This window comes from Salvelinus namaycush, chromosome 11 (genome assembly GCF_016432855.1).
Source record: "Salvelinus namaycush isolate Seneca chromosome 11, SaNama_1.0, whole genome shotgun sequence".
NCBI lineage: Eukaryota > Metazoa > Chordata > Actinopteri > Salmoniformes > Salmonidae > Salvelinus > Salvelinus namaycush.
In genome coordinates this window covers 27963991-28036079 of record NC_052317.1, presented here as the reverse complement: position 1 = coordinate 28036079, position 72089 = coordinate 27963991, and the positions used below count along the sequence as shown (strand labels likewise).

Here is a 72089-nt window from a genome sequence, read left to right as displayed (position 1 = left end):
TTTAACACTAACCCTAAATAATCATAACTCTAGCCTAGCCCACACAATTGCATTGAGTGACATTACTAGTCCAATGCACATGGTTTCCACTCAGCCATACTGTAATGCTTTCCAAGGCCATACTGTAGTGCTTCATACATTTGATCAAATAATTAGCCCTTATCTTATGCTGTCTTGTCCCCTGTTGAATAAATCTGTCTTGAGTATAGACAGGTTAAACCAGCTCCTATCTGGAAGGCATCTTAATGTAGCTCCTGGCTATCTAACGTTAGCGTTTTAGAATCATAGCCTGTGGCGGAGAGAGAAAGGGTGGCTTATTTTCAAAAGCCTCGAAGAGCTTTCAAACAGGGTGACAAAGACAACAACAGGAAGTAATTTTGTGAAGTGCCCAAGGCAGGTGAAAAGTTCCTATACTGTAGCTTACAATGTTATTTTATCACTATTTACCTTGTAACAGTCTTTATACTTCTATATGAGAAAACCTTGTAAGTAGAAACATTGAACATGTATGACATAAAAAGTAGCTTGTCCATGTGGGCATATTGTAATGTCCCCATAACATAAATAGGACCATATAACCAATAGCTGGCTGCAGTACCTTCACTATACCCCCCTAGCTTTGTTCTGATTCACTTATAGGGCCATTTATGAAAATTATTAAGTATATTATCACCTCATTCCCTGTCCCTAGTCTTCCTACTTCATAGAGAGGTTAGCACTTTATATCTTTATATTAGCAACAAGCTATTACCATGTTATTATCACTTTATTCCCTGCAGTAATGTGAAGCGCTACCTAGATGGTATGTGGAAAGGGGAGACCGGAGGATGTCTGAGCTGCCTGGTTTAAATCCAGAGGTGATGACCTGAACCTGGGATTACCTGTCCTGGAGGGAGAATGGCGTTAGCCCCCTGTCACCTCACCTCACGACCCACAACCTAGATCCTCTTCCGTCAAAATGATAATGTCAAGGCTTTACACACTTGATCACACACAAATGCACACGTGCACTCACAGTGGTTTGAGGTCAGCTTTTGACTTGCTAGAATAAAGTGTTATTGTTCAAATCTTCAGAGTACATTCCCCCACATTTTGATTAGTGTAATTATTTGATCAGCTCTTTTGAGAGTATAAAACGACATAAGGTCTGAGTTTATTGTAAGCACATACGTGTGGTGTGAGGTAGCCTACTGTAACTATATCATCCTGAGTAGGACATTTTTCCAAGTGCTTCACACCCACATAACTGTGTGACTCCTGTAATCATAATGATAGACTGAAAGGCAGGAGAGGAGGAGAGGAGAGGCAGGTAGCACTACCCCTAACCAGAAGAAAAGCCCTACATTCCAGGCTGTGATTCTGAGTAGCACCCACAGCAAGTTAAAACACGCTGCTAAGCACCATCACTGTTTTAGTAAATATTTGTATAGTTAGTGGTGTTTGGGACAGAGGCATTGCTGTAGGACACCAAGATGGGTTTGGTTTCCCAGAAGTTTTTGAATTCAATGGAAAAGTGGTACACCTGCTGAAGATCTGGCATAGCATCGTTAATAAAGTCTGTCTATTAAATATATTCAAATTTGGCTGAAGTTTGATACTATTTTAATTTGTAAACTATGCTTTCGGACAGATTATTATATTATTGTAAATTCTAACTAATGACATACACAAAACATGAACAGTTCTTTGAATAGTGTAAATAAAAAATGTATCCTCAGATTTTTTTTTTCTTCTGTTAATTTATTATCTAAATCTTCTATGACAGTTTTGGCTCTAAAAACTTTTTTTTTATGGAGACTTGGAGGATCCAGAGACATTACAGACAGTCCAGCTCCACAACCAAGATACAGGAAGCACGGTAGATACCACCTGTCATTCAAATTCAAAACACCTGCTTCCTCAAGGGTGTCCATCGCCAGCTGTCTAGGCTGAGGAAGAAAACCGACCTCATATTTTTATTTGATTATAGAAATATCGAGCTAACTCAAACCAGAACTACCATGACACTTCCCCACTGAACTGATACAAAACACCTAATAGTATAAATGTTTATAGTATCTTACATACCTCCTAATATTTCCCAAATTCGGGAATCCTCATCCCTTGCCAAGCTGTGCTCCTTTTTTCATGTTCAGCCCAGCTGCACTGTTCAAGGCTGTGTTGAGCTGTGGCCCAACTGAATATTAATCCCACATAATGATTTCCTCAACTCATAGCCAATATAATCATAGTAAGAATGCATCCAATTCCACCTGTTCCAGGGTCCATTTAGATTTACTCAACTCCTCTTCTAGCTGTACCTCTGTGACAATCATTTGAATGACAGACTAGACTTTTAACATGTAATATCCACAGTGAGAGGGACAGAGAGAGCATCATTGAGACAGATTACTGAAATATGATTGGTCAGTCAATTGTCTTCCAGTTCCAGGGAATAATGGATCATAATACTAACTGATTCCCTCTACAGGTTTATACTACTGTAGCTATGACAGAGACAAGATTGTTTTTATGTGGCCTACCTACTGCACAACACACTTAGCTTTTAAAGCCCAGCATCTGTATATGAATCTAATAAGAATGACAGTTGATATCATAATCTGGTCATGTGCTATCTTTGTGTCACTTTATATTTCGATACTGTGCCAAATAATTAACACACACTTCTTGGCGCCACTGGGGATGGCTGTCTATAAAAGAGATTGGAATTAGGCTATAACTAATTTCTGATGTTTGAGATACAGAAGTTAAGAGAAAATATTTAGCATATTTTAAACCCTGACAGTGTTAAACCAACAGATATTGGGTCAGTTAGGAGACAAGCAGGAGAGCTCCTCTGAGAGGAGCTGATGGTGTGTTCTGTACCTGGATAGATAAGGTCTTATTGCCACCACCTGGAGCTGTGCTGTAGTACAACGCCCGAGGAGAATAAGTAATGAATGACTTTCTTAAAGAGAAAAAATAACTCCAGAACGGTTCTTATTTTGGGACCCTTGTTGTTTTCACTCCATTAGATGGTTGTAAGGGAAAATGGGGGATGTTTCTCAGAGGTCACCCTACAGTATGTAGAAATGATCACTAACAGTAATACTGAAAAAACGCTGGCTCACAAAGTACACACCTGAAGTTACAAATAGTGGACCCTAACATATGTGCCTGGTGTCAAAATACCTCAGAAAATATTGACTTCTTGTCTGAGTTTCCCTTTTACTCGGGCCTACAGGATATTGGTCATGGCATGGCAGCCTGTGGGGTGGGGTGACTGGGAGTGCCCTTAATGGGGGGCATGCTACAGTAGACACCAGTGATTCACTTGGTTGTTAGTAACATATCTATCTCTAGGGAGGACTAAACCACTGAGTTAGTCAACAGGGTTGGGTTGTCAAGTCAAAGGAAGACACTCTCAGTCAGAAGACCAATGGGGAGTTGAAACAATGGCATAGGAGGCATAGAAGGTGAGTATGAATTGTAACAATTGGCTCTGCTCGCTACAGGAAGCTGTAGTGAGCCAGGAACCAGGAAGGACACTGCCCTATGCTCTTCCTCTGCTGCCTCTTCAAAGATACATCAGCCTTGCCTCACCTTGTCCACCAGGCAGCAGCTCTTTAAAAAGTACTCTGTTCTGCACAAGATCCTGTTTTCTCTCTGTCACTGGCTGTCCATGTAGGGTGGTTTGTGCAACTCTGAAAGACTGGGGTAAAACGGAAGTTAGGGAATGGAACGGTTTCAAAAATGTCATAATAGATATGACTACTGGATGATCATGTCAATGACTGATGGCATGATTTTAATTGGTCGTGTTCATGTTTCTTGTCCTGTTTGCATAATTAGCATCTACATGGGGTTTTATTGTTGTTTTCTGAGTGTAAAGTAATACTCATGTTGTTTACAGCTTATCAACTCACGTTTCATCTCCTATCAGTGACTTTAGTGCGGGTATTTGATATTCCTTAAGTTATTAATATAACACTCATTACCTTGCCCTTTACCCTTGTCTTATTTCAAACTTCAATAGCTACAGTATGTAGGCATTCTGCGTCAAAGTCACAGTAGGAGTCATGTGTCATCAAGTCACTTGACTCAACGATCAGCATATTTTGCAATGTCTTTCAACTGTAATTGGAATCTGGGATTTGTGATAGCTGTCTGGTCATGACTAAGGCAAGGGCATCTTGTGTGACCACAGCAAGGCCTGTAGGAAAAACTCACAGTAATATAATACATGTAATAACTGTATGGTATAGAAATACAGTTTTGGGGAGAGTACCCAGTGATTACAGAAATAGAATAGTCCCAAAAGTGCCAACCCTGCCCATCTTGAACTCCAGTCAAGCTCAATAACACTCAAAGTATTTTAAAGACAATAAATACTATTTGAACACAGGTCTACTAGTTATACATTACTTTATGAAAAAGCAGAAGAATCTGTAAGGTCTCATTTTCTATAGGAATTCCTATGTTATGCAGCACTATATGTTGCTGTAGTAATGCAGCCTTGAAGAAAGTTCCCAGTATGATACAGTACATTTGGAGTAAATGCAGCAGCCCTCTCTTTCCCTTGGGCTGAGCCCCTATGAGCTGGTGTTCTGCTCTTCTTTGAGCTGAGAGGATGGACTTCCAGCTGGAAATGTTCTATTGGGCTTTGGTCCCATTTCCTATAATCTTTGCTTATTACAAACAGCCCTTCCTCAGTCATTCACATGCATTGCACAACTCACCACAAGGCCTTATATAAGGGAGAAAATAATACTGGGTACAAAAATCTAAATCATCATTATTATTGTTTGGATTGATATCTTTTCATTTGTTTTTCTAATGGCGATAGTAGGGTGGCAGGTAGCCTAGTGGTTAAGAGCATTGGGTCATTAACTTAAAGGTTGTTGGTTCGAATCCCTGAGCTGACTAGGTGAAAAGTCTGTTGATGTGCCCTTGCGCAAGGTGCTTAACCCTAATTGCTTCTGTAAATCGGTATGGATAAGAGTGTCTGCTAAATCAGGGTTTCCTGAACTGTTTTGTAAAAAAAAAAAAAAAAAGTACGGGGGCACCGGTTAATTGAGGTAATATGTACATGTAGGTAGAGTTAAAGTGACTATGCAAAGATAATACACAGAGAATAGCAGCAGGTAAAAGAGGTGGGTGTGGGGGGGGGGGGTGCAAATAGTCTGGGTAGCCATTTGATTAGCTGTTCAGGAGTCTTACGACTTGGGGGTAGAATCAGTTGAGAAGCCTTTTGGACCTAGACTTGGCGCTCTGGTACCGTTTGTCGTGCGGTAGCAGTGAGAACAGTCTATGACTAAGGTGGCTGGGGTCTTTGACAATTTTTAGGGCCTTCCTCTGACACCGCCTGGTATAGAGGTCCTGGACGTCAGGAAGCTTGGTCCCAGTGATGTACTGGGCCGTACGCACTACCCCCTGTAGTGCCTTGCGGTCGGAGGCCGAGCAGTTACCATACCAGGCAGTGATGTAACCAGTAAGGATGCTCTCGATGGTGTTTCAGTGTTACTTGTCTCAAAATGAGAATATAATTTAGCTCGTCTGGTAGGCTCGTGTCACTGGGCAGCTGACGGCTGTGCTTCACTTTGTAATAGTTTGTAAGACCTGCCACGTCCGACGAGCGTCGGAGCTGGTGACGGAGCCATTGTTGTAGGATTCGATCTTAGTCCTGTATTGACGCTTTGCCTGTTTGATGTTTCGTCGGAGGGCATAGCGGGATTTCTTATAAGTTTCCATGTTAGAGTCTCGCTCCGTGAAAGCGGCAGCTCTACCCTTTAGATCAGTGCGGATGTTGCCTGTAATCCATGGCTTCTGGTTGGGGTATGTACTGTACATACAGTCACTGTGGGGACAACGTCATCGATGCACTTATTGATGAAGCCAGTGACTGATGTGGTGTACTCCTCAATGCCATCGGAAAAATCCCGGAACATATTCCAGTCTGTGCTAGCAAAACAGTCCTGTAGCTTAGCATCTGCTTGATCTGACCACTTTTTCATTGACTGAGTCACGGATACTTCCTGCTTTAGTTTGTACTTGTAAGCAGAAGTCAGGAGGATAGAATTATGGTCAGATTTCCCAAATGGAGGGCGAGGGAGAGCTTTGTACGCGTCTCTGTGTGTGGAGTAAAGGTGGTCTAGAGTTTTTTTCCCCCTCTGGTTGCACATTTAACATGCTGGTGGAAATGAGGTAAAATGGATTTAAGTTTCCCTGCATTAAAGTCCCCGGCCATTAGGAGCGCCGCCTCTGGATGAGCATTTTCCTGTTTGCTTATGGCCGTATGCAGCTCATTGAGTGCGGTCTTAGTGCCAGCATCGGTTTGTGGTGGTAAATAGACAGCTATGAAGAATATAGATGAAAACTCTCTTGGTAAATAGTGTGATCTACAGCTAATCATGAGATACTCCCTCATACGAGCAAAACCTCGAGACCTCCTTAGATATCGTGCTCCAGCTGTTGTTTACAAATATACATAGACCGCCACCCTGTCACGCCCTGGCCTTAGTATTCTTTGTTTTCTTTATTATTTTAGTTAGGTCAGGGTGTGACATGGGTAATTTATGTGGGTTTTGTAGTGTCTAGGGTGGTTGTAAGGTTTAGGGGGTTTATTTAGAGTAGTTGGGTTTATGTTTAGTATAGTTGTCTAGCTGTGTCTATGGTTGAGTGTAGGTGTTTAGGAAAGTCTATGGTTGCCTGAATTGGGTCTCAATTAGAGACAGCTGGTTATTGTTGTCTCTGATTGGGAGCCATATTTAAGGTAACCATAGGCTTTAGCTGTTTGTGGGGAATTGTCTATGTTGAACGTTTGTAGCCTGTGTGTGTGCACTACGTTTATAGCTTCACAGTCGTTTGTTGTTTTTTTGTATAGTTTGTAATAGTGTTTCGTTTCATTGTTCATCTTCGTAGAAAAATAAAAGAAGATGGCTTATTTTCCACATGCTGCGTTTTGGTCCGTCTCTCCTCCACACGATCGTGACACACCCCTTGTTTTACCAGAGGCTGCTGTTCTATCCTGCCCATACAGTGTATAATCTGCCAGCTGTATGTTATTCATGTCATCGTTAAGCCACAACTCTGTGAAATATAAGATATTACAGTTTTAATGTCACGTTCGCAGGATATACATGCTTGTAGTTCATCTATTTTATTGTCCAATGATTTTACATTGGCTAATAGGACCAAGGCAAATTACCCACTCGCCGCCAGATCCTCACAAGGCACCCCAATCATCGTCCTCGATATCTCCATCTTTTTCTCCTGTGAATGACGGGGATAAGGGCCTTGTCGGGTGTCTGGAGTAAATGTCTCTGGTCCGACTCGTTAAAGGAAAAGTTGTCTTAGTGTGTAGCGGTGTAGTGCTAGGACAAAAACCCAAACATGCACCCAGGGGGGCCCCAGGACAGAGTTTGGGAAACCCTGTGCTAAATGACTAAAATATCAATGTAAATGTAGTTTTGCATTGGGTATGCAAAACTACACAAGTATGTGTTGTAAGTACACAAGTATGTGTTGTAAAATGTCGCTTCAGTACAGTAGCAGTGATTATTCAGTAGTAGCCTAGTTGTAATGACAAAAGTAACTATCAAAATACTAATATTTGATTTAGTTCTTGTAGATTTACAGGTTACATAGACAACGAATTGGAGACCACTATTCACAAACCAGTATGTTGGTTACCATGTTACTGTACTTTCCATTCACAGATTTGGTGTGTAATATTGCAAGAGACAACATATGTGGACTCAGTCCATATTTGGCAGTAATGGGTGTGGGTGTATTCTTAGTCATATTGTTACTCAATCCAGATTGTTAAAATTGGTTTTCTGAAGGGTAAGGATCAGTATCATTGCTGCATGAGAAACCAGCAGCAGCTATGAAAGATGTCTAGTTTATTCATTCCTAAGGATTTGGGTGTTGATTTAGTAAATGGATCAAAGCACAGTCAGACGACCATTTCATTATAACTGTTTGGGAATCATTTGGCTATGAGAACATTCGTTTTCAAGACTTTGTTTTTATTTCTGTTAGCCATGAATGCATTTGAGACCCACAAATTACACTGGGAAAAAAAGCATTAAATCTCAAATTAATAAAATGCTTGCTTGAACTTCTCAACATTCAGAGACCATCCAGAGAGCAGGCAGACAGGCAGCTAGACAGGACAGTAAGATAATGGGTAACTGTAATTACTGATTGGGAAGCCTCTCTGGCTGCTCAGTCACAAGGGGAAAACCCTTCTCCAAATTCCATGGAACTCCACTCCATGAAAGTGTTCGACTATGTGTTCTGTACTCTGAAACTCTCTGAAGTACTGGATCCAAATCCATACTGCTATTAAACAGACAGATGGTGACAAGGTCGAGGGGTACTAGCAAAATAGGTCATATAATGTGTATGTATGCAGACCCAATGTATGGAAAATATTATTCCAACGAATGTAATAATAACAGGAATTCATGTCATTTGTAAAGCTCTTTTCTCACACCCAAGGCGCTGAATAGAAAGAGTTGAGAAGTTCCTATATTTAGACTGGTTGGGTGGTATGTTGGCAGTTAGTCTAGTGTTACTCATTGTGTGGATGGGGTTATTGGGTTCTGCTTCCTTAAATAGACAACATGGGTATTTTTTACAGTATCAACAACAAAAAAATCTACCATGAATAATGATTGGTTGGTTAGAGACTAGTAAAAATAATACATGGAAATGGAACACAGCAGAGATAGAGAGAGCTAGAAGAGTATACCGTGTAACCAAATAGTTCTGTGTATACTCTATACTGTGATTCTGTGTATGTTTGCGTTTTTCTCTAACAAGACCATGGCGTCCCCACAACCGTCAGTGGGATCCACACTGGGCCCGTTTGCAGTAATCAGCCAGACTGTCTTGCTCTAATTGTTTCCAGATTTGTGTGGGAGGTCAGGGCCCCGGAGTGCTGATCCTTGCCAAGTTTATAAACAGAGCAGTGTTTCCAGATGGCCACTGGCTCCAGACTGGCTAGCAGGTTGATTGGGACCAGAATAATAACAGGTGGAGAACAGACAATGAATTCCTTGACACTTTACCTCCACACACACACACACACACACACACGGGCGTACGTTCTCACGCTCTCTCTGTCCAACCAACACACACTTTTGACACACAAATAATTCTGATGCCGTCTCTCCCTCTTTTCCCCCCTTCTCCTATGCATCAAGCAGAGATAACACCAACACTTCCAAGGTTTAGAGTGAACTTTAAATTGAGGAATGAAGAGCAGCTCAGAGGATATTCTGTCCAGTTAGCTTTTAATACATTTGAAAGCATAGATCAGACATTTATTGCATATTCTAAAACCAATTCAGCTCATTCTGATTGAAGATGTTTCACTCTAAAGAAGTATGTATTAGAGTGCATGAATGTGTATTTCCTTGATAAAATTGCAACCAACTGACTAGTATCGACTGATAGATTATACATTTAACCTGTGATTTTAGAATACTTCAATCATTTAATTGTGCACATGAACTAAATTTGATAAGATTTGAATCCAGATGAAATGTGGACAGATTTTATTTTTTTTAAATACATGATTTAAATATATTCAGTGGACTGCATTAAACCTCTTAATATTTCAATATAAGTAAAAGTCTGCTGTTGTAACGGAACTCTAATTCCTCCTCCTCGGACGAGGAGAGGAGAGAGGGATCGGAAGACCAATTTGCAGCGAGGTAGGATGACATAATGAATTTATTTACAAAACGAAACTAAACACACGAAGAACACTTGAAAAAATACAAAACGACGTAGACTGACCTAAAACATGTGAACTTACATATAACGAAGAACGCACGAAACAGGTACAGACTACAAACCAACGCTACAGTCCCGTGTGGCACGAACATACATACAGACACAGGAGACAACCACCCACAAACAAACAGTGAGAACAACCTACCTTAATATGACTCTCAATCAGAGGAAACGTCAAACACCTGCCTCTGATTGAGAGCCATACCAGGCAACCCAAAACCAACATAGAAACAGAAAACATAGACTGCCCACCCAAAACTCACGCCCTGACCAATAAACACATACAAAACAAGAGAAAACAGGTCAGGAACGTGACATAACCCCCCCCTTAAGGTGCGAACGCCGGGCGCACCAGCACAAAGTCTAGGGGAGGGTCTGGGTGGGCATCTGACCACGGTGGTGGCTCAGGCTCCGGACGCTGTCCCCACACCACCATAGTCACTCCCCGCTTCTGTATCCCCCTCCCAATGACCACCCTCCAACTAAACCCACCTAAATGAAGGGGCAGCACCGGGATAAGGGGCAGCTCCGGGCTGAGGGACGGCAGCTCCGGGCTGAGGGACTCTGGCAGGTCCTGGCTGAGGGACTCTGGCAGGTCCTGGCTGAGGGACTCTGGCAGGTCCTGGCTGAGGGACTCTGGCAGGTCCTGGCTGAGGGACTCTGGCAGGTCCTGGCTGAGGGACTCTGGCAGGTCCTGGCTGGACGGCTCTGGCAGGTCCTGGCTGGACGGCTCTGGCAGGTCCTGGCTGGACGGCTCTGGCAGGTCCTGGCTGGACGGCTCTGGCAGGTCCTGGCTGGATGGCTCTGGCAGGTCCTGGCTGGACGGCTCTGGCAGGTCCTGGCTGGACGGCTCTGGCAGGTCCTGGCTGGACGACGGCTCAGTCCAGACGAGCAGTTCATGCGGCGTTGGGCAGACGGGCAGTTCAGGCGCCGCTGGGCAGACTGGCAGACCTGTAGGGAGGAGACGGAGAGACAGCCTGGTGCGTGGTATAGGCACTGGCTGCGCTGGAGAGGAGGAAAGCTCTGACAGCGCTGGACAGGTGGGAGCAGCTGGAGAGAGAACCCGGAGAGACAGCCTGGTGCGGGGGGCTGCCACCGGAGGACTGGTACTTGGAGGTGGCACCGGGTATACCGGACCGTGAAGGAGGACACGTGCTCTTGAGCACCGAGCCTGCCCAACCCTACCAGGTTGAATGGTGCCCGTAGCCCTGCCAGTGCGGCGAGGTGGAATAGCCCGCACTGGGCTATGCTGGCGAACCGGGGACACCATCTGTAAGGCTGGTGCCATGTATGCCGGCCCGAGGAGACGCACTGGAGGCCAGATACGTTGGGCCGGCTTCATGACATCCGGCTCGATGCCCAACCTAGCCCTCCCAGTGCGGCAAGGTGGAATAGCCCGCACTGGGCTAAGCACGCGTACTGGGGACACCGTGCGCTTTACCGCATAACACGGTGTCTGACCAGTACGACGCCCTCTCACTCCACGGTAAGCACGGGGAGTTGGCTCAGGTATCCTACCCGGCTTTGCCACACTCCTCGTGTGCCCCCCCCCCAAGAAATTTTTGGGTCTGACTCTCGGGCTCCCAACCGCGTCGCCGCGCTGCCTCCTCATACCAGCGCCTCTCTGCCTTCGCTGCCTCCAGCTCCGCCTTGGGACGGCGATATTCCCCTGGCTGAGCCCAGGGTCCTTTGCCGTCCAGGATCTCCTCCCATGTCCATGAATCCTGGGATCTCTGCGGTTGCTGTCGCTGCCCTTCTCCCCGCTGCTTGATCCTGGTAATTTGGTGGGTGGTTCTGTAACGGAACTCTAATTCCTCCTCCTCGGACGAGGAGAGGAGAGAGGGATCGGAAGACCAATTTGCAGCGAGGTAGGATGACATAATGAATTTATTTACAAAACGAAACTAAACACACGAAGAACACTTGAAAAAATACAAAACAACAAAACGACGTAGACTGACCTAAAACATGTGAACTTACATATAACGAAGAACGCACGAAACAGGTACAGACTACAAACCAACGCTACAGTCCCGTGTGGCACGAACATACATACAGACACAGGAGACAACCACCCACAAACAAACAGTGAGAACAACCTACCTTAATATGACTCTCAATCAGAGGAAACGTCAAACACCTGCCTCTGATTGAGAGCCATACCAGGCAACCCAAAACCAACATAGAAACAGAAAACATAGACTGCCCACCCAAAACTCACGCCCTGACCAATAAACACATACAAAACAAGAGAAAACAGGTCAGGAACGTGACAGCTGTTGCAATCCTGGAAAGCATTTACCATGACACACACACACACACACACACACACACACACACACACACACACACACACACACACACACACACACACACACACACACACACACACACACACACACACACACACACACACACACACACAAGGTGAAGATTTCAGTAGCAAGCCCTCTGAAGACATTTGCAGCAGCACAATCACATCATTAGCCTGCAGCCTCCTTTCTAAAATGTATAGTTCTCAAGTTTTTGTTTACAGAACTGAGTACTCCCATGGTCTTTGTAATGGCTTGAGACTAGAAAGGAGAGAAAGAGAAAGAGAGAGAGAGAGAGCTTGGGGGGTTAGGAGCCGAGGAAGAGGGGGGAGAGGGCGCCTTTCATCGGTTGTGCTCTGCTACACTTGCTGGGCCAAGGCTGGCCCCTGTTTTTCGGTCAGCATACTCCACTCCAGATGTGTGGAGGCTCCATAGTGGCTGTCATGTACAGTAAATCAGCATCTGAGGCCTTGTCAATCTGTGGGGCAGAGCGCTGCGGTGTTGTCAGCCCCAGCCACTGGCATAAATGGACATTTGTACTGCCGAGGACCTATGAGTCTTAGGGGAGGTGGTGGGGGGGGGGTCTAAATATTATTTTGCAAGGGGGTGGGGGAAGTGATCTGTTGGCTCGATCAGATAGTGTTAAAAGAGTTGAAAAATTAGGCCAACAAAGGAGAAGCCAATGCAATGACGACTTACACAGGAAAACGTATTCATGTTTTAACTTGAAAGTGAAGCTGCGGAAGTGGAGCTTTGTTGGAGCATTTTGTAAAATGTTTTAAATCAATCCAGCTTTCAAACACAATAAAACACATGATACTCCATCTCAATGGCCTCCCTCCTAAAGAAAGCCAGATAAAATTAGCTCACTGTCACATTGATCAGACAAGCAGTAAATACAATATAAATACAACAGTAACACTAACACAATATTGTCTGCAAACAATTCAAATAGCCTGATTTACTATGTTGAATTTCCTGTATATGTAATTTAGCTTTTAGCTGCCATGTATACTGAAATAAAACTCATCAAATACATGGTTCTCAATCCACTGCAATACTTCTAACTGACAATTGGTGCCAATGTCAACAAAAAATCTAAAGGAGGTGGCAAGAAGCCAGGCCCGATGAAGATGAAAATTGTTGTGAAAGCCCAAAATGTTGTGAAAAAAGAGAGATGAGCTCTGATTTAAAAAAGGATGCTGAGCAGACTCTGGAGTGTTTTCAGTTCAGACAGACTTTCCCCCACACATTCCAAGCCTACGGATTTTCCCATGCTTACTGCAAAGGGCCTGACTCAGCATGGTTAAGCTATCACTGAGACCATGTCATAGGAAACAAGCCATTGATGACTTACAGTGTGAAGCCAATACTAGTCTACAAGTTTTTATATTTTCATTGTATCTTCCCACCAGAGGCATTCTTTAAATCAAAGGTCAAACATGATGATATTGTGGCTCCCATATATAATTCCAAAGAATGATAAAGATGATGATATCCATATATTTTTTAAATGTTAGATGTGTCATTCAGTAAACTATCACACTAGTCATCTCAGAGTCAGCTGTTAATGTAGGGTTTAACTATATCCTTACTTTAATGATAATTTAGGGTTAGCAAGGCTTCCTGCGCTCTAGCACTCCCCCTGTGTGCATGTTTTGCCCAGCGAGGACGGCCAGTCGGCCCGGCCACGCCTTAACCTTCTCCTCCCCTGGCTGACAGGCTATCACCGGGAAAGTAGGTTTCCTGTGGGATCCCCTCTGCTCTGCAGCCTACTGGGCATCCCCCTCCTCCCCCTCCCTGCCAGTAACAAGCCAAGGCGTCTGAGACCTGATTATTTGCACTGACCTAGGTCTGTCTCCTCAGGGCCAGGCGGCTAGCCTCGACCAGGACACAGTTGCATTGGATCACATTGACATGGAGCAAGGGAAAGAGAGGAGAGAGAGAGGAGAGAGAGAGAGAGAGAGAGAGAGAGAGAGAGAGAGAGAGAGAGAGAGAGAGAGAGAGAGAGAGAGAGAGAGAGAGAGAGAGAGAGAGAGAGAGAGAGAGAGAGAGAGAGAGAGAGAGAGAGAGAGAGAGAGAGAGAGAGCGAGAGAGAGAGAGAGAGAGAGAGAGAGAGAGAGAGAGAGAGAGAGAGAGAGAGAGAGAGAGAGAGAGAGAGAGAAAGGGGGGAAGAAAACAGGCCCTGGCTCCAGTGAGGCGGCCCTCCTCGGCAGGTTGATGAATGTCCAGGACTTCCCGATCTTTGCCACCCAAGCCAGCAGAGTCAGGCTACAATGAGTTACAGTCTCTGGGCTACAGCCCTCTCTCCCTCCCCCCCGAGCCCCGTCGAGCCCCCTCAGCCCCCGGGCTCAGCCCCCCGAAGCAGAGCTGGCTGGCCGGCCTCTTTCCATAAACACTGAGGGTCTATCCTCCATACCACTGCTTTGTCCACCTCCACCTCCCTTACCCTTTCAACCCTTTCACGGCCTGACTGGCCTGATTTTACCCAGGCAACACACACTGGCTAGGCTAAGTGCTAAGCCCATCACAAACTGGCAAAATGGACACACACACGCTGGCTAGGCTAAGTCCACCACAAACTGACATACTGGACAGGAAAACAGGACACTCAGTTTGTATCCAAGATGTTATTGGCAGGTTGCTATGATCCTAATGTTCTCCAGCTAAATGTTTACAAGAGAAATCCATCCTACACCTGACACATCATATTGGCAGATTCTGAGATATGAGTGAAATGTATCTATCACGAAGACCGGAGATGTCTCCAGAACATCGATGAGGAGAGAACAACGTCCTCCAAAAGTAAACAGTGTATCAGTGGGCTATATGGCAGAGAGATCACACTTCGCATCTGACTACAAAAAAAGTAAAATTGATGACGACAAAGTGCTGAGAAAGTGATGCCAAACAGGAAAGATTGGGAAAGCTAAGCACAAGGATTAAGCCCCAGAATGAAACCTTTCCATTTAACTTTTTCCTATTGCTAAAGATTTCATTTTCCCAGAGTGCTAGCTACCCAGGGTAGATTGTCTGGTACAAGTTTAACTTCTTGAAGTCACAATTTATCTGTTCCTCAACACCAATGTTTCCACCTCTGCCTCTGCCAATACATAGCCTACATAAGGGACTTGCAAACCATTTGCTGCTCTCAGTATCAGCCAACCAAGGTCCTCAACCAAGAGCCAGGAAATAGTTTTTTGAAAAACAAACAAAATTGCTGGGAATGGACTAACGCCTTACAGTTTTAGATTTTAGATGCAAAATGAGATGCTACTTATTGCCATATACAGGGAACCAAGTTATACCATTATGATGGTTATAAAACACCCTATATGGCAAGCAAAATGGTTAAGGTTTGCCCTCTGCTGTTACAGCTAATTGTACACATTCATGCTGAATGATTGAACATTTAAAGTGTCAAACAGCAGTTGAAACAATAACAAAGTGTTTTCCCCGCCACTGTTTAGGTAAAAAGCTGAGTGCTGGAGAAATGTAATCACTCTCAAAATCAGAGCTATGGATGCAAGGAGTGACCATCAATGATATCAACATTATAGTTTGAACAATGTTTTCAGGCTATATAGTGTTTGTTTACATTTATTTTATTTACAAACATTGCAGTAAAACAAGCTTATATTTTAGGTTCTGATGGGGTAAGACAGTTGAATTAAGCTCATGAGGCATTTCTAAGTTATATTCTTCAAGAATCAATGGGTACATATCATTAATTTATAAGTCCAAAAATGGATTTAGCAATTGCTGATTGCCCCTATAAGGTAACAATTTTACTCAGCATCGATGTCGCATGGCAATACTATCCTCGTACTTCTTCAAGACTTATAAAAACTTCTCCCCAATAATAAACCAAACTAGACAGTCTTGTGTGTCAGTGGTGAAACTAAAGATAAATTAACAATATGAGGTACAGTTGAGAAAAACACGCCACCCCGTTAAAAATTTAATCATTCCCTATTACAGCGAAAGCACAGTCATTACGTTACCCAGCGATTGCGATTGGCAACACTTTTTTTGGTAATTTGATGACGCACAAATCTTGGTGCTCTTGGCAGGAGTTGGGCTGTGTGTCTCACATCCCTTTTCCATGGACATGTTCAGCCAGGAGTCTACCCTGGAGTGACCCACAGCCTCTCACTCTCTGAGACTTTCCCTCAGTACAAAAATAGGATATTCTATGTAAGGTAACTATATATACACATGTATATTGTTGGTGCTAGTTTTTCTACTATTGATTGTGTACCAGTTCAATCAGACATGGGTTCAAATCACTGAACAAAAATATAAACGCAACGTGCAACAATTTCAAAGATTTTACTGAGTTATAGTTCATATAAGGAAATCAGTCAATTTAAATATATTCATTAGGCCCTAATCTATGGATTTCACATGACTGGGAATACAGATATGCATCTGTTGGTCACAGATACCTTTTAAAAAGGTAGGGCCGTGGATCAGAGAACAAGTCGATATCTGGTGAGACCACCATTTCCCTCATGAAGAGCGACACATCTCCTTCACATAGAGTTGATCAGGTAGTTGATTGTGGCCTGTAGAATGTTGTCCCACTCCTCTTCAATGGCTGTGCAAAGTTGCTGGATATTGGCGGGAACTGAAACATGCTGTCGTACACATCAATCCGGAGAATCCCAAACATGCTCAATGGGTGACATGTCTGGTGAGTATGCAGGTCATGGAAGAACTGGGACATTTTCAGCTTCCAGGAATTGTGTACAGATCCTTGCAACATGGGGCTGTGCATTATCATGGTGAAACATGGTGATGGCGGCGGATGAATGGCATGACAATGGGCCTCAGGATCTCCTCATGGGTTCTCTGTGCATTTAAATTGACATCGATAAAATGCAATTGTGTTCGTTGTCTGTAGCTTATGCCTGCCCATACCGTAAACCCCACCGCCACTATGGGGCATTCTGTTCACAACATTGACATCAGCAAACCGCTCGCCCACACAACGCTGTAAACGTCTGCCATCTGCACGGTACAGTAGAAACCAGGATTTATCCGTGAAGAGCACACCTCCAGAGTGCCAGTGGCCATCGAAGATGAGCATTTGCCCACTGAAGTCGTTTACAACGCCGAACTGCAGTCAGGTCAAGAGCCTGGTGAGGAGGACGAGCCTGCAGATGAGCTTCCCTGAGACGGTTTCGGACAGTTTGTGCAGAAATTCTTTGCTTGTGCAAACCCAAAGTTTCATCAGCTGTCGGTGCGGCTGGTCTCAGACGATCCCGCAGGTGAAGAAGCTGGATGTGGGCTGGCGTGGTTACACGTGGTCTGCTGTTGTGAGGCCGGTTGGACGTACTGCCAAATTCTCTAAAATGACGTTAGAGAAGGCTTATGGTTGAGAAATTAACATTCAATTCTCTGGCAACAGCTCTGGTGGACATTCCTGCAGTCAGCAGGTCAATTGCCCACTCCCTCAAAACTTGAGACATCTGTGGCATTGTGTTGTGTGACAAAACTGCACATTTTAGAGTGGCCTTCTATTGTCCCTAGCACAAGGTGCACCTGTGTAATGATGATGCTGGTTAATCAGCTTCTTGATATGCCACACGTGTCACTTGGATGGATATCTTGTCAAAGGAGAAATGCTCACTAACAGGGCTGTAAACTAATTTTTGCACAACATTTGAGAGAAATATGATTTTTGTACGTATGGAACATTTCCGGGATGTTTTGTTTCAGCTCATGAAAGATGGGACCAACACTTTACATGTTGTGTTTATATTTTTGTTCAGTATAAATGTGTATTTTCAAATAATGTGGCCCAAATCAACTACTTCAATTGGAAGTATTTGAAAGTATTTTCAAATAATTTCCTATAAATAGCCTACAATTTGAATGTATTTTAAAATACTTAATTGAAATGCTATCTTCAAATACCTAGGTTAAATGCATGATAGTGTATTTGAGTCAATGTATTTGAGTATTTTCAAATACATGCCAATACTTTCCAAGTTTTTTCCCAAATACATTCCAATAGTCAACTACTTATCTGAAATAAAACATATCTGAATACTTACTTTGAAATGTATGTGAAGGTAATTTAGATATTAGAAATAGTATTTGAACCCAGGTCTGATTTCAATAGCAAGAAATCAAAGCAGAAATGTATCAGTTGCCTATTTATGTATTCAGCATTTGTCTACTTTTGCAGATAATCCACAATAGGGTAGTTGTTGACCTAATTTACAAGACAGATGATCTTGCATGGTGGGCGCTGGGGGCTTTTACAGTTAAACGCATTTCAGTTAACCAACAGATAAAAGCATTACTAAAAAGACACAGGGAGGACCCTGTCTGTCAAAGGATTCTTTGAGTGCTCTTTTCAAAGTAACCACTGTCTGCACACGAGGCTCATCCCATCCTTCTGTCTGTTCTCTTTAAACCAGATCTGACTTCCGTCCAACCCCCCCACCGACCCCCCCCCACTCCCGGTGTGGGAGACATTCCTACAGCAGGATGGTTGAATGGCAGCCCTGTTGCATGTCAGCCTAGGCGGCAGCAACAGGCAATCTGCAAGGTCCCTGCTGCGTGGAACTGTGACCTGGCCCTCTGAGCAGGGCTCCCAGGTGACAAATAAAACACTATCCCCCACAGGAGTAGGCCAGGCCTTAAAGACTTCACAATGCTAATTTAATTGTAGCTCGAACTCCAAGTGGCCAGCTAGCACTTTAGTCCACCCCCCTCTCTCCCCCCTCTTTCCCCGCTCTCTCCGCTAGCCATTCAGAGGACTAGGTACTGCTAATTGGGTAATAAAGGTGTGTAATAAATAGGTGGTTTTAATGTGGGACCTTAAATGGTCACTTAATGTTCATGTTTCTCACACAGACATTGTTTGGTAGAAAAATAAAAAGTTGTGGACTTTTTGAAATATTACAAATTAAACACTACGCATAGGATGTTCAACACCATTATTGGTAATTGTGTTTCGATGTATTCTGTTTGACTGCCAAAAGGTGCCTTTACCAATACAGCAATATTTTATTTGTCACATAAGCCGAATACATAAGGTGTAGACCTTACAGGGAAATGCTTACTTACAAGTCCTTAACCAACAATGCAGTTTTAAGAAAAATACGTGTTATTAAGTAAAAAAATATAAGAAATAAAAGTAATAAATAAGTAAAGAGCAGCAGTAAAATAACAATGGCGGGGCTATATGCAGGGGGTGCCGGTACAGAGTCAATGTGCGGGGGCACCGGTTAGTTGAGGTAATATGTATATGTTGGTAGAGTTAAAGTGACTATGCAAAGATAATAACAGAAAGTAGAAGCAGCGTAGTGGGGGGGGGGGCAATGCAAATAGTCTGGGTATCCATTTGATTAGCTGTTCAGGAGTCTTATGGCATGGGGGTAGAAGCTGTTTAGAAGCCTCTTGGACCTAGACTTGGCGAAGCCTCTTGCTACCACTTTAGAAGTCTCTTGGTACCACTTTCCGTGCGGTAGCAGAGAGAACAGTCTATGACTAGAGTGGCTGGAGTCTTTGACAATTATTTGGGCTTTCCTCTGACACCACCTGGTATAGAGGTCCTGAACGGCAGGAAGCTTGGCCCCAGTGATGTACTGGGCAATACGCACTACCCTCTGTAGTTGCCATACCAGTCAGTGATGCAACCAGTCAGGATGCACTCGATGGTGCAGCTATAAAACCTTTTGAGGATCTGAGGACCTATGCCAAATCTTTTCAGTCTCCTGAGGGGGAATAGGTTTTGTTGTGACCTCTTCACAACTGTCTTGGTGTGCTTGGACCATGTTAGTTTGTTGGTGATGTGGACGATAAGAAACTTGAAGCTCTCAACCTGTTCCACTACAGCCCCGTCGATGAGAATGGAGGCGTGCTCGGTCCTCCTTTTCCTGTAGTCCACATTCATCTCCTTTGTCTTGATCACGCTGAGGAAGAGGTTGTTGTCCTTGCACCACATGGTCAGGTCTCTGACCTCCTCCCTATAGGCTGTCTCATTGTTGTCGGTGATCAGGCCTACAACTGTTGTGTCATCGGGAAACTTAATGATGGTGTTGGAGTCATGCCTGGCCGTGCAGTTATGAGTGAATAGGGAGTACAGGAGAGGACTGAACACGCACCCCTGAGGGGCACCCGTGTTGAGGATCAGCGTGGCGGATGTGTTGTTACCAACCCTTACCACCTGGGGACGACCCGTCAGGAAGTCCAGGATCCAGTTGCAGAGGGAGGTGTTTAGTCCCATGGTCCTTAGCTTAGTGATGAGCTTTGAGGGCACTATGGTGTTGAACGCTGAGCTGTAGTCAACGAATAGCATTCTCACATAGGTGTTATTTTTGTCCAGGTGTGAAAGGGCAGTGTGGAGCGCAATAGAGATTGCATCATGTGTGGATCTGTTGGTGCGGTATGCAAATTGGAGTGGGTTTCGGGTTTCTGGGATAATGGTGTTGATGTGAGCCATGACCCAGCCTTTCAAAGCATTTAATGGCTACAGACGTGAGTGCTACTTGTTGGTAGTCATTTAGGCAGGTTACCTTTGTGTTCTTGGGCACAGGGACTATGGTGGTCTGCTTGAAACATGTTGGTATTACAGACTCAGACAGGGAGAGGTTGAAAATGTCAGTGAAGACACTTGACAGTTGGTCAGTGCATGATCGGAGTACACGTCCTGGTAATCCGTCTGGCCCTGCGGCCTTGTGAATGTTGACCTGTTTAAAGGTCTTACTCACATCGGCTGCGGAGATCGTGATCACACAGTCGTCCGGAATAGCTGATGCTCTCATGCATGCTTCAGTGTTCCTTGCCTCGAAGCGAGCATAGAAGTTATTTAGCTCGTCTGGTATGCTCGTGTCACTGGGCAGCTCTCGGCTGTGCTTCACTTTGTAGTCTGTAATAGTTTGCAAGCCCTGCCACGTCCGACGAGCCCTGGAGCCGGTGTTGTATGATTCGTTCTTAGTCCTGTATTGACGCTTTGCCTGTTTGATGGTTCGTCGGAGGGCATAGCAACATTTCTTATAAGCTTCCAGGTTAGAGTCCCGCTCCGTGAAAGCGGCAACTCTACCCTTTAGCTCAGTGCGAATGTTGCCTGTAATCCATGACTACTGTTTGGGGTATGTACTGTACATACAGTCACTGTGGGGGGGGACAACATCGCTGCACTTATTGATGAAGCCAGTGACTGATGTGGTGTACTCCTCAATGCCATCGGAAGAATCCCGTAACATATTCCAGTCTGTGCTAGCAAAACAGTCCTGTAGTTTAGTATCTGCTTCATCTGACCACTTTTTTACAGACCGAGTCACTGGTGCTTCCTGCTTTCATTTTTGCTTGTAAGCAGGAATCAGGAGGATAGAATTATGGTCAGATTTGCCAAATGGAGGGCGAGGGAGAGCTTTGTACTCGTCTCTCTGTGTGGAGTAAAGGTGGTCTAGAGTTTTTTTCTCTCTGGTTGTACATTTAACATGCTGATAGAAATTAGGTAAAACTGATTTAAGTTTCCCTGTATTAAAGTCCCGGGCTACTAGGAGCGCCGCCTCTGGATGAGCGTTTTCCTGTTTGCTTTTGGCGGGATATACAGCTCATTGAGTGCGGTTTTAGTACCAGCAGCGGTCTGTGGTGGTATGTAGACAGCTACGAAAAATACAGATGAAAACTCTCTGGGTAGATAGTGTGGTCTACAGCTTATCATGAAATACTCTACCTCAGGCGAGCAAAACCTTGAGACTTCCTTAGATATTGTGCACCAGCTGTTGTTTACAAATATGCATAGGCCCCCGCCCGTGTCTTACCAGAGGCTGCTGTTCTGTCCTGCCGATGGAGTGTATAACCCGCCAGCTGTATGTTATTAATGTTGTCGTTCAGCCACGACTCGGTGAAACATAAGATATTAGAGTTTTTAATGTCCCGTTGGTAGGATATTTGTTCCTTCAGTTCGTCCCATTTATTTTCTAGCGATTTAACGTTAGCTATCAGTACGGAGGGCAAAGGCAGATTAGCCACTCGTCGCCTGATCCTCACAAGGCACCCGGATCTCTTTCCGCTAAATTTCAGTTTCCTTCTCCAGCGAATGACGGGGATGAGGGCCTGTTTGGGTGTTTGGAGTATATCCTTCCCGTCCGACTCATTAAAGAAAAACTCTTCATCCAATCCGAGGTGAGTAATCGCTGTTCTGATGTCCAGATGCTCTTTTCGGTCATTAAAGACGGTAGCAGCAACATTATATACGAAACAAGTTACGAACAACGCGAAAAAACTAACAAAATAGCACGGTTGGTTAAGAGCCAATAAATACAAATACATCTAACAACATTAATAAATTCAATCATGTGAAAAAGAAAATACATTCTCTAACCAGGTCAACAAAATGGTCCCAGTGTCCAATGAGAATCATTGTAAATAGGGTCTCTGTCCCTTGGATCAAATGGGCAGGTTCTCAGCAGGCTATCAAGGTTGTTAACGTTGGCTGTAAACCAAACCTCCCCGGGGGTCAAAGGTTGAAATGTTCGGGCTTCAGAGAGACGCCAATGGGTGAAGCATGGCCAGGATTTACAATGAAGCCTGACACATAGTTACCGCCAATGACCTCTCCCCAGCCCCAACCTCGGCCATCAGGGAGTTCCATTCTCAGGAAACACACACACTACACCACACACACACGAAGGCAAAAACGCGTGCGCACACATAACAAACAGACACACACGCGTACGGACACACACAACATAACAGAAAGCGGAGAAAGCACAGAGATGATAAGGAATAATCTAAAGACTGATGTGGATTGTTGTTGTCAGACTATCTCAAATTTACAGCATGGAATGATAATAACAAACTCATTTGGTCATGAAATTTAAAACCATGACCACTGAAAGGGCTGGAAGGAATACTAGTGCCTCGACTTCATAATGACACCCAATGATGTAATGCTGTTGGTGAGTTACAGTTGTCAGTTAGGATTCTTAGTTATGTGATTACATTTCATCTAACAGAGATGATGTTTGAATGTATGCCATCTGTGATGTTTAGGTTGACATTCTACGTATCTAACCTGGGTTAGTTTATGGATTTAATTTAATCTGTTTTTTGGTCCTACCCTTATCGAGCTGTGTTGTGTTTCACATACTGTAATGTGAACTCAACTTACTGAACTGTTGTTCATTTAGTCCTATGCTTTCTTGGTTGGGACCATGCAAGTCTAGAATTTGTGAAATGACTGTAAGAAAAGAGTCAATTCAATTTTATCAATAGTTTTGCCTCAAAATAAGGGAGGCAGTAATCCCCTGGGCAAATGCTAGATTACAGAGTGTGGCAAAGGGAGATAGGTGGAGGTTAACTCAGATAGTCACATGTAAAGCCAGACAAGACAAGTGCAGCTGCCATAGAAATAGAATCTCATTCCTGTTCTGTGGGCCCAGCCATGGTAGGTGTTGATGGAATGGCATAGCATAAAAATATATTCTAGACTAGAGCCTGTAGGCCTACTGTACTGTAGTGATCAAAGTCTCAATCTGTTAAAAGATTAGACCAATAACAATTGCCAGAAACTGTAGAACAAATAGAAAATAAATGGACATCAACAACATGCCAGTCCAAGTGTATGAATTAGAAACCAACAGAATTTAGTCTGAGACAGCAGTAGGCCGTTATTGTAAAATAAGAATTAGTTCTTAACTGACTTGCCTAATTAAATAAAGGTTCAAATTAAAAAATTAATTAAAAAATGATAGATGGTGAATGATCCCATCCATGTTATCCAAAATAGAAAATCCAGAATGACTTCAACGGGAACTACGGCCGACAGGGGAATTTCAAATAATGGGAAGCACAATAGCCACTGTGTGTGTGTCTGAGATGCAGACTTGATAAGAGAAAATGCTTTATGAGAAAATGTGTTTAAAACCATTATAATAAAGCTCTACAGACTTTTTCAACAGAAAGGCTGCACTGATCAATGCCCAAATTAAGCAATACATTAATCTGACGTTCCCTATAACGTTTTATAAATGAAATTCCACAGACAGACACATAGATAAGAAACTTAACAAGCTTTCCCTCTCAACTTCCTTTTTAATCATTTGGCAAGCAGCAGACTCTGGCAAGCACCTCAGTGTGCCTCTCTCTCCAGTGTGGTCCGCAGGATAAGAGAGGGATGATGATGATCTAGCAGCAAAGTAAAAGAACATTAGGCCCAGACCTTGACTGCTAGAGTGACGTGAGAGATGGGAGAGAGAGCAAGAGAGTGAGAGAAAGAGGGGAGAGCGAAAGAGAGGAGAGAGAGTGAGAGAAAGAGGGGAGAGAGCGAGAGAAAGAGGGGAGAGAGAGGGAGAGAAAGAGGGGAAAGAGAGCGAGAGAAAGAGGGAATAGAGAGAGCGAGAGAAAGAGGGGGGAGAGAGCGTGAGAGAAAGAGGGGAGAGAGCGTGAGAGAAAGAGGGGAGAGAGAGAGCGAGAGAAAGAGGGGAGAGAGAGAGGGGAGGATGAGACAGCATCTTATCAGTCCATGGCTGGGAGCAGAGATTACATGAAACACACACCTGCTGGATCAGCGAGTTCTCATTGAACTGAATGGCTGCCCATCCAGGCACCTTGAATGGCAATAACACTAAGATTGAAAAGAGTGATTACAAAGCACTCACCATGTAAATACATAATAAATACACAAAGAACTTGGATTTAGTTCACATCATACTAGGGATTTGATTCCCCCATCTTCAATGGCGAGTCACCTATCGTTCAGGTACACACTTCGAAAAAAAAGGTGCTGTCTAGAAACAAAAAGGGTTCTTCAGCTGTCCCAATAGGATAACCCTTTGAAGAACCCTTTTTGGTTCCAGGTAGAAACCTTTTGAGTTCCAGAGGGTTCTACATGAAACCCAAAATAGTTCTACCAGGAACCAAAAAGGGTTCTACGTGGAACCAAAAGGTGTTCTATTTGGACAGCTGTAGAACCCTTTAGGAACCCTTATTTCTAAGAGTGTACTTCCGAATGCTCATGTTATGGGACTCCTCAAAGATATGAACTCAAATGCTCTCACTGTGGTTCTATACTATTTGAACATGAACATCATTTACTGCTTGTGTGTATATTCATTGGTTTATTTCCCCCATGTGACAGCTTCATCACAAAATTGGTATGATCTATCGTCTGTCTGACTTGTCTAAGTATTTCAGCACATATTGTAGCAAATGGCAAATATCTAGATGTCAAATTAGTCCACTAATTTGACATCTAGTAAGCTGGAACAGTTAACAAGTAAAACAAAAACACAGACTGTTATGTGAGCATAAATAGGGAATAGTCAATCATTTCTGCTTTAAGATTTAGTATCAAATAATGTTTCTGGAGGGAATGATTGCCCTCTCGTCCCAGTGAGCAATGCCAGCGGAGGGAGCCCCTAGATGAGAGCTATTGTAAGAGCTGCTAATACGAACCAGATGTTAAACTTGTGTCCTCAAAATGAATGGGCCTATTGGGAAACCAAAGCTGGGTCTCAGGGGACATTCCAGTGAAGGCTAAGCTGATTGGTTCGTATTGAAACAACATGGCAAAGATAAACGAAAGATTTTCAAGAAAGAGGGTCTCTGGACTCTGAGTCTAAAATAAATCGCTAGTGCTAAAGAAGGATCTTAGCTCATCCTCTAAGGAAAAAAGAGAGTTTTGCAAGTGACTGACACACATGATGACTGTGGCGCCAGGGAACCTCGGTCTAGGGCCCAGTTGTGGGCTGCTGCCTGGGCTGCATGGGAAGTGGGGAGCATCGGGGGCCCAGGCCATGCTTCCTTTGTGCCGATGTCACATAGCATAGAGGCTACAAGGCTGCAGGGTATTACTTTTTCCAAATTGTGATATTTATTTTCCCCGCATGACTTGGACTGACTGTTTTTGGAAGAGAACAGAACTCAGCTCAACTCAAATGGTCTTGTAAAAAGAAAGAGTAGCAGCAGCATAATACTTTTGCTAATTCAATCTGATAGAAAAGCTTTCGAAATCTGTAATGGAAAGCATAAGTACAACAGCTTCTCTGATGATACATCTTCTCTTTGTTGATTTTCCAACCTAAATCCAGACAGTATGTGAACAATGGAAACAGTGTCATAGGGTAATAAATATATATAAAACCATAAAACATTCATTTTTTTCATAGTTTAAACCCCATTATTCCCAACATTTCATCATTTATTTGAATACTAATGTTGTGTATTGTCTTTAAAACAATAAGAATAAGAATAGAAAGTAAATACATTTGACAATAGCTATTTATTTTCTATGATTACGGGTAACAAACTTAGATTTTATCAGACCCTGAAGACTGCAGAATGATTTTTTATTAAGTCTGACTTTCCAAAATCAATGTGTTTGTGGAGCCTCTCTTTACAGCCCGTTGGCAACAAGAGTTGAGGGGCTTTTTCAACACAGGAAACAGCTCTGTGGTCACAGTTTGCCCCCAAACTACCTCTAGCAGACAACAGTCCTCCCCATATTATACACATTGCAGTTGTTGACATAAGCGTAAATGAAATTTTAAACAGCCTATGAATGTGTTATGTATAGGTTATGAATGTGTTATGAAGTCCTAGGTACCCTTCAAATGATCACTGATAATACAGCAAAGCTTTCTGTTCCAGTGAATTAGGGCAGTGATTTGACTGTACCATCTACAGCTAAAATGGTAAAAAATAAAATAAATTCAAGGTCACAACAGTGACATGTTAATTAGCTTGAGGCAAGCATGTAGCTACAGTAGGTGACGTAGTTACCGCCGGTGCCATGTCTCTTCCGGCTCCCAGAGCTGTGTCGGTGCTTAATAGTACAAAGGCGAGGTTCTAAAAAGAGAAGCACACTTCTACACAATAGCTGGAAAGCAGGAGTGTGGCGGTGCTTTCCTCCGTCAGTGGGCTGGCCCGCCTGTTTTGTAAGCACTTCCATCCTGTGAAAGCCCCTGGTAGACCTCCACCTGCTAGCTAGGCTCAGGGAGAGAGGGAAGGAGAGAGGGAGGGAGGCGCCTGCAAAGCCAGCCTCTCCCCCTCATTTCACTGGCGCCAGCTCTCAATGGGCCCTGCACTTTGATTATTTGTGTTAACAGTTAATGTAGCACCACAGACACATGTGCCAAAGCTGGCTTCACTTCCTCATGCATCACCAACAAATGTGACTTTTATGAGTTCCTTTACACAGGGCCACCCCCTCCACTCCTCTCGCCGACTCACTCTCTCTCTAGCCCTCCACAGACGCCCCTCTACCCCTAACTCCTTCCACCTCTCTCTCTAACCCTCCACAGACGCCCCTCTACCCCTAACTCCTTCCACCTCTCTCTCTAGCCCTCCACAGACGCCCCTCTACCCCTAACTCCTTCCACCTCTCTCTCTAACCCTCCACAGACACCCCTCTACCCCTAACTCCTTCCACCTCTCTCTCTAACCCTCCACAGACGCCCCTCTACCCCTAACTCCTTCCACCTCTCTCTCTAGCCCTCCACAGACACCCCTCTACCCCTAACTCCTTCCACCTCTCTCTCTAGCCCCCCTCCTCCACTTGCTTGCTGCTTGGTTCAGTCCCAATCTTTACACATCTTGCATGAGGGTTATTTCTGGCTCCTCTGTTCCCAATGTTTGCATTATTAGGAATACATTTCATGTCAATTTATGGTCGGTTAATACCACATACTTTTTTATTGAGATTTTCTCTCGATCCAGTTGAGAAGAAAAACCTTAAGCCCCCGCCCCTGAAAAACAAAAAGCTTCGGTCACATTTTCAAACAACTTTTCCCCAATTTGGATCATGCAGGGCTCATGAAAATAACTGCTGGAAGAATTAAAAGAATAAGTGTTTCATAGCCTACTTATTGTCAATTACAGGCAGTAAAAGTGCAGACAGTTTATTGAAACAGTTGACTCCAAGTCTTATATTATAATAACCATAAGGACTACTGAACCCTTGAGGACCACTGTACTCTGAGAACCAAAGTTTAGAAACCTAATTTTGAATAAATATCGAGATAAAGCTGATACTCTGGCTGCACATGTTCAGTTTCAGTGTAATGGAACAACTACTGTATGTAGGCCCTCTCACTAAAAATCCCCACCCTCGGTTCTCATTGGAACAACACTCCCAAGGGTGTAGGGGAGAAAAGCATCTTGAATGACAATGTAAATGTCTAGTTGAGCTCAGACACTAGTACTTCAAGAGACTGGGAAGGGAACAGTGCTGAGAGAGCTCAAACTAGCCACAGCACACATGAGCTCATCCCAGAAATATGCTAGCAGAAGGCCACAGGAGCCATGGAAATATTTGGACATATTTTTTTGCTCCCTCTGCTCGTCTGCGATGATACCAACTGCATCATCTTTTATGGTTAAGAGGCGTTTTCATGTGGCTCGAGGGAGGCAGAGCGTTCAGAAGTTTGGTCTCGTGTTTTTGTCTAATGACATTGCATTTGAACCATCGTCCCATAAGGTCGACCCATATGTCTGTTTGATTACAAACTCTCCAATCAACCATGATACCATGTCCTTTCATAACTGTCAATAATGAACATTGATTCAGCATATACTATAATGTTGCACAATGAAACAACAGTAAAGAGCTACAAACTGTAAACATAGCGTCTGTTTGGCAGCTAGCTGTAAAAGGTCACCGTTTGACCTTGTTTGGTGTTTTCTAGTGTGTAGAGACTCCCGCTAGAAATGGTTATGAAAACATGAGAATTACATTGACATAATCCACTTTGCCCCCTTCTGTGGCAGATGGGGTCTAGTCTGGCCACTCCTCTGAGCACATGAGAGGTACCATGAAAATCAGTGCTCCATGTAGGTTTCATTTCCTTAGCAATGTGACTAACCCGTAATGCTGCAGATAAAAAGAAACTGGAAAATGGCGCCGATGGACATTGCTGCCATGCTTCTAGCTCTTACGAAACTTTGCAGTATATATTTTTTTTGTCTTATTTCTTACATTATTAGCCCAGAAATGGTTTTGTGTTATTACATACAGCCGGGAAGAACTTTTGGATATCAGAGCGGCGGTAACTCACCAGCATTACGACCAGGAATACACCATTCCCGAATCGGATCCTTTGTTTATTCTCTCCTGGGCAATTTAACTGATTCCAGAGCATGTTCCAAAACACCGCAGGCAGACAAGAGGTACTCTTTGGACTTTTAGTCTGACTCAGGAGGCGCGAACACCAACCACTGCTTCCGAGTATATTACTCGCTAATTTTCAGTGTCTGGATAATAAAGTTGACGAGCTCAGGGCGAGGATTTCCTTCCAGAGAGACATCAGCGATTATAACATACTCTGTTCAACGGAAACATGGCTCTCTCGGGATATACTGTCTGAGTCCGTACACTCAGTTGGGTTCTCAGTTCATCACCCAGACAGGAATAAATATCTCTCCGGGAAGAAGAAGGTCGGGGGTGTCACGTTCTGACCATAGTTCTTGTGTGTTTTACTTGTTTTAGTGTTGGTCAGGACGTGAGCTGGGTGGGCATTCTATTTTGTGTGTCTAGTTTGTCTGTTTCTGTTTGGCCTAATATGGTTCTCAATCAGAGGCAGGTGTTTTGTGTTGTCTCTGATTGGGAATCATATTTAGGTGGCTTGTTTTTTGTTGGGATTTTGTGGGTGGTTGTTTCCTGTCTTTGTGTTCGTTTCACCAGAGAGGACCGTTTTCGGTTTGCCACGTTTGTTGTTTTTGTAAGTGTTCACATTATCGTCTTTATTAAATCATGTTGAGCACAAACTACGCTGCGTCTTGGTCCGATCCCTGCTACACCTCATCTTCAGACGAAGAGGAGGAAGGCTGCCGTTACAGAACCACCCACCAAACTCGGACCAAGCAGCGTAGTAACGGGCAGCAGCGACAGCAGCAGCAGCGGCCCATTACACAGGACTCCTGGACATGGGAGGAAATTCTGAACGGTAAAGGACCCTGGGCTAAGGTTGGAGAATATCGGCGCTCTCGTGAAGAGCTGGAGGCAGCTAAAGCCGAGGAGCGGTGGTATGAGGAGGCAGCACGGAAGCGTGGCTGGAAGCCCGAGAAGAAACCCCAAAAATGTCTTGGCGGGTGGCTAAAGGGGAGTGTGGCGAAGTCAAGTAGGAGACTTGAGCCAACTTCCCCTGCTTACCGTAAGGAGCCAAGGATGGAACCAGAGCCGGTCAGGGCAGTATTGGAGGTGAGCGAAGTAGAGACTGTGAAGGATCTAATGGGGAAATTGGAGGAGAGAGTTATGAGGGAGGTGTTGTGTTGGTATTGGAGGCACGACATCCGCCCGACGGAGCGTGTGGAGGACTTGATGTCACCTGAGTCAGCTCTCCATACTCGTCCTGAGGTGCGTGCTAGTCGTCTGGTGAAGACTGTGCCAGCACCACGCACCAGGCCTCCTGTACGCCTCCCTAGCCCTGCACGTCCTGTGCAAGCTCAGCGCACCAGCTCTCCTGTGGCAGCTCCACGCACTCTCCCTGTGGTGCGTGTCTCCAGCCCAGTACCACCAGTGCCTACACCACGCACCAGGCTTCCTGTGCGTCTCCAGAACTCTGTTCCTCCTCCACGCACTCTCCCTGTGGTGCGTGTCTCCAGCTCGGTACCACCAGTTCCGGCACCACGCACCAAGCCTACTGTGCGTATCCAGAGCCCTGTACGCACTGTTCCTTCTCCCCTCACTCGCCCTGAGGTGCGTACCCTCAGCCCGGTACCACCAGTGCCGGTACCACGCACCAGGTGTATAGTGTGCCTCGAGAGTCCAGTGTGCCCTGTTCCTGCTGCCCGCACTAGCCTTGAGGTGCGTGTCTACAAACCGGTACCACCAGTTCCAGCACCACGCACCAGGCCTACTGTGCGCCTCAGCAGGTCAGAGTCGGCCGTCTGCCCAGCGCCGTCTGAGCTGCCTGTCTGCCCAGCGCCATCTGAGCTGCCTGCCTGCCCAGCGCCATCTGAGCTGCCTGTCTGCCCAGCGCCATCTGAGCTGCCTGCCTGCCCAGCGCCATCTGAGCTATCCGTCTGCCCAGCGCCATCTGAGCCGCCCGTCTGTCCCGAGCCGTCAGAGCCGCCCGTCTGTCCCGAGCCGTCAGAGCCGTCCGTCAGTCAGGAGCCGCTAGAGCCGTCCGTCAGTGAGGAGCCGCTAGAGCCGTCCGTCAGTCAGGAGCCGCCAGAGCCGTCCGCCAGTCAGGAGCCGCCAGAGCCGCCCGCCAGTCAGGAGCCGCCAGAGCCGCCCGCCAGTCAGGAGCCGCTAGAGCCGCCCGCCAGTCAGGAGCCGCTAGAGCCGCCCGCCAGTCAGGAGCTGCCAGAGCCGCCCTCCAGTCATGAGCTGCCCTCCAGTCATGAGCTGCCCTCCAGTCATGAGCTGCCTTCCAGTCATGAGCTGCCCTCCAGTCATGAGCTGCCCTCCAGTCATGAGCTGCCATTCAGTCCGGAGCTGCCATTCAGTCCGGAGCTGCCATTCAGTCCGGAGCTGCCATTTGTCCGGACCCTACTCTCTGTCCTGAGCTGCCCCTCTGTCTTAAGCTACCTCTCTGTCTTAAGCTACCTCTCTGTCATAAGCTACCTCTCTGTCCTAAGCTACCTCTCTGTCCTAAGCTACCTCTCTGTCCTAAGCTACCTCTCTGTCATGAGCTGTCCCTCAGTCCGGAGGAGTTTCCTCAATTTAGTGGGGACCTTGGTGAAGGTTCCTAGGCCAAGGTCGGCGGCGAGGGTCGCCACTCAAAGGACGCTAAGGAGGGGGACTAAGACAATGGTGGAGTGGGATCCTTGTCCAGCGCCGGAGCCGCCACCGCGGACAGATGCCCACCCAGACCCTCCCCTACAGTTTTAGGTGGTGCGTTCGGAGTCCGCACCTCAGGAGGGGGGTACTGTCACGTTCTGACCATAGTTCTTGTGTGTTTTACTTGTTTTAGTGTTGGTCAGGACGTGAGCTGGGTGGGCATTCTATGTTGTGTGTCTAGTTTGTCTGTTTCTATGTTTCTATGTTTGGCCTAATATGGTTCTCAATCAGAGGCAGGTGTTTTGTGTTGTCTCTGATTGGGAATCATATTTAGGTGGCTTGTTTTTTGTTGGGATTTTGTGGGTGGTTGTTTCCTGTCTTTGTGTTCATTTCACCAGAGAGGACCGTTTTCGGTTTGCCACGTTTGTTGTTTTTGTATTTTGTAAGTGTTCTCATTATCGTCTTTATTAAATCATGTTGAGCACAAACTACGCTGCGTCTTGGTCCGATCCCTGCTACACCTCCTCTTCAGACGAAGAGGAGGAAGTCTGCCGTTACAGGGGGTGTATGTTTCATGATTAACTATGATTAACTACTACTGTGATTGTGATAACATACAGGAACTCAAGTCCTTTTGTTCACCCGACCGAGAATACCTTACAATCAAATGTCGACCGTATTACCTCCCAAGAGAATTCTCTACGGTTATAGTCACAGCCGTGTATATTCCCCTTCAAGCCGATACTGCGACAGCCCTCAAAGAACTTCACTGGACTTTATGCAAACTGTAAACCACATATCCTTAGGCTGCATTTATTGTAGCTGGGGATTTGAACAAAGCAAATATGAGGAAACGTTACCGAAGTTCTATCAACATATTGACTGTAGTACTCGCGCTGCTAAAATACTCGACCACTGCTACTCCAACTTCCAGGATGCCTACAAAGCACTCCCCCGCCCTCCCTTAGGAAAATCTGATCACGAATCGATTTAGATCCTCCCTTCCTATAGGCAGAAACTCAAACAGGAAGTACCTGTGCTAAGGACTATCCAACGCTGGTCTGACCAATCGGAATCCACGCTTCAAGATTGTTTTGATCACGCGGTCTGGGATATGTTCCAGGTAGCCTCTGAGACAACATAGACAAATACACTGATACAGTGACTGAGTTTATCAGGAAGTGTATAGGAGATGTTGTACCCACTGTGACTATTAAAACCTACCCTAACCAGAAACCGTGGATAGATGGCAGCATTTGCGCAAAACTGAAAGTGTGAACCATCTCATTTAACCATGGCAAGGTGACTGGGAATATGGCCAAATACAATCAGTGTAGTTATTCCCTACGTAAGGCAATCAAACAGGCAAAACGTCAGTTTTGAGACAATGTGGAGTCGCAATTCAACGGCTCAGACAAGAGACGTATGTGGCAGGGTCTACAGACAATCATGGACTACAAAGGGAAAACCAGCCACGTCGCGGACACCGATGTCTTGTTTACGGACAAGCTAAACACCATCTTCGCCCGCTTTGAGGATAACACAGTGCCATCGACGCGGCCCGCTACCAAGGTCTGTGGGCTGTCCTTCTCCGTGGCCGACATGAGTTAGACATTTAAGCGTGTTAACCCTCGCAAGGCTGCCGGCTCAGACGGCATCCCTAGCCACATTTTCAGAGCATGCGCAGACCAGCTGGCTGGAGTGTTTACGGAGATATTCAATCTCTCCCTATCCCAGTCTCTTGTTACCACATACTTCAAGATGCCCACCATTGTTCCTGTACCCAAGAAAGCAAAGATAACTGAACTAAATGACTATCGCCCCGTAGCACTCACTTCTGTCATCATGAAGTGCTTTGACATACTAGTCAAGGATCATATCACCTCTATCTTACCTGACACCCTAGACCCACTTCAATTTGCTTACCGCCCAAATAGATCCACATACGATGCAATCGTCATCGCACTGCACACGGCCCTATCCCATCTGGACAAGTGGAATACCTATGTAAGAACACTGTTCATTGACTACAGCTCATCATTCAACACCATAGTACCATCCAAGTTCATCATTAAGCTCAAGGCCCTGGGTCTGAACCCCGCCCTGCGCAACTGGGTCCTGGACTTCCTGATGGGCCACCCCCAGGTGGTGAAGGTAGGAAACAACCTCCACTTTGCTGATCCTCAACACTGAGGCCCCACAAGGATGCGTGCTCAGCCTCCTCCTGTTCACCCATGATTGCAATGGCCACGCACACCCCCAACTCAATCATCAAGTTTGCAGATGACACAACAGTAGTAGGCCTGATTACCAACAATGACGAGACAGCCTACAGGGAGGAGATGAGGGCCCTGGGAGTGTGTTTCCAGGAAAATAACCTCTCACCCAACATCAACAAAACTAAGGAGCTGATCGTGGACTTCAGGAAACAGCACCACCGTATCCACATCGACAGGACCGCAGTGGAGAAGGTAGAAAGTTTAAAGTTCCTCAGAGTACACATTACTGACAAACTGAAATTATCCACCCACACAGACAGTTTGGTGAAGAAGGCGCAACAGCGCCTCTTAAGCCTCAGGAGGCTGAAGAAATTTGTCTTGGCACCTATAACCCTCACAAACTTTTACAGATGCACAATTGAGAGCATCCTGTTGGGTTGTATCACCGCCTGGTATGGCAACACCACCGCCCGCAACCGCAGGGCTCTCCAGAGGGTGGTGCGGTCTGCCCAACGCATCACCGGGGGAAAGCTACCTGCCCTACAGGACACCTACAGCACCAGATTTCATAGGAAGGCCAAAAAGAACATCAAGGACAACAACTACCCAAGCCACTGCCAGTTCACTCCACTATCATCCAGAAGGCGAGGTCAGTACAGGTGCATCAAAGCTGGGATCGAGAGACTGAAAAACAGCTTCTATCTCAAGGCCATCAGACTGTTAAATAGCCATCACTAGCACATTAGAGGCTGCTGCCCTATATACATAGACTTGAAATCACTGGCCACTTTAATAATGGAACACTAACACTTTACATATTTGCATTACTCATCTCATCTCATTCTTAAAGTGGCCAACTGATACAGACTTATATCCATCCTGCCCTGCCTTTCTAAAGTCTTCGAAAGCCAAGTGAACAAACAGATCACCAACCATTTCGAATCCCACCGTATATTTTCCCCTATGCAATCTGGTTTCTGAGCTGGTCATGGGTGCACCTCAGCCACGCTCAAGGTCCTAAGCAATATCATAACCGCCATCGATAAAAGACAGTACTGTGCAGCCGTCTTCATCGACCTGGCCAGGGCTTTCGACTCTGTCAATCACCACATTCTTATCGGCAGACTCAACAGCCTTGGTTTCTCTAATGACTGCCTCGCCTGGTTCACTAACTACTTCTCAGATAGAGTTCAGTGTGTCAAATCGGAGGGCCTGTTGTCCGGACCTCTGGCAGTCTCTATGGGGGTGCCACAGGGTTCAATTCTCGGGCCGACTCTTTTCTCTGTATATATCAATGATGTCGCTCTTGCTGCTGGTGATTCTTTGATCCACCTCTACGCAGACGACACCATTCTGTATACATCTGGCCCTTCTTTGGACACTGTGTTAACAAACCTCCAAACGAGCTTCAGTGCCATACAACACTCCTTCCGTGGTCTCCAACTGCTCTTAAATGCTAGTAAAACTAAAGGCATGCTCTTCAACCGATCACTGCCCGCACAGGCCGCTCGACTAGCATCACTACTCTGGACGGTTTTGACTTAGAATATGTGGACAACTATAAATACCTAGGTGTCTGGCTAGACTGTAAACTCTCCTTCCAGACTCACATTAAGCATCTCCAATCCAAAATTAAATCTAGAATCGGCTTCCTATTTCGCAACAAAGCCTCCTTCACTCATGCTGCCAAACTTACCCTCGTAAAACTGACTATCCTACCGAGCTTTGACTTCGGCGATGTCATTTACAAATTAGCCTCCAATACTCTACTCAGCAAATTGGATGCAGTCTATCACAGTGCCATCCGTTATGTCACCAAAGCCCCATATACTACCCACCACTGCGACCTGTATGCTCTCGTTGGCTGGTCCTCGCTACATATTCGTCGCCAAACCCACTGGTTGCAGGTCATCTATAAGTCTTTGCTAGATATAGCTCCATCTTATCTCAGCTCACTGGTCACCATAGCAACACCCACCCGTAGCACGCGCTCCAGCAGGTATATTTCACTGGTCACCCCCAAAGACAACACCTCTTTGGCCGCCTTTCCTTCCAGTTCTCTGCTGCCAATGACTGGAACGAATTGCAAAAATCACTGAAGTTGGAGACTTATAGCTCCCTCACAAACTTTAAGCGTCAGTTGTCAGAGCAGCTTAATTAACGATTGCTGCAGCTGTACACAGCCCATCTGTAAATAGCCCATCAAACCAACTACCTACCTCACAGGTGTCAAACTCATTCCACGGGGGGCCGAGTGTCTGCGGGTTTTCGCTCCTCCCTTGTACTTGATTGATGAATTAACATCACTAATTAGTTAGGAACTCCCCACACCTGGTTGTCTAGGGCTTTATTGAAAGGAAAAACCAAAAACCTGCAGACACTAGGCCCTCCGTGGAATGAGTTTGACACCCCTGACCTACCTCATCCCCATATTTGTTTTTCTACTCTTTTGCACACCCATATTTCTACTTGCACATCCTCATCTGTACATGTATCACTCCAGTGTAAATTGCTAAATTGTAATTACTTCGCCACTATTGGCCTATTTATTGCCTTACCTCCTTACTTCATTTGCACACACTGTTTACAGATTTTGTATTGTGTTATTGACTGTACGTTTGATTATCCCATGTGTAACTCTGTGTGTTTTTGTAGCACTGCTTTGCTTTATCTTGGCCAGGTCGCAGTTGTAAATGAGAACTTGTCCTCAACTGGCCTACCTGGTTAAATAAAGGTGAAATAAAAAAAGATATGTATATACTGTATTCTATCCTATTCTACTGTATCTTAGTCTGACATTGCCTGTCCAAATATTTAAATATTCTTAATTCAATTCCTTTACTTTAGATTGTGTTTATTGTTGTGAAATTGTTAGATATTACTTGTTAGATATTACTGCACTGTTAGAAACACAAGCATTTTGCTACACCCGCAATAACATCTGATAAACAGTTGTATGTGACAAATAAAAATGTATTTGATATGACAGATATGGGCCTGTTACTAAATGACAGGTGAATTTCATTGAAGAGAACAACGACAGCTTAATGTTGTGATGTCAGCTCTGTGTCAATGCATTGGAATAGTCTCTTGAAAAGAATGAAGGAACAACAAATCATGAAACATTAAATCAAAGACATTGGGAGGTACCAAAGACAGAGAAGCCTTTATTATCATTCACAGAGCACGCAACGAGACAGGCAGAATGATGACCAAGCTAACTCAAGCCAAGCCCCGAGGGACAGTGAGGAGTCATTCATGGTGGAAAGCTCTTCTCCTCGTATCCTTTCTTCACTTCTCTTCAAGACAAGCCCCGGGGTACAGTGAGTAAGGAGTCATAGGGGGGGGAAGGCTCTTCTCTTCAAGACAAACAGGACTGATGATGACCACCAGCTTCCATCCAACACAAAGCCCAGGATTCCCTCCTCTTCCTTCCCAGCATTGTCTGACATCCTGCAGGGCCAGGTTCCCTCTCTGTGGCCCTGTGGACGCTGCATGCCACAATAGCACCAACCAACCAACCAACCAACCAGTAGGCCCTGGGCATGGAGGGGTGACCACGGGGACAGACAGCAGCAGTCAGCTCAGCTTGACGGGATGTAACCAATGACTGTTGGGGATGTGACACAATTCTTTTCGTCAACAATTAACTACACTACAAAGCAAAACGCCTGACACGACATGAAAGTCTAACGTAACATTATAGTCATGATGGACTCTGGCTGACAGATAGGTCTACAGTACTATGAAGACAAACTGTTTATCACGCAGTATGTACAAGTGGCCACATACTATTACATATTTTGGTGCTGAATACTGACAAAATGTGCTCCCCTTATAAATGTCCTTAAAAACAATTATGGCACAGATCAATGCGGATATAGAATAACAAACATTTGAAACATAAGCTACATTATATAAAACACTGAGGGAAATGACATGATGCACTGAACCATCTCAACATGTTGCACAATCCATGTGGCGGTAGGGCTAAGAGAAAAGCAGGCTGGACAGTCAGTCTGACTCCTCCAGACTTTGGTTACCGTTGCACACAGTCCTCCCCTCAATATTAATAATAATATTACTGATGGCACCGCGCTGAGAACAGGATTAGTCTTTATACTGCTGGATGAGAGTGGCCTGCCGCAGCGCTCCCTGCTTTGGCTGCTATACATATGGGATTTGACTTGACTCTCTTAAACACAGCAAAATGGGAAGTCAAACATATTTTTAATTTAAAAGCAATTAAGTGGATACCAGTCAGAATCACTGGCTCCAGCGCGCAGCGGAGCGAGGGAGTTTTTATTTTTCTGGGTTTTATTACCCATTTCCTTTCCCCTTGCGCCAGCAGCAGGAATGCTCACTTTTCTCTCACTAAGCCACAATTCCAATGCCAGAAACACACATACAGGGAGCACCATGAGCTAGTGTTTCCCTAAACATGTGAGGAGACAATATAAGGGCCCTCTAACACTAGAGAAGTGTTGTGTTCCAACATTTATAGTGAGGTAATTAGAAACATCCAGCTGTAATTTAATAGTTCCCGCAGAGTAGAGACATGAAGTCTAGTGACTTTTCTTTCGTCCGTATAAATAGCTTGGAATGCAATAAGAACACAGCTCATTTGCTAATATATATTTTTTATCTTACACCCTTTTTCAAAATTCTGTCAGTTGATGTGAGACCCTCTTTAATATCACATTGGCCACATATTAAGTGGCAATAAATAGGCAATTTGAATTGATGTTTCAGACAGTATGTTTATTATCATAAAACAACATTGGTCATGAGATAGAGAACTTCCCTTTGACTAGTTGATATATCGTTCTATGGATTCCAATAGCCGTGAGCGGTAAGCACAATGGGTCAGAGTATACACAAGCTGACTGAAGCCTAGCTATCTGCATGATTATTGCACTCTGTCTGTGAAGTGCATGTCAATTGCACAGGGAGCCAAGAGTGCAAGCAGACATGTGGTTCCAATCTGTCCCTTTTCTCACAGTGAGAAGAGGCCATTCATGTACTAGCTCACTGTAAATACAGCACTTAAAACACACAACAGACCTTCCTTGTTTTCACAGCACCACACATTTTATATGTGAGCAATTCCCCCATTGGGAGTAAACAATGCCATTTTTTGTTATCATCAACAGCATTTTTTCACATCTAAAAAATAGATAAACAATTACCCTAATACTGGGAAATATCATGTTCTCTGTTGTTCCACGTTGCCATTGTTGTAACAAATACAGTCTGTGCATCCATTCTTTGAAAATGGGCCTCAAATTGCTTCAAGCTCAGAACAAGTAAATTATCTTTATTTTTTTTCAATTGATCTTTTTGTTTGTTTATTCACTTCAACTAGGCCTATTATATGTTCAGACTCAATTTGCACAAACTCGGCCTCAGACAATCATGGGTAAATCCTGTGAAATGTATACAAAAATGTGCTTCTGGTAGACAGACATTCTCCATTTCCATTCATTCCTCCTATCCTGTGGGCTGTAAAAGAGCCAAATGCTTTTTACAGTACTGACAGACGGAAGACGTGACCTTTTGGCCCCGGGGGGCAGAAGGTGAGATCTCTGGGAACCCACTAAGGAGGGCTGGCTCCAGCAGCCAGTCTGTAGACTAGCCTCATGTCCTCCTCACCACATTCCTTCCTAACTTAGATCACTGAAACACTCTCAGGCTGCATTCAAATCAGTCACTCAAACCCAAACCAAGATTTACTAATTTCACACGCTTTTGAACGGTGAGATACTGGTTGCCTGACTGCATGGCTGGAGAGCTGAGACTGAGCGGACAGAGACACTGTGGGTGTAAAAAGTGAAATAATCTCAGTATAAGCCTCCATTTGAGATTCCTGCAGAGAGAAAGAGCAGAAGAAAATAAGAAAATGGATTAAATTGATGTCTTTGTTCAGCTGTTCAGAGCTGAAATTCAGATTAGAATGGTTAAAGAGTCAAGTGTGGATTTGCGGCTCCTATTATTAAGATGAATCTCTCTCAGGTTAAATACTTTATTATATGGAAAGCTTGTTGTACGACAGGTTAAATGGTAAAAATACAGTGCTGATTATCTTCAAACTGCTGCCTGTGCCACAGCTATCTCAGCGGGGACGCCATTTTTTACCCCAGAATTTCTGGGGACCCCATTTATACCCACAAAGTTTCTCTCGACACCACCCCAGCCCAAATCTAAGGACACAACCTTGAAATCAGTGAATTTAGATTTTTACATCAACAAATGAAAATGCAATGAATTGAAGGTTCTCTTATCAAAATGAAACCAATAAATTCCATTACTCAATAAAATAATATTTTTCAAATAATCTTTCTCAAAAACAATTGTATATTGTACCAAACAATAATCTGTACTCTTCATTTTTTGTTCCAAAAAAAGTATATATTTTTTATTGTATATTGGCGAACCCGACTTTGAATACCACCTCTGTAAATCAACACATTTCACTGCACCTATCCTGTGTATGTGACAATAAAACATTATTTGTATGGTGAATTGTATGCATAGATATATTCCTGTGTGTGTAACTGGGAATTGGTGGAGAGCTCTTCAGATTTGGGTTGAGTAAATCAGAGTTACAGTAAAGACTTCAGATTAATGACTTATAATAAAAGTATGCTGGTTGTCCCTACCTCCCACTAGTATATTTGAAAGAGAAGCGTCTAGTCATCCAGCCTCAGCAGCACATACTGTACTTGTCCAGACAGAAAATTATTTATTGCATGTTTGAATAAAGTATAAATAGCATTGTATTGTAATGGAAAATTACTAGTAAAAATACATGTTGACCTACTCTGTTCCAGTGATTGCTAATCCATATACCAACCAACAGCATATACACTCACCTCCATATGTATTTGGACAGTGAAGCAAACATTTTAAAATGTGGCTCTATAATCTATAGCATTTTGGATTTGAGATCAAATGTTTCATATGAGATGTGACAGTACAGAATGTCACCTTCTGTTTTACCGTTTAGAAATTAAAGCACTTTATGTATCTAGTGCCCCCCCCATTTGAAGAAGTCATAAGTATTTGGAAAAATGCACTTATAGTGTATTAGAGTAGTCAAACATTTAATATTTGATCCCATATTTCTTGCATTCAATGACTTACATCAAGCGACAAACTAGTTGGATGCATTTGCAGTGTGTTTTGGTTGTGTTTCAAATTACTCATAGTGCTACTGGCCTGGGACTTCCCTTAGAGTACTGTCAACCACTCCACAACCAGCATGTCACATCAGGTCAGACATTATACTAGCAATACTTTCAGTAGGTTACCATCCCTTTAATACTATTGTACCATACTTCCATCGTTTCCCCATGCAATCATCACACCCTCTATGGACACAAAACCTGGTAAATAGAAATATATCAGCACACGGACCAAAACTACAGTACCAGTCAAAAGTTTGGACACACCTACTCATTCAAGGGTTTTTCTACATTTTACTATTTTCTACATTGTAATCTAAAAATCTATGGAATGACACATATGGAATCATGTAGTATCCAAAAAAGTGTTAAACAAATCAAAATATATTTTGGATTCTTCAAAGTAGCCACCCTTTGCCTTGATGACAGCTTTACAGACGCTTGGCATTCTGTCAACCAGCTTCATGAGGAATGCTTTTCCAAAAGTCTTGAAGGAGTTCCCACATATGCTGAGCACTTGTTGGCTGCTTTTCCTTCACTCTGTGGTCCAACACATCCCAAACCATCTCAATTCGGTTGAGGTCAGGTAATTGTGGAGGCCAGGTCATCTGATGCAGCACTCCATCACTCTCCTTGGTCGAATAGCCCTTACACAGCCTGGAGGTATGTTTTGGGTCATTGTCCTGTTGAAAAACAAATGATAGTCCCACTAAGCGCAAACCAGATGGGATGGCGTATCGCTGCAGAATGCTGTGGTAGCCATGCTGGTTAAGTGTGCCTTGAATTCTAAATAAATCAGACAGTGTCATCAGCAAAGCACCCCCACACCATCACACGTCTTTCCTCCATGCTTCACGGTGGGAACCACACATGCAGAGATTATCCGTCTCACAAAGACACGGCGGTTGGAACCAAAAATCTCAAATTTGGACTTATCAGACCAAAGGACAGATTTCCATCGGTCCAATGTCCATTGCTAATATTTCTTGGCCCAAGCAAGTCTCTTCTTCTTATTGGTGTCCTTTAGTAGTGGTTTCTTTGCAGCAATTTGACCATGAAGGCCTGATTCACGCAGTCTCCTCTGAACAGTTGATGTTGAGATGTGTCTATTACTTGAACTCTGAAGCATTTATTTGGGCTGCATTTTCTGAGGCTGGTAACTCTAATGAACTTATCTGCAGCAGAGGTAACTCTGGGTCTTCCTTTCCTGTAACGGTCCTCATGAGAGCCAGTTTCATCATAGCGCTTGATGGATTTTGGGACTGCACTTCAAGAAACTTTAAAAGTTCTAGAGATTTTCCAGATTAAGACATGAAGGTCAGTCAAAGTAATGATGGACTGTCTTTTCTCTTTGCTTATTTGAGGTGTTCTTGCCATAATATGGACTTGGTATTTTACCAAATAGGGCTATCTTCTGTATACCACCCCTACCTTGTCACAACACAACTGATTGGCTCAAACGCATTAAGGAAAGAAATTCCACAAATTAACTTTTAACAAGGCACACCTGTTAATTGAAATGCATTCCATGTGACTACCTCATGAAGCTGGTTGAGAGAATGCCAAAAATATATTTTAGATTTTTTAACAGTTTTTTGGATACTACATGATTCCATGTGTTATTTCATAGTTTTGATGTCTTCACTATTATTCTACAATGTAGAAAATAGTAAAAATAAAGAAAAACCCTTGAATGAGTAGGTGTGTCCAAACTTTTGACTGGTACTGTACATTCAAAGCCTCCTGACAAAATTATGAAATAATTGTGTTCTCTATCTGGTTGCATTTCAGTCTCCACTGAGGACATCTTTTGAGAGAAATAATCAGTCATACTTTATTTGGATAGTCCGGATTTTGCCATCTTTAGATGCGCTAGATGGCCATTCTTTCAACAAACTATCTGTGGATAAGCAACTACTTGCTAAGGTTACGGTTAGGTTTAGAATAAAGGTCAGGGTAAGGGTTAAGGTTAGGATAAGGGTTAAGGTTAGAGCTAGTAAATAATTAGTTGAAATGTTACTGACAGTCTGTAGAGCATCTACAGATGGACTATCCAAATAAAGTGTTACCAAATAATCACTTGCGGGTGTCCAGAATGATGACTTAATCACATCAATTAATAATTTATAGCTTGTGCTTTGGACACCAATTCAAAGACACAATGTGGAGGACACACGGTGACTGCTGGCTAACAGGCTGGCTGCACTGCACAGCACGAGTAGCTAGTGCAATCATACTTCCCTTTGGCAAGCAGCTCAGTCTAAAACATGTCTCTTTCTTAAGAGTAATGTAAACATGCAGCAATGGAGGCCTGGAGACAAACCTAAGCAGCATCACACTGCTGCCCCTGCCTTTTAGAACCGTCATGGCCCCTAGAGCAGAAACCACAGCTAGATCACCCAGTAGTATTATCTCACAGGTATATAGCGCCCTCTAGGGGATGATGATGTCACAGCTGATTTATTATAGAAGGGATGAAGCTACAGTATGTAACAAGACGGGGTGAATCTTTAATAGTATTTCCTTGATTCGTCAAGAATTTCAATTTTTCCCTTGATTCCCACTTTAGCTCCTTCTCAGTTCACACCAGAGGGGAAGGTCCAGGATGGAGAGGACGCAAGGAATCAAGGAAAGATCATTGAGATTCAGTCCATCAGGGAGAAGAGATCCTCCACCAGGTCTTCCCATAGCACCTTTTCAAAGCTGGTTTCTTCCCAGCATCAGTACAAATGAACAGACAAATGATAAGTTGTAAATGATGTGTAAATCATACCAAAATATGGACTCAAGACATTGCTGACATTTTTCCTGTGTACTCCCCCAGGAGATATTTCCTTTGTATATTTAGGTTGCTTTAATGAGTTATTATGCTGTTACTGAGATGACCATGCTGGTGTATAGTTCAACACCAGTGTTATTTACAGTAAAGGAAATATTCAGAAATGGGATATTTCTTTGTTTTCTTCGTCATCTTTTGGGATACCATTTACCCCTTTTTTCTGCTGAGAATATATATCCATTGTTTATGTAAACCTATCAGCTTGAGTTGAGATCTATAAACAAATACAGCAGAGAGAAGGCATGAATACATTTAACAAAGGAAATGTTTGTGGTTATGCTGACATTGAGCTCTCCCATACTGAGGTTATGTGGTGTGTGTGTACACTATGTGTATGTGTGTGTGATGTCCAGTCCACAACGATATGGGCGGTCTACCCTGCAGTGAATGTGATGCTCAGCCACAAGACAGTCAAGCTGCTCTCAGTCAGGCCACTGCAGTGGGGGAGATTTATGTGGTCAGGTCATGTGGAGGACTGGCACGGTGGACTTGCAGTCACTAACCATTACAGTCACCCCCGAGTCTAACGTCACACAATCCTCTGTAACATGAAAGCTGTACTGTACTGATACTGACCCTCTCCTGCAATCCAGAGTTCTGACAGACAGTATAGGAAAAAGGTGTTAAATAACTGTCCAAAATCATGAATTAATCAGTATTGTTAATCAGAATGGATTGCCTTTAACACATACAGCTCATAACTGTATGAAGAAGAAAAAGGGGCTCGTAAAAACTCAAGCTAACGGATAGTTTTATAATTATCTGCTAATACAATAACTTGACTATGGCTTGGCAAATGGCTATTATACACTGTCCAAATGGCCTGACATCCCCCTTGTAATTGTTTAGGTGCCAATTGCCAGTGGTTAATCCCCGAACCCCACTTAAAGCATGAAAGCAAATGTCTTAAGGCTAACAAGTGCCAAACCATTCTATAAAGCATTCTATACAGCATCATAGATGGAGATAAAAAAGCTAGAAAATATATTGCTGATCTATGAGAATCGTTGATAGTCCAAGGCATTATTCAGAATGTATTCAATATAACTGCTGCTGTATAATCTTCATCTTCCACAGATATTTCATTATAGATCGAGTAAAAAGGAATCCAGTCTGCAACATACAGTATTTCTCAAGACAGTGATTTTAATGTCAGAGAAATCGCAATGTCATAAACTTGTCATTTTCTCAAGAAGTTAAATACAAGGGGTATTTTTTTCAGAACAGAACAGGCTTGACCATATGTTACAAGTCAAAGAGCTGCAGAACAGAAACATTATTGGAATCGTGTCAAATACAGGTATACTTTTTTAAATCCTTCAAACCTTGTGACACTACTTCTGGCCTAAAGCCATATTTTAATCTTCATCTGCATGATATGTCAACATACCTCCTACATTTGACTAAATTACAACTTAAATGTGGCTTTTGGTCAACTATTTATTAGTTAAAGCATGCCATCATACACACATTTCAATTATTTATTTGAGTGACCTGCCATTCGAAACATAAATTGGTGCCATGCTTCTCTTGTAAAGCCAACTTGATACATCTCACGATCATAAAGCGAATGGTCACACTAACTTCAATAGAAGAGGAATAACTGTGTGCACTTGTGGTCTTAAAAACATAATTTCACTCGCAGTGGGGACATTCTAGAATGACCATAGGCTAACTAAAAGGAATGTCCAATCTTGCTCAGTCTAAATTCTTAAAATAGTGAGAATCATCACATGATTGTGATGGCCTACACAATCATTTCTAGGAGAATAAGGTTTAAGACAATAGGGGTCAAAAGTAAACAATCCATGAACAATTAATTAATGTAGGTTTGTCCTTCTGGTGGTTGTGGAAGCTTCATATTCTCTTTGGACATCATTAGACGCCTTAACTCTTGAAGAACAACTTTAATGCTATAAGAGGTTTGCCATTTAGATAGAATTGGTATGCTACGTGTATCCACCTGAGAGAGAGAAGAGAGGCAAATTAGTGATCATCCTTTGATGAGCACTAGGCACTGGGTTTACCAAAAACATATGTACATTAATAATTATATATACATATTTAGACCTGTATAATTTGTAAGGGCAAAAAATGTAAATGTGATGTTACTTACCATCCCATTGGAATTATTTATGCCATTCATACTAATTTTTGTTACAAATCTAACAATTGGAGGTGATTCAGGATATTTAGGACCACATTCCACTTTCAGACTGTATATCCTGTTCTCATAATTAGTCTGGAAAACAAAACACAGAAACAAACATTGCTTGGTCCGGGTAATGGTGATGAGCTATGCTCATTACTGTGCCTGTCTAGACTTTCTGTTTAAAAAAAAGAAATAGCATTTTCAACAACAACATTTTGCCAAAGCGTGGTCTTAGAACACACAACTATTACATTTCCACTTCCTGGTGGAAAAGGCACGGTGAGGTGCTTATGTTACAGAGGTAGTTTGGTAGTCAAACCTTGAGCGCAGTGTAACCTTGCTTGAGACTTTTGTTACTTTAGCTCAGCTGGCTAACACAGTCATGTGGGGCGCAGATGTCTCTTACTTACTCCTGCTGCGGTCACACTTACTCGTGCCGGTCCGATGATCATGCCTGTCCACCGTGTTAGCGTCATATCTTCATCATCTTCAAGGCCCCAGCTGACTGTCCCATCTCCAACACCTTTCTGACCCTCTTCAAGCTCTTCCAACAAGCGAAAATTACGTGGAACTTTAACTCCTGAAATAAAAACAAGACAAGATTTTAAAAACTAGAAGAGGCGATCCTGGGGAGGGTTTGTCCATGCTACCCTCAACTGTTCAGGCCACACAATATCATATCAAACTGCTCACTCAAGTTAAATGCAACAAATTCTTAGAACTTGCTATTTGCTTGTGGCTGAAAAAAGGCAACCAACTGTCACTATCCCTTGTGCTGTATGTCACTGGAATGAATACTTCCTTCTAATGGGTGATGTCAATGCAGGGTACCATTTCAACTGTACACTGATGGTAAAACATCAGTCTGACCTGGCATGATCTTCCCTATCTGAACCCATGAAAGGTCATAATTAAGAGATCATCCTAACAGTCATGAACCTTATCTATATGTAGCCTATTGAACACTGGATAATTAGTGATGATGGCCTGGACTAACCTCATCCTACATGAATCCAGAGAGGGAATGATGAGATACAAAGATGCATATGTGAGATTTTGAGTGGGTGTTGTGTTCTGGATCATTCTGTATGCCAGGGTGGAACCAGAGATATGGAACCCCCGTGCTTGGCTATGAAACTTATGGGATGCAGCCGTCATGATTCCTCAAAATCCACCAGTGCAATATCAGACCCGACATGGGCCAACTTCCTATATTCTTACAGGCGCAATACAAACAGCGAACTGAGAAAGGTCATGTGTTAATAAAAAGGGTTGCATAGTAAATGTGTGATATGACGTTTCCTTCAATTAATACGAAACTTTGGTCTGGCATGCATAATAAACTGCAGCAACTTCACGCCCCACGGCTAGTATATACAAATCTAGTTAGCTAGCTAGTACAACAGTTGCACGAGCGCTAAACTAAGTTAGCTTCCTCTCCTTGCTGCATGTGAGTAGTTAGCGAACTATTATGAAAACCAGTGGTCTCTTCTAAAATTATGCAAGTTCTGTTTGCTACTAACTAGCGAGTTAATTGTAAACATCTGCAACTTTATAACCAAAGCACCCAAGCTACCTACCTAACTACTGTAATGTTACTAGCTAAACGTAAATATATGCTACTGGTGGTAGGCTAGCTAAATTATCCTAATCCCAGCAAATCATTATGCCAGTTTGTGACCAACTTTGTATAGATAATGAAAATATAACATTCTGGTTTGGCTAAATTACAGAGTAGTGAATACACCACTGAATTTAGCTAACTAGCCTAGCTAGCTAATGTTAGCCACCACTCGATTGCTGGCTAGCATGCTGCAAGCATTTCAGACCCCAGGTTTATCTTCTAAACATTGTTTTCACATAAACAGCACATAGTATTTTTATATTCTATGACTACAATTATATAAATAATACTTAAATCTTTACATATTTCCCAGAGTGAAGCAAACCTGAGGAGGCCGCCATCTTCTTCAGCCAAATCCAGAAGCACACAAAAAGTGCCATAAACGAGGGGTGTGTCAGGTTAGGTATGTCTGCAGAAAACGCTCTCACCGGTTCCTTCCTCGTATTCGACTATACACTACTTGATTCTGGACAATATTTTAAGATGCATGTGGCTGACAAGGTGATCAATAGCAGGAGGTGAGCATTACACAGCTACGAAATAAGCTTAAGAATAATGCTTTGAGTATATACAGGAACCTTAGCTGCTACAGCCAGAAGAGGATGGACCACCCATAGACTAAATTTAGGGAGTTTTTGCTTGCTCTTTTTGGTCTATGCCGGGTAACTAACACCCGACTGCTGAGAAAGGTCTTTATAAAATGACATACAGTATTCCAAACTGCAAACTACCGGTCACCATGGCACACCTTGTCAGAGTTGTGCATTGTAGCACTGGCATGTTTCTTCAGCATTCATCCATGATTTAAACTGAGTCACCCTTCTCTGTTGGTCCAATGTTCATTTAAATATTATAGACAAATCAATTAAAAAAATTATAAAGAAACCCTCAAAACATACAAAAGCATATATTTATTGCACACCATAATAACATCTGAGACACCAAGCACTACCAGGAATCACAAAGCATACAATGCTAGCCATCAACACAGTCAAACATTCTTTACACACCAGTATTCAGTACAGAGAGAAAGCTGTTGCTACAGGGAAATACGTGTGAATTCAATGACTATACAAGGAAAGAATGGAGATGCGTGTGTTTCTTTACAGGAGGCGAACAGTCTTTCCAGTGACGGTCAGATAGTCTTCATCCGCCAGGGCACGCAGAGCCTCTTCAAACATGTCCTTCGTTATTGCCTGAAAAAAAGATAAATAATTGGGGTGAAAACACAAGGGTCAGATATACACCATATTCAGAAGATATGCCTGCCATCCAATTAAAATACATATCTAAATATAGTTTAAGGGTTTTCCTGTATAGTTAGTTCTCATCAATAGGAAAAGCAGAGCTGGTAGGTACTACTTACGGCTTCAGACTGTCCTCTGAGGTCATCAAACAGCTGCTGGTATTTCATTGCAGGGGTCTTTCCCCTGGACTGGATAATTTTTTTCAGAGCCTGGGCCACTTCCTCCTTACGCTTACGGGCCGTGGCACTCATTCCTGGATTGAGTAAAAACAAGACAGGTTAATACTTGCTCCACAATACACATTTTTTAAGATACTGACTAAGGTTGGGTTTGCATAGTCAACCAATTCTAAACATTAAACATGGCATGGCAGACAGGAATTTGAAGAGCTGTCATAGTACATGACCAGGAACTACACAGACATTTGTCATTTAGCAGAGCGACTTACAATTAGTGCTTTCATCTTAAGATAGCTAGGTGAGACAACATCACAAATCGTATCAAGTCAATTTTCCCTTAAATTATTTATCAGCAGTCAGTGCTAGTGGAAAAGGTGTTGTTTTAGACCACAGGTGTCAAACTCATTCCACGGGGGGCCGAGTGTCTGCGGGTTTTCGCTCCTCCCTTGTACTTGATTGATGAATTAACATCACTAATTAGTTAGGAACTCCCCACACCTGGTTGTCTAGGGCTTTATTGAAAGGAAAAACCAAAAACCTGCAGACACTAGGCCCTCCGTGGAATGAGTTTGACACCCCTGTTTTAGACAAAGGCTTCCATACCAGTTGTGAGAATGGAGATGTCTACGAAGCCAGTCCTGGGGTCTGTAGCAGACTGCTTGAGGGCCTCACGGTGTAGTCTCTTGGCCTCCTCCACGTCGACTGTCTCCACCTTGTCAGAGAAGCGCACCTTGGCATGGGCCTCGGCCAGTCGGATCAGAGACTCCAGCTGCCTGGGGTAGGCAGACACCATCCCCCGCCCGCTGCCGATCTTCCTCATGTCCACATAGGCCTGGGAGAGAGAAAGATACCCATACAGTCAATCCAATTTCTTTATAAAGCCCTTTTACACTTTTGAATGCTCTCGCATGATATTTTAGTGCAATGTTTTGACCAGAAGGTCTTTGTCTGGCCTAAACCTGGAACCAGCACTTTCACACAACTCGGGGCCAGAATCAAATATTTTCCTCCAGCAGCCAGTGGATGGATGACATTTGTTTACTAGCCAGTCACTCAATACTTTTTTTACCCGCATTTATCTGGTGGCATGGTGCTAATGTCAGGCCCTGAAGTTACATCTACATCACAACCACTTTTCATTTGGAGCATTTTATTTAAATTATATCGTACTTCAATGAGTGCCTGGCTGGCTTCTTCGTTCAGTCTGGGGTTGATGTAAGTGCGAGCGTATGCAATGTAGTCCTTCAGCACTGCCATGTCCAGGAACTCTTCCTCGATCTGCTCCTCGCTCTGGTAGTAGAGTGCCACCAGGTGGTGAGCCAGGCGACGGTCGTACGCCTCGTCTTGAGGATCCAGCATCAGGAAGATCAGATCAAATCTGTAGGGAAGAAAATGGCATTTTGATTTTATATATATATATATATGTTTAATAGCTAACATACTTAAACCTTATTGATTTACAACAGTTCATAAGAGCGTTGAGCCAGTAACCGAAAGGTCGCCAGTTTGAATCCCTGAGCCGACTAAGTAAAAAGTATGTTGATGGGCCCTTGAGCAAGGCACTTAACCCTAATTGCTCCTGGGCCCTTGAGCAAGGCACTTAACCCTAATTGCTCCTGGGCCCTTGAGCAAGGCACTTAACCCTAATTGCTCCTGGGCCCTTGAGCAAGGCACTTAACCCTAATTGCTCCTGTAAGTCGCTGTGGATAAGAGCATCTGCTAAATTACTAAAATGTACATTATATGCATGTTGTGAGTGCAACATTTACCTATGCCAACAAGGCTCAGTTGTTTGAGGTTCAGTGGCCGTCAGTGAAGCGACCCAAATATGATATTATTGACAATCAACACCATATATCAACAGTGTTCAGTGCTGTTAAGCTATCGGGTAATATTTACCTTGACAGCAGTGTGTGAGGGAGCTGGATGTTCTCGATGGTCGTCTTCTTGGGGTTCCACTGAGACTCCACGGGATTGGCTGCTGCCAGGACGGAGGTGCGAGCATTGAGCTGGCAAATAATTCCAGCCTGCACAAAGAGAAGAGCTTTGTGAGAAACTAGCCTGTCGTTCACCGTTACGAACAATCTATCAAAACAGAAACAAAATCAGAATGCTTCTACAGTAGTAAAACTATTTAATCATTCTGTTAGCAGCACCACATTCAACACATAAAAATTTAACAGAGGCCTATACGTTTCTCAGAAGTGCACTGGTCATTAGGACTAGTCCTGAGCATTGCGCTGAAACTTCAGTCTCAACTTGTTTTGTCCTTTTCTAAACCCACCTTGGCAATGGAGAGAGTCTGCTGCTCCATGACCTCATGCAGCACAGAGCGTGTGCTGTCGCTCATCTTGTCAAACTCATCAATACAGCATATCCCGTTATCACTGAGCACCAGGGCTCCAGTCTGCAGTACAAGCTGCTTTGTCTCTGGGTCCTTCATCACGTAGGCTGTGAGGCCCACGGCACTGGAGCCCTTCCCAGACGTGTACTGACCGCGGGGCACCAGGTTGAACACATACTGCAGCAGCTGGGACTTGGAGGTACCGGGGTCTCCACAGAGCAGGATGTTTACCTCGGCACGGAAGTTACCGCGGCCTGTCTGGCTGAAGTCTTTACGGGTGCCCCCGAACAGCTGGAGAAGAATACCCTGTGGAAGAGAAAGTTTGTCCTGGTCATGACTTTAATTAAAATCTAAACGCAAAATCAAACAATTGCTGCAGTAAAATGCCCTGGGAAAAGAATTACAAACTTTATAGTACTGTTCATGGATGTTGAATAAAAGCAAAATCCACTAATATGAAAGACTGCAGTTACACATCCCTGGCAGCAGAGGACGCCACACTGCTATGGTCATCTGAAGGGATCGATGGGACAGTTGTCCTGTGGCGAGTTTCCCAAAAGCATTGTCGCACAAACATCTTATAACCACAGCAAGCAATGTAGAAAATATGATCTTAGAGCTGCAATGTTGCTTCTGGGAAACTCATCCTTGACTGATAGTTGATAACCATCCCCACTGACCTTCTTGATATCCTCTTGTTCGTAGATGCTGGGGGCCAGGGCAGAGGAAAGACGCTCGTACACGTCTGGTTTGGCGGCCAGCTCCTTCAGTGTCTGGACACGCTCCTCAGTGAAAAGCTTCTGGTCTGAATCCTCATCCAGTCCGTGAAGGCGCTTCTCGTCCGTCTTACGGAAGTGGATGACGTCGATGTGGGTCTTGTACACCGACTTCACAGTGCTCTGGCGAGGGTTCTCACGCATAGGAACCGCTCTGTAGATACCTGTTGTGGAGATGAGTTTAGTAATGACGATAGTCATTTTCTGTTTACCATCAAATGTCACGTTACAGTGATGTACGCGCATCCTGACATCAAAAAGCTCTGCAGAAGGATAGCTAACACTGTTGTTGGGAGTATCATGACCTTGACAAACTGAGTGAGCGATCACCATAAAAACACACAAGGCTGATGGCTATAGCCATGTTCAACAACTATATTATTCATCTGGCTTTATCTAGCTCTATTTGGGATATATTACCCTGCCCTCGCTGGCTTGCTAGGTAATCAATCCTCTGATGACATCTGCAATATTGTAGATAAACACGTAATCAAATGGTTGTTTAACTTGCACAAGCTGCATTTTATGTTGCACGTGATCATATCCACTGCTGGGTAAACAAAGATGTTTCTGATGAACTGCGTGCGCAACTTTTCATGATGTCAACAGAAAATGGGTCTATAGGACCAAACTACAGTAAGTCACAGCAGCAGTATGCATGACTAGGGCCAATAGCTTTACCTGACACGTGACAGGACTAGGAAAACTAGGCCCATGGTTATAGGCTTTAAAAGGGCAATCTGCAGTTGAATCAATAAAGTGGATACCCCGCCTCTGTTTTGGTAAAAAAAAAGCTCAGGGATGGACCTAGAGAAATGTAACCATCCAAGATATCAAAATGATAGCTTTATTTGGAGGTTTTTCAGTGTATACAAAGATTGAAGTAAAAAAAGTTTATATTTTGGTTTCTGGCAGTTAAACTAAGCTCATGAGGCACTTAAGTTATATCCCTCAAAAATCAATGAGTATATATAATTAATTTACAATCAAAAAAATTGGTGTAGCAACTGCGGATGGCCCCTTTAACTAGAGCAGAGTCTTTCTTGGTCAGATCACATGGAAAGTTAAAACTCTTAGCCCTTCATAGCCTGTGTGACCAGATCACCAACAGCAAAGCTATACAGCCATCGGTTCACAGCTATTTCTTTTGCAGGTCAAACAGCTCACCAGTGATGTTGATGCGGTCTCCTGGCTGTACTTTGTCGACCAGGTCGTTGTGAGCGTACACAATGGTGGTGTGAGGGGTCTGCCCAGCAGGCATGTCATCAGGAGACTCCTGAACTTTGATCTGAAAAAGAGCGAGGAGAAAATTAATCAGTGAGAAAAAAGGAGCTCTGCTTCTTTAGTTGTGGCAGGGAACACACTAGTATTGTATTTGTGAACTAACCCAGGAAGATAAGCTCTAATGGGTAACTAAACCATTATCTCATCAGTTCTGTTCAGCAGCATATCTTCCATTGAAAGTAAGCAGACTGTCGTACAGTATAAAGTCATCCATCCCCTCTCCTTGGTAGAGGTATTCAAGGATCCACCGGTACCCGAATAGCTGAGACCCGAGCGGGTCCGGATCCAGAATTCTAAATAATGTCAAAGGTCTGGGTTGGATCTGATTGTCACGGGTATGTGTAACTTTAACTGACTTGCCTGGAAGGACACGTACACAGCTGAACAAGACTGCTGCAGTAGAGAGAGAGAAATTGTATACATTTATGCTGCTGCTCTTTTCACAATAGTGGCGCGTGTAACTTGTTGTTGGACAATCATTAGTCAAAGCGGCAATAGGCTACAAATCATGTCACGTGCCAAATACAACAGGTGTAGACCTTACTGTGAAATGCTTACTTACAAGCCCTTTAACCAACTATGCAGTTCAAGAAATAGTTAAGAAAATATTTACTAAATAAATGAAAGTAAAAAATTAAATAACAATAACAAGGCTATATACAGGGGGTGCTGGTACTGAGTCAATGTGCGGGGGTACATTTTACCTCCGTATGTGGCAAAAGTTATGAGATATCTAATAAATGGAAGATGAAATTAAAATGACGGAATTCAAAGTGAAAAGTTAGTACAGGCTAACAGGCTGCTACTTAATATTTTGAATGGAGTGGTTTGTTATTGTGTAGGACGTGAAAACGCATGCCTCGATTGGCCTAGCTAGCTTAACTAGTTTCTCCTGGTTTGATGCAGTCAAGACAGATACTACGTAATCATATTGGATGATAAATAACCTAGCTATGGGCAGATATTAGTCTACTGTAGCACGAGTCGGCTTGGTTGGTTGTCGTCTCTCCCACGTGTCACTTGCTCACATTCACAGTAGCCTACACACACAGCCTACATACACAGCACGGCCCCTGGATCGACCAGGTCTATACGGAACGGCTCTAGTTGCAGATGGTGCAGTAGTTCATGTATTGGTGTCTTGTCCTATTATAAAAAAACAACTACTGGTGCCTTCTTCCTCTCCCCATAGCTCACCATCTGTTTGTCGGAGAAGGCAGAGCGGTTATGGATGAGGGCCAGGCTGTGGGTGGTGTTGCAGTTGCGGCACACTGCAGGTTCTGCGATGCGGCCACGGTCCACCTCCACACGGGTAGAGAAGGCACACACCTGGCACTGGAAGAAGGCCTCCTGCATCTCTGGGATCAGCTGGGAGGTCCTGATCACCATGCCGCTGATGGTGATCATCTGATCAATGTCTGGGAGGAGAGCGACAGCGAGGCAAGATTGTATTAAAAACGAATCATTAAGCACCAGACCTGGGTTCAAATAGATATTTAGTCCCAAAAGTGCAAACCATTTGGCACTCTAGGCCGCATGATCAAGTGCTTGAAATTGAAAGAAAACAAATACATGATTCACTCTTCATATGATTGTGCAACAGATCTGCATGGGTTGTTCAGGGAAGCTAGACATCCATAATATGACATGGCCTAAACCAGGGGTCTCCAACAGCTAGATCTTTTCCCCAGGTTGTTACGTTACAGCCTTAATCTAAAATTGAATAAATTGGGGGGTTTTCTCATCAATCTACACACAATACCCCATAATGACAAAGCAAAACCAGGTATTTATACATTTTGGCAAACTAATAAAAATATAAAACTGAAATACCACATTCACATAAGTATTTCAGAACCTTAACTCAGTACATTGTTGAAGCACCTTTGGTAGAGATTACAGTCTCGGGTCTTCTTTGGTATGACGCTACAAGCTTGGCACACCTGTATTTGGGGAGTTTCTCCAATTCTTCTCTGCTGATCATCTCAAGCTCTGTCAGGTTGGATGGGGAGCGTCACTGCACAGCTATTTTCAGGTATCTCCAGAGATGTTCGATCAGGTTCAAGTTCAGGCTCTGGCTGGGTCACTCAAGAACATTCAGAGACTTGTCCCAAAGCCACTCCTGCGTTGTCTTGGCTGTGTGCTAAGGGTCGTTGTCCTGTGGAAGGTGAACCTTCGCCCCAGTCTGAGGTCCTGAGCTCTCTTGCACAGGTTTTCATCTAGAATCTATCAGTACTTTGCACCGTTCATCTTTCCCTCGATCCTGACTAGTCTCCCAGTCCCTGCCACTGAAAAAGATCCCCACAGCATGCTGCTGCCACCACCATGCTTCACCATAGGAATGGTGCCAGTTTTCCTCCAGCATTCAGAACGAAGAGTTCAATCTTGGTTTCATCAAACCAGAAAATCTTGTTTCTCATTGTCTGAGACTCCAAGCGGGCTGTCATGTGCCTTTTACTTAGGAGTGGCTTCCATCTGGCCACTCTACCATAAAGGCCTGATTGGTGGAGTGCTGCAGAGATGGTTGTCCTTCTGAAAGGTTCTCCCATTTCCAGAGGAACTCTGTCAGAGTGACCATTGGGTTCTTGGTCACATCCCTGACCAAGGCCCTTCTTCCCAGATTGCTCAGTTTGGCTGGGCGGCCAGCTCTAAAAACAGTCTTGGTGGTTCTAAACTTCTTCCATTTAACAATGATGGAGGCCACTGTGTTCTTGGGGACCTTCAATGTTGCAGACATTTTTTGGTCCCCTTCCCCAGATCTGTGCCTCGACACAATCCTGTCTCGGCGCTCTACGGACAATTCCTTCCACCGCATGGCTTATTTTTTGCTTTGACATGCATTGTCAACTGTGGGACCTTACATAGACAGGTGTGTGTGCCTTTCCAAATCATGTCCAATCAATTGAATTTACTACAGGTGGACTCCAATCAAGTTGTAGAAACATCAAGGATGATCAATGGAAACAGGAGCTCAATATCGAGTCTCATCGCAAAGGGCCTGAATACTTATGTAAGGTGTTTATGGTCAGACCATCCATTTTAGTTGTTTGTCTATGAATAATGGTAATATTTAGAGTAAAATCCCAAACCCATTTATTTTACCAGCTATATTGACAGAAAACACAGCTATTGTACACCAAAGAATGTGCCTATTTGAAAGCAAATTTTTTTTTTTTTTTCCGCAGTAGCTCTCAACATTTTTTTTTGTTTTGTAGCTCTCATGCTAAAAAAAGGTTGGAGACCCCTGGTCAAGACTATTACCTTCAGGGTTCAGGCTCCTCATGTTCCTGGTCTTCAGGGCGTTGTACGGCCGCACCTGGATCTGGTGTTCCAAGATGGAGTCTGGGAAACGCTCGAAGAACAGCTCGTTGACGGCCATGTCAAATGTAGGTATGACTTCCTGTGATATAGATTTAGGAGAAACGTTATGAATCACCATTTATATTGGTATGCCCACATCATTAAACATATTGTATCTCTATGGGCAGGCTTATGGTAATAAATGGCAGATAAATAATGAAAACCGCCTGTGCTTGCTGTCACAATTGGATTTAATACGGTCATACGGGATTTTTTTTAAACTTTGCATTCATAGCTCACTATCCTCCATTAATATTAATGTGCAAGACTATCTGGTACATGTATGCATGTGTATTTACCTGGGGGTAGGAGATGAGCTGCCTGTACAGGTCTGCATCAAAGGACTGCACATGGCTGCAGTTGACATTCAGCACAGGCTCACCAATCACACTGATCTAGAGGGACAACAGAAAAAGAAAATTAACATCACTGCAAAATTACAGGCAAAATGTTGCATTACTTTTCTCAAGAAAACCAAATACAAGATGAACTAGAGGTAAATGGTTGATCACTGTTATGGTGTCACACAGATGGGAGACCCTACCTCCTCCAGCTTCTGCATGTAGAGAGGCTCATTTAGGTCCAAACCAGCATTCTCATCCTCATTAGAAGTGGGGTCAATGAACCTCTGCAGGAATCTCTGTAGGAAAATGTACAATAAAAGCATTCAGATAACTAGCTTCTATCGATCTAAATAGATTTAACTAAACTTTTCTTTATCAATTACATTTTCATTATTTATTTTTCTACACCAATGAAGGCACACTTAACTTCCATACCTGAAACTTCTCCTTGCAAGTTCCCACGTTGACATCAGTGCCCCAGATAACCAGCTTCTGTCCCGCTGCCTGCTCACTGGCTACTGCACCATCTTCTCTTGGCTGGTGGAGTAGAAAATGTCCTAAACTGTTAGAGATTTGCTAATGGTATCATTCTATATCTATGTAGCATTAGCAGTTATAGAATTCCTGACTATCATTCTCCATATAGGAGTTTCCCTACTCACCGGCTCGGTGTGGAGGTCCACCTGGGGGGCCTTCCTGACAGAGCCCAGGTCAGGGCGCTGTCTGACTGGGGTGCCACGCACGCCACTGCGGGGGGTCCCCTCCACCCTGGAGCTAGGAGTCCCGTACATCAGAGGGGAGCTCATGTCCACCTCACTGGGGAGAACTGGGGAGAAGAAGATAGGACATTGACATGACATTCAGAGTGATATCATAGGGTCAGCATCTCAGTTCTTTCAAGTACAGTTCCAGTTTATTTTTTTGCAGTTGTTGCACAAATGATCTGGGCCCGTATCCACAAAGCATATCAGAGTAGGAGTGCTGATCTAGGATCTTTCCATATAAAACTGATCCTAAATCAGCACTCCTATTCTGAGACGCTTTGTGGATAAGGGCCCAGATGTCACAAAGCCAGGAGAAGTGTTTCCGTACCAGAAATGGCAATACAGCAGAAATAACATTTTTTTGTAACTGCAAAAAGGGCTCTCAAATAGCATCCAGCAGCATTCTGTGTGTCAATGATGGTAAGGCAGTTACCTGAACGGCGTGGGCTGGAGAACAGAGAGGTGTCATGGACTGCAGGGCTGGCAATATCTGTAGCTGGAGATGTGGGCATGGCTGGCAGATCCATGTTGGATGAGTCCTGACCTCGTCGCCGCTGGGAAGGAGGAGAGACCAGGCCATCACTGCTGGCTACAGACAGAAAAAATACATATCCAAGTCAACAATCAACATAACTCTAAATATGACTCAGATAACCTGTTTCTGTACAACTTACGAGTGACTGGAATGTCATCCCTACTGCGCTTGCTTCCACCGGGAGTTGATGTTGGTGAAGACATCCTGAATGATCACAGGTCCTAGATATAAAATCTGGTTGATTAGCTAAAACAGTCAAAAACAAAAAAGTGAAATACATGCATGCGTAATTGACTTTTACAAAAACATTATGCAGCCAGCATGTAACATAGCTGAGTTGAGCTACAGTTAGATCATAATAACAACGCCAGGCTAGTTGTTGGTACTTGCATCCTTTTGACATGTGCAATGAAAGTGAAACAATGAATACTAGCCAGCTAACTAACAACATTAGCTAGCTAGCTAGATGAGTAGTTTACTAGAAACTTCCGAAAAACTTGTAAACTATAAAGAAAATATTTATTCTAAATCCTAAACTACTTCCTCTAAATTAAGCATCATCATCCTAATCATGTTGAATTAAATAACATAATGGCTGGCATGTTCAAGACAACTGTAAACAGTAGCTAGCTAACGTTATAGCGTGCAAGACACTAACTTAGCCGAGGAAACCCAGTAGATTACTGAGTGACTTTACTTTAACTCCCAAACACATATAGGTAATCTGAATTCGCTTTAATAACATACAAGATTCAATACGAAATGACCCATGTCGTTAATTGATCTTCTGATACTATAGAAATATCTTACAATCTTACCTTCTGTAGGATGTATCTATGTCGTGCGGCTGCAATGAATTTGGCGCGAAATTGTGGTTGTCACGTAATATTCCCGGGAAACTTTGCACCAATAGCAAAGCAAAACTACTTGAGCGCTAACCATTAGCACTTGCACATCGAGGGGGTTCAGGTGTCAATGTCTTAGATCAGTAAATACGGTTGTTAAAAATTTTCATGAAGTACATTAATAATTGTATTTGTTGTAGCCTTTAATTCTTATTTTCAGTACTAGACCCATTCTTTTCACTGCAATAACTGTGTGTGTACCTAAAATGGCTGGGTAATCACCCCTTCTGATTTCGTTTAGCCCTACATATATTCCACTCAGGGGCCATAGTGTCAATGTTTGCCAGAAGGTTGCATTTGTGCCACTAGAAATATCTATGTGTTCTGAACATCATCACTGGAAAAATACCGAATGCATATCCGTGGGAACACATCAAACATGCAGAATTGCTCTTATAAGTAATGACTGCATTCCCTGCTATATAGTAATATATAAAATAAATAAATAAATAATAATTTCCAGGGTCATCATGGACATTGAATTTCATTCACGTAGATAACTGCGTATATTGAACAGCAATTGTTTAACACCAAATGTGTGATTACAAATATACTGAACAAAAATATAACATGTAACATGCAACAATTCCAATGATTTCGATGAGTTACAGTTCATAGAAGGAAATCAATCAATTGAAATAAAATAATTAGGCCATAATCTATGGATTTCACATGACTGGGCAGGGGTGCAGCCATGGTTGGGTTTGGGAGAGCATAGGTCCACCCACTTGGAAACAAGGACCGACCCATTTTTTCCCATAAAAGGGCTTTATTACAGACAGAAATACTCCTCAGCATGACCTCAAATCTCACTTGTCTGTTTACAGGTGATTGATGCCCGTAGACCCTTTTCAGTACACTACACACTGACGTCACGCGCGACTCTTGGCTGCAGTAAGAAAGCCATCTCCAAATGTTTTTTTGTAAAATAATTATTTTGGATGCAGCAGTTGTTATCTAGAATGCTTATGCTCATTGGCATAAACTAGCAAAAGTTAGCCAAAGCGCCATTTTACTGGTTGAAGTTGAAGTGTTTTTTAAGCATAATGCAGTTGATTTGCAATTATGACACACACATTATATTAAGCAGGACATTCATACGAGCCTAAACATCCAATTATAATCCAAAAGTAGTGTGAAATGCACTAATAAACAACATGTAAATAGAGGCTTTTTTGCTGGCGTTCTATAAGAACTCCCCCGTGTTCTGCCACCAACTTGCCCGCATCGCCCTCTTGCGGCAAAGTTTGAAAATACAAAAGGGTCTATAAACTGGCTTGGTATACGCAGCATGAAATTATCCACTTGTAAATCAATACACTCGTAGTAAAGAGGGTGGCGTAGTAAAGAGGCGACCACGTGATTCAAACTCAACTCTACTGGCTTGTCAAAGGGGGAGTTAAACCTTTGACGTAAGCAGGGGAAAGTACAAAATACACTCCGCGAAATACAGACGCTTCAGAGAAGATAGAAACAGGTCATAACCTACAGTGACTATACAGCCACTATTTTAGGATAAACCTAAACACCACTCGAAAGAAGCAACGGTGTGGAAAATAAAAAGAAGCTCCATTAATACAGAGTGAGCGTGATACATTGTTGCATTGTATCAAACTTGTTCCAACTACTTGACTACTAACGAAATATATTGACGTCCGATCCCACGAGGGCAGAAAGCAGAGTTCATGTGCGACATATACAGCCTGGATTCTCAGTGCGTGTCTTCACAATGCAACATGAGTTGGGCGGTGGAGCCTATCAACTTCTACGACAATAAACTGAGCAGCGGTCTCCAGGGGGTCTGTAAACCCGGTAGAGGTGATCATGGCACGGGCGAGGAAAGCACCATGGCCGAGCTAAGTACAGCCCCTGCAATGTACAACGACGAGAGTGCCATCGACTTCAGCTCCTACATCGAGTCGATGACAGCAGTGCCACACCTGGAACTCTGCAACGATGAACTTTTCCTTGACTTATTCAACACTGTGAAGCAAGAAAAGACCGACTTCTGCATGTCAGCCTCGACTACATCGTCCAGCAACATGCAACATATGTCAAGTTGTTCAACCAACGCATACGCATTTGGAAGCCAAAAAGAGTTCGAGAGGAAGCCCAAGGGGGGATTTGACAAGGGGGCCTTCAGCGCACCGATCAAGCAGGAATCGGACTGGAGCGACAGTGACATGTCCTCGTCGTTACCTTCCCAGATAGAAACCTGCGAAAAGACCTCCGTGAGCCGTCTCATGGGACAACCAACTCCGCCAACAACCCCAGAGCCCATCTCAAGCCACTCCAGTGTCAGCTCAACCCAGTCCTCTCCTCGAAAGGTCGGCAAGGACAGAGGGAAAAAGAATGTTGACAGGTACAGTAATGAGTACCGCCAGAGACGCGAGAGGAATAACGTTGCGGTGAGGAAAAGCAGGGACAAGGCAAAGCAACGCAACGTGGAAATGCAGCAAAATATGCTTGAACTGGGTTCAGAGAATGACAGATTACACAAAACCATCGATCAGCTAAACCGTGAGCTCACTGGGCTGAGGGATTTCTTCAAGCAGCTTCCCAATCACAATTCCTCGTTTGTGGGGACCACGGGTGGGGACATTCGGTGACAAATGGTCACTTTCTAATGAACTGAACTGAACTTTTGAAATACATACCTCAACAGACTTTTATTACCATCTGTGTAACAGATGCATTACAAACAAGCGTACATTTATGGCACTGGAAATGTACTGGAAACCGGAGGCCTACTCCCATGTTGCTGCCATAATCGTTTTTGGGAAAAATGTTTTTGTATATTAAATTATTTTACCACTTCATTTACATATTGTTATAGCAGATATGATACATGTTTTTATAATTCCAAACTTTGTATAAGAGCCAGAGCATGCTCACATTTTTATATAGTTTGTATAAAAAACTTGAAATGTTTGTCTATATGGAATCTCTAATAAAAGGGCTGAAAAGTCATACAAATCATCTGGTCTATGTGTGTGTTTGGGATCCATAGATTATTAGTACACATCAGTGATTAGAAATGACTTGGAATGGTTAAAGTGGGTTATATTTGGATCTGGTGGTGCCAAGAATCTACCTCAGTTGGAGTTCTACCTCTGTAGAATGACATTTTCACAGCTATTTAAATAAAGACCAGAAAAAGGTAAAATCATTTTTTTTTTTAATAATAACTATACATACACTAGCATAATACAAGGTTTATTGACTGAGTATAAGCAACATTCATCTTCAGAGATATATTAGGAGGTAGATATTCAAGGAAACACAGAGAAACGTGTGGCTATTTACAGCAAACAGGCATATTTTACAGTCACCAGTTGGACCCACGTGGGCCAAGTTTGACATATGTTGCTCCTCTGGTCTGTCAGTTCTAACCTTGGGCTGTCAGCTCCTGGGTCCTAACGCATCAGTAACACACAAACAGATCTATTTTTCACCAATTATTCACATTCTGTACAGAGAGAGCTTATGGGGCTGGGCTGAGGAGGCCTCAGTCTTACATATTTATTTCATGGGGTCCCACTCCCCACTTTGACAGCCTCAGAGGCAGATGTCTTCCAGGCCGATGCACAGGGCAGGTTTCCTGGTGACCACACGGACGTAAGCGCTGATGGGGCCCACCTCCCTCCCCAACACATTCTCCACCTTGTAACCTGGAAACTCCAGCACATGGGCAATCAAAACCTAACCATGGATCAATAGTCTTAGGCTATTGTCTTACATACAAGTTAGACATGCTCAATGAGAACAAAAGTTGGGAGCTAAGCTAACCATCAAATGTCAATGTTACTCTTATCATATAGTTTCTGACGACAAAACACAGTATTGTTATTATTAGATTGGCGGGGGGAAAACACCTAATGCAAAAATTCAATAGACAATATATGTATTGGGTACGGTATGTGGTGCTGATCCACTTCAGTTAACCTGGGTTGCCCGGATTCTCAATAATGGATGTAAACCAAGAATATACCAAGAATGCTTGATGGTATATGATGGTCAGAGCCATACATTTAGATATATGGCTCTGATGGTGGTATGTGGTGAAACTAGTTGTTGTATATTAGAAGGCAATATAGATCCAACTTCAGCGACACTAGTATCATGTGGCTTCTCTTACACTATTGATCTGTGTGAGTGAGTGAGGCCATTGTTCTAAACAGATTGTCACGGATCCCTCCGGAACTTTCATTGCGCACACCTTTGTTTGGGTTTCAACACTGTGTTTTGTGTACGTGTTTGTTTGGTGTTCGTCCCCGTGCCTTTACACGGCACGCCGTAATTTGGGGTATAATAAAACAAACTATTACGCATTCCTGCGCCTGTCTCCCAAATCATTGTTACCAATATGACACAGATCTCTTATCACAGTCTAACTATGGGACATTGGACAGATGACAATGATGTCACTGTGTCAGCAAATATACTGAGTTTGTTCTGACACATGGGAGGATCCAGATGCTGTACAGGTGCACTTAACCACACTTAACTGAGAGATAAGCACTGTCTACATAAATAAAAGGAAGGTAATGTACCGTATATTACATAACAGGTGAGCGAGAGAGAACTCACCTCATAGCCAGAGGCTGCAGAGTACAACACAGACATGATGGTGCTCTGTTGGAGCTAGAAAACAGCAGAGAGAGAGAATAGTCACCATACTAGGTGTTTGAATGGTCTGTACTGGTCCATCAAACTACAGTTCTTCATATATTACAGCACATGCATTATAAGAATGTTATTAGATATTATAAGCATGGACTTTATTTCAGAGCCTTTTTTCGACAGTTTCACGTTCCCATAACGATACAATCAAATACTTTATTTGACAGCAACACTGTAAGGAAATACAGAAGTATGAGGATACCCTTAAAGTGATAAGATGTTTTGAGCTCACACCTTGATTAAGATTAGATTTGATCATACTTCAATGTCTGCTACTATATGCGTATACACTGCTATCACACATTGAAAATACAGACATTTGCCAATACACATTCACATAACTAGAACTCAAAATCACAGACTCTCACCAGGGAATCACAAGCCACACAATCGAATGCTTGACTAGAGACAGCACAGACATAAGGTGTTATAATGCAGATGATGACTTCACATTTCCCGGCCATCCCGAGTTCCCGAGACCCCTCTGGGTAAAATTCAGCTATTATATTCTATTGTATTGGTAAACCAATAATTCAATCAGTTTATTAGGCTTATCCACTATAGCTTATCAGCAAGTGAATTGAAGACTTACAGCTTTTGGGGTGCCATCTCCAAGCAGTCACTCCCACATCACTCCCAGGAGTAGGCCATGTCCTCATCCACACCAACTATCACACCCTGCAAACACCAACACAACCATCAGCACCAGCCAGAGAAACAAACCACTACAGGACACCACACTGACCAACCTGGCTCACATAGGGAAGCAACAAGGGCGGGAACTGGGACTTAGCGGTTTAACCATCTTATCAATATTCCACTGTGGTTTGGCTTAAAAACGAAAGATATAACTAGCTCTGTAAGAAAATAAAAATGTAATTCTTATCTGTGAGATGATCTGGATAGCAAGCGTTTACTCCCTTAACCAAACTGACACATTCTCAGGTAATGGCCCGAGATGCGGCTGGGGGACACACATGCACACCAACTTATGTAAGATACAGTGCCTTCAGAAAGTATTCACACCCCTTGACTTTTCCCCCCCATATTTTTTCTTAGAGCCTCAATTAAAAATGTATTACATTTAGATTTTGTATCACTGGCCTACACACAATACCCCATAATGTCAGTGGACTTATGTTTTTAGAAAATTTTACAAATTATTTAAAAAGTAAAAGCTGAAATGTCTTGAGTCAATAAGTATTCAACCACTTTGTTATAGCAAGCCTAAATATGTTCAGGAGTAAAAGTGTGCTTTACAAGTCACATAATAAGTTGCATGGACTCACTCTGTGTGCAATAATAGTGTTTAACATACATTTTTTGAATGACTACCTCATCTCTGTACCCCACACATACAAGTATCTGTAAGGTCCCCAGTCAAGCAGTGAATTTCAAACAGATTTATCCACAAAAACCAGGGATGTTTTCCAATGCTTTGCAGAGAAGGGCACCTATTGGTAGAAGGGTAAAAAAAAAAAGCAGACATTGAATATCCCTTAGAGTACGGTAAAGTTATTAATTATACTTTGGATGGTGTATCAATGCACCCAGTCACTACAAATATACAGGTGTCCTTCCTAACTTAGTTACCGGAGAAGAAGGAAACAGTTCAGGGATTTCACCATGAGGCCAATGGTGACTTTAAACCAGTTACAGAGTTTAATGGCTGTGATAGGAGAAAACTGAGGATGGATCAACAACATTGTATTTACTCCACAATGCTAATCTAAATGACAAAGTGAAAAGAAAGAAGCCTGTACAGAATAAAAATAATATACACTGGTGTTGGTTACCAAGACTGTCACGTTCTGACCTTTATTTCCTTTGTTTTGTCTTTATTTAGTATGGTCAGGGCGTGAGTTGGGGTGGGCAGTCTATGTGTGTTTTTCTATGTTGGGGTTTGTGTTCGGCCTGGTATGATTCTCAATCAGAGGCAGCTGTCAATCGTTGTCCCTGATTGAGAATCATACTTAGGTAGCCTGGGTTTCACTTTTGGTTTGTGGGTGTTTGTTTCCGTGTCAGTGTTTGTCGCCACACGGTACTGTTTCGTTTGTTCATCGTTTATTGTTTTGTTTAGTGTTCTGAGTTTTAATTAAAAATCATCATGAGCACTTACCACGCTGCGCTTTGGTCCGATCCTTCTACCACCACAGACGATCGTTACAAAGACGACATGAGTGGCCTAATTACAGTTTTGACTTAAATCTGCTTGAAAATCTATGGCAAGACTTGGCTGTCCAGCAATGATCAACAAGCAACTTGACAGATCTTGAAGAATTATAAAAAGAATAATGTGCTAATATTGTACAACGCTGCCCCTTGTTCATGGGCAGACCAACATATTTTTTTCCTTGTCAGCCTGTGGATTTGATCCAGCAACCTTTCAGGCTCTAACCACTAGGCTACCTTCCGCCCAAGTATATGAGTGTATATAAAGATATATTAAACCCTTTTCTATACTACAGAGCCAAGCAGAGCTGTACCGTGCTGGCCTGGTTACCATAGTTGCTGGAACCGTGCTGGAAAGGACAAGACCAGCTTACCCAGAAAGTCTCAGAGCAGTAAAAGCTGCCAAACGTGATTCTAACATGTATTGACTCGTGGGTGTAAATATTTATGTAAATGAGATATTTCTGCTTTTCATTTTCAATAAATGTGCTAACATTTCTAAATACACTTTTTCATTTTGTCATTATGGTTATTGTGTGTAGATGGGTGAAAAACAAATACATTTAATACATTTTGAATTCAGAATTCAACACAACAAAATGTGGAATAAGTCAAGGGATATGAATACTTTCTGAAGGCACCGAAGATCATTTCCAACTTGATCATAAAAACTCGGAGCCTTCACACAGAGCCAGGCAAGCTGCCAGAAGTTAGAAGGTACTTAAGAGTGTAGATAAAGATATATTATACCCCTTTCTATGCTACAGAGCCAAGCAGAGCTGTACCGTGCTGGCCTGGTTACCATAGTTGCTGGAACCGTGCTGGAAAGGACAATTTGAAGAAAAAAAACTATCTGAGCCAGGACGGCATGGTTCGGGTTCGTGTAAATAGTGTGATTCAGGCATTGGCGTTTGTTGTATTATTCTGCCAGCTGATCAAACATGGAAGACCAGTGAGAGAGTCCTGAACTAATCCAGAGGGTTAACAGTTTGATCCAACATGGCGGACAAGGGAAGGAGACCTCAACTAATCCAGAGGGTTAACAATTTGATCCAACATGGAAGACAAGGGAAGGAGACCTGAACTAATCCAGAGGGTTAACAGTTTGATCCAACATGGAGGACAAGGGAAGGAGACCTGAACTAATCCAAAGGGTTAACAATTTGATCCAACATGGAAGACAAGGGAAGGAGACCTGAACTAATCCAGAGGGTTCACAGTTTGATCCAACATGGAGGACAAGGGAAGGAGACCTGAACTAATCCAAAGGGTTCACAGTTTGATCCAACATGGAGGACAAGGGAAGGAGACCTGAACTAATCCAAAGGGTTCACAGTTTGATCCAACATGGAGGAGAAGGGAAGGAGACCTGAACTAATCCAAAGGGTTCACAGTTTGATCCAACATGGAGGACAAGGGAAGAAGACCTGAACTAATCCAAAGGGTTCACAGTTTGATCCAACATGGAAGACAAGGGAAGGAGACCTGAACTAATCCAGAGGGTTAACAATTTGATCCAACATGGAGGACAAGGGAAGGAGACCTGAACTAATCCAAAGGGTTCACAGTTTGATCCAACATGGAGGACAAGGGAAGGAGACCTGAACTAATCCAAAGGGTTCACAGTTTGATCCAACATGGAGGACAAGGGAAGGAGACCTGAACTAATCCAGAGGGTTCACAGTTTCACCTTTGATCTCTGCTGTGACACAGGATGTTAACAGATGCAGCTTATCGTGATTTACTCAACTTTCCCTACATTTGCACATAAAATAGGCTGTAGTGCAGACAAACAGTGAATGGATTTGTTTCCAGTACCTTAAGGGCTTACATTACTCTTTAGTTTTATTTGATCACTTAAAGGACAACTCCACCCAAAAACTATATATTTTGGCATTTGTTTCAATAGTCCATTGTTGATATAGTCCCAAAATGTTTTGCATGTCAGCAATCAAGTTTTCAAGATATGTAACTTTCAAAAAACAGAAATCTGGCCATCATGCATAATACGGGCCAGAGTTCTGTTTTTTGAAAGTTACATATCTTGGAAGGTTGTCTATTATCTCTTAATTACCATTAGTAAATAGAGAAAGAGCAGCTTGTCCTGATTGATAAGTCATTCAATAAACACATACCAAAACATATTGGATTAATCCAATAAAAAGAACACAAACCAAGTAAATGTTACTCACAAATGACTTTGCATTTATACCAACAAGGTGTGAGTGTTATAAAGTACATTCCTTGAATGATTTGTTCTTCAGTCCACAGCTAGCTACATTGGTGGGCCTTAAAAGGTTGTCAGAATCAGTGGCTCAACTGCTTGAGGGTAAATGTGAATAACAGCGGAAGAACACAATGCATTCGACTAACCACAAGAACGCCTCTCTGTTTCTCACAAAGCAAGACATACAGATAGGCTACAGCCACAAAACACTCAAAATAACAACTGTTTGTCTTTCTGTAACAAAACAGCATCTGGGCCAACCCTGAAAATAATTGATTAAGGAAAACAGCGTGACTTTCAAGCCACAAAGGTGAATGATGTGTACAGTATATATACTGACCTGAGAACATGCAAAGAGAGTTAGGTGGTGTTTCTGGGATCAGGGGATAAGTACTGAGTCTGGGACAATGCTAGTGACCATGGGCCCACTGTGCTCTCAGTATCTGGGCATCACACAGATACCAAAGGCTGCACAAATGACTGCTCCACGCACAGGATCCACGCACACACCTGAACATGGAGAGAAATAATGGCATAGCATCATAAAAAAGTAGTTTGAACCTAACATTGGAGGTGATAAATGACAACAATCTGGCACTTGTCTTTTCCTACTAGTACTGACTTTGCTGATATTTTCTTTATTGAGATAGTGTACTACTACGACTATGATATGTGGTTGTCTCACCTAGCGGTCTTAAGATGAATGCACACCCCCGGGCTGCTGCTGCAGACTGGGCTCAGTTACCACCAGCTAAACCTCCCCTGGGCTTTGACCCACATCACTACTTTGAGACTGGAGGGGAGAGGGACGGGTGGAGAGTGAGATATATAGTGGGGGATGGGAATAGGAGGTATCATTCATATATTAGCCAATATCATAATAAAGAGAACAAGAGAAAAAGGGAGAGGGATCAGTCATTACTGCAGATTAATAGAGAAAGAGAGAGAGAGAGAGAGAGAGAGAGAGAGAGAGAGAGAGAGAGAGAGAGAGAGAGAGAGAGAGAGAGAGAGCGAGAGAGAGAGACAGAGACAGAGACAGAGAGACAGAGACACAGAGATAGACATGGAGGGAGAAAGAGTGACGGAGACAGAGGGAGAGGGAGGGAAATAAATGGGTGTGAGAGACTATGAGCTTACTTGGAAAGTACAATTCTAAGTGTGCAGCACTCCCTTATGTGCTGCCTCAATAGACACACACACACACACACACACACACACACACACACACACACACACACACACACACACACACACACACACACACACACACACACACACACACACACACACACTGCTGACTCCAGTCCCTTAGTCAGTGTCAGACACACTTATCAAGTGTCTTAGTGAATAAACACATTTCTGTCTAACTGTTTGTGCATCAAATAAAAAGCACAAGGCTCTGCTGGCTCAGTGTGGTTGCTCTGATTCATTTATTTGATGACTGACATGAAAAAGAGTGGTATAGACAGGAAGCATTGGACTTTGCCACTCACTTTGTTCTGGGCTATTACTGTTTCTCCCTCCCAGAGGTCAAAGTGTAAAGGTTTCACAGATCAATGGAAAATAATTCCTGGTAGATATTTTAGTATGCATACAGATAGTGAAGGCTGCTCTCTACGTCAGTTGTTGCCTCTTCTCTTATCAACAGTCAGTTCAAATCACCAGCGTCTGTCCACCACAACAGGACGTGATCATGTTCCTGTCAACTCTTCAGTTGATTTACATCTATACGTCTCTAATAAGATACATATCACAGAGGACAGTCTCTCAGTGATGTCTATACATTCTTATTGAATTCCAACATGCATTTGAAAGTACCTGCATTTTTTGGTGGATGACAGCTACAGCGATGGCTGCTGAGCTCATACTGAAACATATAACAGGTAGTTAGTTACTTACTACAATTCATATTTAATTTCTACAGGTTCAACAAAGAGTCAGAGTAAAGGAAAACGGCGTAATCTGAAGTTAACAACTCAATACATGTTTGGAGGAATAGTTGGGGAGGTGAAAACAAGGAGGAGAGACGAAAGCATCTAAAACTGTTGAGTTGGGTTAGACTTCAGTTTTGTGTGTGTGTGTGTGTGTCACTAGTTACCTGCAGTATGTCTCAGGGTTTGTTGTGTAGGAGGCAGGTATAGAGGGGATAAAAGCTGTCGACTTCCAAGGTCTTTGCTGTTTGAACATAAAAGAGATTGACTTCCGACACTCTGTTCAGAGGTGCTAAGTACTGTCGGCAGGCAAACGTTTGACAATCCTACCGGTGTGTCTGAGCTTTAATTTAGTCAGTACAGAGAGTTTGCATAGGCAGTTTCTTATGCTCACATAAATGAACCATAATACCATGGGTTCTCAATATAAATTAGAGGGGTATTACAGGTGGCCAGACTGTCTATCAGGTTTAAGAGTCTGTTATACCTGTGAGAGAGAAGATGAAGAAGACAATGAGGTACAAGCTATACAGAGAGGGAGATGCAAGAACATCACAGTTCATTTCACTTCTATGGAATCACAGATCTGTTAAGGCAGGGCACTTTATAGTTTCACAGAATCAACAGAAAGCATGCTGAGACTGGTGCGATTCACACACACCTCCCTTTATCACTATCAATCTCACACACACTGAAAAGTGGAACTTAGAACAAACACCCTATGTAAATCACACACAAAAACAAGTATGGCTTCTATTGGTTTCAATTGACAGTTTTGATGGCTGAGCGTCTGGATGTTGCAAAACCTGAAAACAAGCGATAGCATCCCCACCCCAAAACCAAAATAAATTAAACTTGTCCTTTTTGAGTTCAGGACCACCAGTTAGTCAGTGTGTGAAAGGTGGAGTTGACGTTGCTATTCCTGCTCATGCTGTCACTCAGTCTGTTGTTAGGAACCAGTTCCCCAGGTCCTAATCACAGGGTATCTGTGTACATAACTGGCTCTGCAGCCCAGGCTGGTCCAACAGGTCAGGGTAAAGACTGAGCTCACCTCACACATTATTTTGTTACTGAGATCTGATTGTAGCGTTATTGTAGCTTTCTACATGTGGGAGTATGTGAGTACTGAAAAGGGGGAGTCAAGGACAACATTAACATTTATCATAAACTGACTGTACATCATTATATCAGCGTTATGTAATTGTTGATTTAATGATGGTTAAAATGTGGAGGTTTTTAAGTGCCAACAAATTATTAATAACACTTGTTTAAGCCTTGAGAGGCTTTTTAAAAGATTGAACACCAGCTATTGTATATGACATGGATGTTTTCTTTTGCACAGAGTATAAGATGGTGGCTACATGTGTTTGGTGCAATCCCAAATTGACCCCTAAACCCTATGCACTTCTGGAGATCTGAGAGGATTTAACAGTTGTACATAATATGGTTATCACACCACCTTGACCTCTGATATGCAAGGTGGAAGTTTCACCGTATTGCTTTCACCTGTCCAATCCTCTCAGATCTCCACA

At 43.3% G+C, this 72089-nt stretch overlaps 3 protein-coding genes and 1 long non-coding RNA gene across 7 annotated transcripts; 1 reads left to right on the top strand and 3 right to left on the bottom strand.

Annotated features, from left to right (window-relative positions):
- Positions 1-45154: 45154 nt before the first annotated feature.
- Positions 45155-48404, bottom strand: ube2v2 (ubiquitin-conjugating enzyme E2 variant 2). 3 transcript variants are annotated; one of them, XM_039004054.1, is made up of 4 exons: positions 48132-48404; positions 46593-46762; positions 46147-46272; positions 45155-45993 (listed from the first exon to the last, which is right to left on the bottom strand). In XM_039004054.1, exons 1-4 carry the CDS (start codon positions 48184-48186, stop codon positions 45847-45849), a joined length of 498 nt encoding a protein of 165 aa, XP_038859982.1. In that variant the 5' UTR covers positions 48187-48404; the 3' UTR covers positions 45155-45846. The 3 variants fall into 3 exon arrangements, with proteins under 3 accessions (XP_038859982.1, XP_038859983.1, XP_038859984.1); XM_039004055.1 differs by having other exon boundaries at positions 46614-46762; positions 48132-48260; XM_039004056.1 differs by having other exon boundaries at positions 48109-48211.
- Positions 48405-48702: 298 nt separating this feature from the next.
- Positions 48703-59861, bottom strand: mcm4 (minichromosome maintenance complex component 4). 2 transcript variants are annotated; one of them, XM_039004051.1, is made up of 17 exons: positions 59458-59861; positions 58779-58885; positions 58538-58693; positions 58003-58166; positions 57776-57877; positions 57541-57636; positions 57296-57391; positions 56898-57036; positions 54834-55054; positions 53520-53640; positions 52257-52516; positions 51517-51882; positions 51132-51259; positions 50403-50610; positions 49836-50064; positions 49173-49306; positions 48703-49002 (listed from the first exon to the last, which is right to left on the bottom strand). In XM_039004051.1, the coding sequence occupies exons 2-17, from the start codon at positions 58840-58842 to the stop codon at positions 48910-48912; spliced, it is 2577 nt and encodes an 858-aa protein (XP_038859979.1). In that variant the 5' UTR covers positions 58843-58885; positions 59458-59861; the 3' UTR covers positions 48703-48909. The 2 variants fall into 2 exon arrangements, with proteins under 2 accessions (XP_038859979.1, XP_038859980.1); XM_039004052.1 differs by having other exon boundaries at positions 58779-58860.
- A 1131-nt stretch (positions 59862-60992) lies between these two features.
- Positions 60993-62523, top strand: LOC120055965 (CCAAT/enhancer-binding protein delta-like). The gene has a single exon (XM_039004050.1). It carries the CDS (start codon positions 61230-61232, stop codon positions 62151-62153), a length of 924 nt encoding a protein of 307 aa, XP_038859978.1. The 5' UTR covers positions 60993-61229; the 3' UTR covers positions 62154-62523.
- Positions 62524-62713: 190 nt separating this feature from the next.
- Positions 62714-71489, bottom strand: LOC120055587. Its single transcript, XR_005477704.1, has 7 exons — positions 70725-71489; positions 70445-70493; positions 69312-69419; positions 68967-69136; positions 64820-64905; positions 64135-64188; positions 62714-63215 (listed from the first exon to the last, which is right to left on the bottom strand). It is a non-coding gene; the product is annotated as an uncharacterized LOC120055587 (long non-coding RNA).
- Between the last annotated feature and the right edge of the window lie 600 nt (positions 71490-72089).

Bases quoted from the DNA above. Each gene is read 5' to 3' on its own strand.
- mcm4 (XM_039004051.1), bottom strand. From the start codon at position 58,842: ATGTCTTCACCAACATCAACTCCCGGTGGAAGCAAGCGCAGTAGGGAT. The intron at 57,037-57,295 runs GTAAATACACAT...TCTATATCACAG, and splicing joins AGCTCATCTCCTACCCCCAG to GAAGTCATACCTACATTTGA. The intron at 55,055-56,897 runs GTAATAGTCTTG...CTCTCCTCCCAG, and splicing joins GAGGAGCCTGAACCCTGAAG to ACATTGATCAGATGATCACC.
- LOC120055965 (XM_039004050.1), top strand. From the start codon at position 61,230: ATGTGCGACATATACAGCCTGGATTCTCAGTGCGTGTCTTCACAATGC.
- ube2v2 (XM_039004054.1), bottom strand. From the start codon at position 48,186: ATGGCACTTTTTGTGTGCTTCTGGATTTGGCTGAAGAAGATGGCGGCC. The intron at 46,763-48,131 runs GTTTGCTTCACT...TTTTTATTTCAG, and splicing joins GAAGATGGCGGCCTCCTCAG to GAGTTAAAGTTCCACGTAAT. The intron at 46,273-46,592 runs GTAAGTAAGAGA...TTTGTTTTCCAG, and splicing joins TAAGTGTGACCGCAGCAGGA to ACTAATTATGAGAACAGGAT.